Source organism: Medicago sativa, chromosome 1 (assembly GCF_051527215.1).
Source record: "Medicago sativa cultivar Bolivia chromosome 1, Bolivia_mono, whole genome shotgun sequence".
Lineage (NCBI taxonomy): Eukaryota > Viridiplantae > Streptophyta > Magnoliopsida > Fabales > Fabaceae > Medicago > Medicago sativa.
Window position 1 is genome coordinate 51,070,851 of NC_140749.1, and position 72,089 is coordinate 51,142,939.

Here is a 72,089-nt window from a genome sequence, read left to right on the forward strand (position 1 = left end):
AAGGGCCACAACTTGGAATGGAGTCACATACAGTATAGTAGCAGCAAGCAAACAGAAAATCACAAACAGTGCTGTTGCTCTTGGATCACGCCAGCTCAGCAAAGACTGCAGCCTTTCTCCTTGAGTAGCTAAGTCGCCAACCACAGTCTGTATCCTACCAGCTATGCTTCTAAGTCGATCATATCTCATCCGAACAATGTCAGAAGGCCGTGAAGTCGGGAATGTGTCGAACTCTTCATCAAGTTCGTCCGGATGAGCTGAATCAGCGTGAGAGAGCCGAGTGTCCATGTTAGGAGGGTGTCTTGGCCTCCATCTATAGTGCCAAATTCCAATCAGGAAGAGGTAAAGGAAAACTGTTGGTAAGATAAGTTCAGGATACATGACCAATATTATGAACAAGATATGAATCAGAACTGTTGTAATTGGATTTTTCCAGTTGCAAATTTGATCGAACCATTTTCCCGCAGCAATTAGTCCACTCAATACTCCCATGATTCTGAAGAAATTAGCCTTGCTTCTTCTCATACTCCACATGTGGGAACCAACATCAAGCATATACTCAACTACCTCCTTTCTCAGCGGTGGCTCAGCGCGACTCAGCCTCATTGAAACTATCTGAGTAGCTTGATGCCTCAAACTGTCGAGCTGGCTAACGGTCAACGGGTGTATATAGTGCATCTTTGGCAACAGAGGTAGTGAATACATGTGCATCATGTTGAGCAAAGAAGAACAAGTGAACCTCACAGCCAATTGAATTTCACCCATTTTCTTCACACCACTTGGGTGAAGAACTAGGAGTGGATAGGAATGTGTGTACACTCGATCAGTCTCGAGTGTCGAAAGTCGAATCCTTACCTTACCAATCCTTGAATCTTTTGCACCTCCAGCTTTGTCAGGACCATGCAAATGACAATTATCAAATACACCAATTGTAATCACAGTGCAAGGATCAAAAACCTCCCAAGTATATTGCTCATTCCACCTCGGCATAAAGCTATCAATGATTGTCCTTGTTCGAATCCACTTCTGCCCATATTTCGCTACACAATAAGCATCAGTTGTCCCCCTCCCATCTTTATTTTTCATTGGCATCAAACCCTGAGCACTCAATATCCCAACTTCAAGAACACCAATTCCAGATTTCCAGAGCTGTTTGGCCGTTGGGCGAAGATCACTGCTGTAGTGAGTTGATTCATCCAAAACATGATAACCACCTTCTAGACAAACCCTCATGTGAATCCTACTTGCAAATTTAATTTCTTTCTTCTTTTCCCCTTCTACAATGATATGTTTTTCAAGATTAAACCACCTAGTATTCACTGGTTTGTGGTCGAGTCTCCTATCCATAAACTGCAAAGGAATTGCACACCTCCCCAATACTTCTTCTTTGTTCGGAGCAACTCTGTCTTCCACACTCAAAATCAGCGGCTCCTCAAATGGTTCCGCAGCAACGAACATCAAATCCTCGTTCCACAATGGATTGATACTCCTGCTAAGAGAGATTCTAGTCCTCAATGCCTGATTCCCCAAAATAGCCTTCACAAAAACTTCCGGATATCTACCCTTATCAGTTGGCTGTAAGTCTTGTGCCTCAATCACATTAACCCTCAAATACCAAAGCTTAGGAGATAAATAAACTTTCGACCTAATATTTGCAAGAGCATCGGTTCCACTAACAGTCGCGGCATCCGAGTGCCAAGCTTCTGGAAATGCTTCATCAGCCTGTGTACCCATCCAAACAGCAAGCATTAACTCTCCCTTAACCTTATCACCCTTTCTATCCTCCAATCTATACCATTGCGGCGCCAAAGGACTATCTGGGGGAACCCGTTTCGGAACCTCATTCAAATCAAACCACACACGACCAATGAAGTCGTCCTTCACAACATCCTTATCTTTCACAGTAACCTCCAACACCGAGGCCTGAAGCCGATCCTTGGAGAAAGCAAAAACCTGATTCCATTCAGGATTGGTTTTCTTCTCAAAATGCCGAGTAGTTCCTTTATAGTTCCCGAGCTTAACTTCAGCGTACGGATCACAACTTCCGGTAACATCCTTTGAAGGCAAGTCCTTAGCCTTAACAACCCTCACGTAAAGGTATTGCATCTGCTCAACAAGGTCATATGTGCTGGTTAGTTTGTCACCAGAGATTTTTCCCCCTCCAAGATGGGGTTTGGTCTCTTTCAACAGAAAATCTTCAGGCGGTGGCCTCTGCATTTTCGCTGCTCAAACAATGACAGAACGAATTCCAGAAAAATTAAGATGTTGCTGTACAAATCACCAACTTCAGAAGCCTAAAAAAACAACAATATGACAGTCAAACAGCCATTACAAGTTGCCAAATCCAAACACCTAAAATTTTGTGAAAATTAACAAACTATTAAACACCCACCCAAACACCTGACAGATACATGTAGACACCGATAATAATTTAAAAAATATGTATAAATGATTAATGTAAGTATGTAACTACATGTCTCAGTTGCTAAAAAAAACTACATTCCCAGTATCATGTCGAAGTGTGACACCATACCGGGGACACACCTACGATCTGAAGTGTCCGTGTAACATAAATAAAAAAATGACCTAACAAATGAAAATTAAACTAAAAAAATATACAACAAGGAAAAACAGCTTAAACTCAAAAATTATTACTATTAATTAATAGTGATAAAAGCTTAAACACAATAAAAAGTACTAATGACAAACCTAGATCTCTGATTTCAGAGTTCCAAACCAAAAGCTTTCTTTCAAGGCACAAGATCTGATCGTTCAACCTGCAAGTAATAAACAAAAAATAAAGCAAAAATTAGAACTATAACTAAAATACATAAGAGCAGAATATAAAAGTAAAATGCAGCATAATAATAATAATAACAACAATAATAATAAAATGTAACATTTCAAAGGTTGAAACTTTCAGCATTCTGAGATTACGCAATGAGAAAACAAATATGAACACTTTGATTAGTGATCTTCCAATTTCATCAAGTTTTCCCAGAAATATTTGCTAAAAACAGAAAATAAAAAAATAAAAAAAAATGCATACTTTGCGTACCAAACACTATAACTTGTCACACCAAACACACACACAAGAAACTCTAAATCATTACGCAACTGTGCATGTAAAAATCTTTCAGTAAAAAAAACAAAAACAAGTAATAAAAGAAAGAGAGTAATGTTGAAGAAGTGAAAATGGTGAAGGTGTAAAGAAAAGTGAAGAGAGTATACATACCTTGTCAGAATGGAGCTGAGTTCTTTTGAGGCGTGAAAGATTTTAGTAAAGAAAAGCTGAAGCAATGGAGCTGAGTTTCTCTCTCAAGATGAGAGAGAGAGAGAGAGAGAGAGAGAGAGAGAGAGAGAGCAGAAAAAGTGAAATGAGATGAGAGAGAGAAGTGAAGAAAGAGTAGAGAGAGAAAGTTAAAGAACTTGTCTTGGCTCTTGCAACTGACAAGATGTTACTACAATATACCTTTAGTTAAAAAATATTTAAAATCAATTTTCTTCTTCCCTTTGTTTTTGACCGGTAGTTTTTATTTTAAGTGATAAACAACGGATAAATATGTTTATCAACACACAAGATTATCAACACACGTGGGTTGATATGATTGTGTGGTTTTAAGATTTTAGAATGTGTTTATTTCAATGTTTTATAATCAAATTTTCTTGATGTTAATTTATGTAGTTTACTCTATACAAATTTTGTTGTGGCTTTAATGAATCTCCTACCAATGAACGATAGACTCCCAAATTTAATCGATCTTTGAACCATGTACCAAGTTTTCAAAAACAAAAAATCAACATTGTCAATTTAATTAAGTCCTTATGAAAGGCCAATAATTATTTTCTTATAAAATAAATTATTTCATTGTGTTCATCTAAAAAAATAAATGAAAGTAATTTTTTTACGGATACAAAAATAAATTAAAATTTTGATTTAATTTAAAATAATTAAATATAAAAAATCACATCATATGAAAACATATGTTTTCAAGAAAAATTTGGAGTATTAAATGTTCATCTAAAAAATCATTAAAATATCAAATTTTATTTATCTACTAGTCAAACTCATAATTACCATAACATAATTCTTTGACAATTGGTGTGTTAGATAAAAAAATAATATAAGAATAAACAACTAATTTGTTTTTTCATAATTTTTTCTACAGTCACACAAAAAAATAGAAGAATTTTTTTACCTTTTGCATGAAAATATGATGGATTAATTGGATACAAAATTGGGGTTTTAATCTAAGAAAAACAATCACTAAATATAATTATTTTAATTTTTAAAAAAAAATATATTCATGGTTGGATAGGGTCTAGACTCTAGAATAGTCATGTGTGTTTTGGTTTGTCTGGTTGTGTGGGGTTAGGATCTCATGAATCTATGCAAAAAATATACAGAGAAGCTCCTTTTCCTTTGCTTTATTGAACAGTGTATATGCACACTATGCGTAGTGTTGTTGTACAAGCCAAGGTTGTTGTGTGTGTTTTGAGTTTTGACTTTGGTCCCACCGAAAAAGTACTTGTCAAAAGCTTACACGTCACACTCCCTTGTGCGTTTTCTTTCTTTTGCATTGGGAAAAAGGAAACACCAGCTGGAGTAAATATGACTCTGTTGCTTTCGGTTTTCTTTGAATTTAGGGAAAATAATAAATGGAAAACTTCAATTCAAAATAAAATTAAAAATTCCCTCAAAAAAAAATAAAATTAAAATTAAAGTTGACTAGTTTTTTTGTTAAATTAAGTAGTATCTAACAAAATGGTTATATTAATTTTTGGTCTATAAAAGTTTTGTAAATTTTGATTTTAGTGCCTAAAAAATAAAATGGGATATTTTTACCCTTCCAAAATTTTATGTTTTATTTTTTGTCTTTAATAGACAAAATTTGGACAAGTTCTCATTTTCGTTAGACAAAATGAAAACTAACGCAAAATTTTATTAAACAGTTTGGTTTTACCAAGACCCTCATAAAATAATTTTACTTTGATGCATTGTTTTTTTTTTTTGAACAAGCCAAAATGAAATATAACTCAACAAAAGTGGCTCATCCCGCACAAGGTGTGCTGAGAAGAACCACCCAAAAGATTACAACGTTATGAGTCTGTTGCCAATAAGTGCAACTAAAAACCAGAAAAGACTACTCCCTAACACCCATACATAATAAAGGGTTCCACCACCAGTCGTTATAACTGAAAGCTGAAGTGAGTAGCTTAGATTTTAACCATAAAAATGACAAAAACTTAACACACTCTAATAGGTTAACTAGATCCTGAATTGTGTTCTTAAAAATCCTGTTATTTCTCTCCCTCCAAAGGACCCAAACAGTAGCATGCCAAATAACCTTAAGGTAGACGTAAGTAAACTGAGGTAAACCAGCATAGTGACCAAAATGATGAAAATGATCAGTAACCAGCTCAGGAGGAATGAAAGAAATACCAACCCAATTATAAATGAGATACCACAAGCTACCAAAGATGTTGCATCGGAAAAGAACGCGAGTCGCCGATTCCGGGCAGCCGCAACCACCAACACAAGCGTTGTCAGCTGGCTGAAGAACGCTTCTGCGTATCAAATTGTCTTTTGTTGGCAATCTATTGCGAAGAAGTCTCCACATAAAAACCGACACCTTCAACGGGACTTGCTTCAGCCAAACCATATCAGACATACCCTGCTCCATAGGTGAATCAGATGATGTGAGATACTGATAGGTCCCTCGAATAGTGTAACCGTTGATGGGATCGAGAACCCATCGCCACTTGTCAATAACGTCTACCTGCAAAACAATGTCAGAAAGCAAAGTCGCACACTCTGTAACAGTCTCCTCTTCCCATGCCAGAAGGCGCCTCCTCCACACCCAAGTGCCGCCACCAACCTCCCACCCTCTCTCCACCATCTCCCTAACCGTTGCCCCCTTATCAGTAGCCAAGTCAAAGAGGCGTGGGAATTGCACACGAAGCGGTGCACCCCCCACCCAATTATCTGTCCAAAAGTAAGTCTCACTCCCTCCACCCACCCTCCTCCTAATATTGTCTTCAAACCAACCCTCCATCCCCACACCTACACCCCGACGAACTCCCGACAACATCTACCACCAAACAGAACTATCTCGCCCACCCTCTTTCAGCCTCCCACCTTCCTCTCCATACCTAGCCCTTAAAACTCTATACCACAAACACTCCTTATCAGTCAACATCCTCCAACACCATTTACCTAACAAAGCCACATTAAATTCCCGCAACCTCCTAACCCTCAACCCTCCCTCCTCCTTTGGTAAACAGACAGAATGCCAATCAACCCATGCAATTTTCCTAATTTCCTCACCCCCACCCCAAAAAAAATTAAAAATAGATTCAATGGAAGAAATGATACATATGGGAACCTTGAAAAAGGAAAGAAAATAAACCGGTAAAGATGACAGGACAGATTTGAGTAGAATCAGACGGCCGCCAAACGAGAGAAATTTGCTATTCCAGTTCGACAATCTAGACTGAATACTGTTCAATATCGGTTTCCAAAAAGCTTACTTTCGCGAATCTCCGCCTATAGGCAACCCCAAGTACACAAATGGAAAAGCCCCAACCCGACAGTTTAAAACCAACGCCGCCTCCGCCAACCAAGAATCAGACACATTCACTCCTGTGAGCATACTCTTATGAAAATTAACCTTTAAAACAGAAAGTTGCTCAAATATCATCAAAACAGCTCGCATCGAACGAACATTCAACCAACTCTTGTCTCCTATTATTAATGTATCATCAGCAAATTGAAGGTGGGACAAACACAATTCATTTCCACGCCCCACTTGGTAACCATGAAACAACCCCTCCTCCATTAAAGAAGTCATCAAAACGTTGAAACCTTCTGCAGCCAATAAAAACAGAAACCGTGAGAGCGGATCACCTTGACGCAGCCCACGTTCCATCGGAAATTCTTTCGTAGGACTACCATTAACCAACACTGAAGTTATTGCCATTCCGACACATTCTGACATCCATTTCCTCCATAAAGTCAGAAAGTTCATTTTTTGCATTACCGCTTCCAAGTAATTTAAATCCACCGAATCATAAGCCTTCTCAAAATCCACCTTAAAAAGTAACATTTCCTTCTTAAACCGTTGGGCCTCGTCCACCGCCTCATTAGCCACCAAAATTCCATCCAAAATCTGTTTTCCTTTGACAAATGCAGATTGTGCTTCAGAGACCACACTTCCAATAACATTTCACAACCGATTGGCAAGAACCTTAGATAGAACCTTGTACATACATCCCACCAACGATATAGGTCGGAAATCGTTCAGCCTTTGAGGACTTGACACCTTTGGAATTAACGCGATAAATGTTGCATTAATCCCCTTTGTCAATCGACCATTGCGATGAAATTCCATGATGAAGCGCATAAAATCCTCCTTCAAAATATGCCAAAATTGCCTAATAAAACCAAAGTTAATTCCATCTGGACCCGGACTCTTGAAGCTATCACAATCCCACACTGCCTGTTTCACCTCCTCTACCGTAAATGGCCGAATAAGATTACCAGCCTCAATCATGGACAATTGTCGGAACCTCATGTTTTCCACCCCTGGCCGCTCCACATGATGTTTACGGAAGTGAGATGAAAAATGATCATAAACGGCACTTTTAATATGTTGCACCCCTTCAACTTGTACACCTTCGACTTGTAGCACCTGAATAGCGTTGTGTCGTCGCCTTGAAGCCATGATGCCATGAAAAAAATTTGTATTAGCATCTCCCTCTTGCAACCATTTCATTCTCGCTTGCTGCCAACACACACTCGTCTGAATGCGCGACAAAGAATGAAGATTAACTGACAAGTCATGAATCTCAGCCACTTCTTCGTCAACAAGATCAGATGTCTCCCCTTTAATGTCAAGAGTCGACAACCGCTCCTTAATCTTACCGCATCTAGATTCCAAATTCTGAGTGTGATTTTGATGCCACTCTTTTAGACTACCTTTCAAAAGCTTCAGTTTCTCTTTCAACACATACGCTCCCCATCCGTCTATATTAAAGGAACCCCATTTTGCACGCACAAACTGTTCATAACCAGGTAAGTCAGCCCAGCATTTCAACATTCTGAGAGGTCGAGGACCCCAATTATCTTCATTCACATACAGAACCAAAGGGACATGATCAGAGAGACCCCTTTGATTTGCTACCTGAATACAATTTGGCCATGTTACACACCATGAAGGAGAGAGTAAAAACCTATCCATACGGCTCATAGAATACCCATCGCCACGGTACCAAGTAAACAGTCTACCACAAATCGGCAAGTCGACGAAGTTACCCTCTTCAATAAAATGATTGAAAATATCTGAATCATGCTGTCTAGAAACAGAACCACACCCCCTCCTTTCATCGGATGACCGAATGGAATTGAAGTCACCACATAAACAGAAACTCGTTTCTGTTATACCCTAATTTTGGACCTAAAAATACTAGCCCCATTCTTCTTTTCTTGCATTTCAAGTCATTTGAACTGTCTCTGATCAATTGCATCTTTCTCTGCATCTTATTTCATTGTTATTTGCAAAATCCATGGGAAAGGGTATTTTAGTCATTCCCTGCATTCAACTCATTTTAATTTTTCGAAAATTATTTGAGTCTCTTCAATTGGTGTGTATATGTCCTTGTTTCAATCTCATGTCAAAATTCATTTCAAAAATATCAGTTGAGCCATTTTTTTTAGTCAGTTTAGCCCCTAGGGGCACTTTGGTCATTTCCTATGTTAAAATTTCTTTCAATCTTTGAAAAAAATTGTTTGAGTCTTTCCAATTGGTTTAAATAAGTCTTCATTTCAATTCTATATCAAAATCCATCTTAAAAATTGCATGTGAAGTCATTTTGAGTCAATTTAGCCCCTAGGGGCATTTTAGTCTTTTCATATGTTAAAACTCTGTATAAATTCTAAAAATTGTCTCTGAGTCTTTCAATTTGTCTGAATAAACTCTTGCCTTAATTTCATGATAAAATCCATTTTAAAGATTGCGTCTGAGTCATTTTGAGTCGTTTTAGTCCCTAGGGGTATTTTGGTCTTTTCACACGAAATTTCGACAGAGAGAGGTTACTTTAAAGTACCTCATTTAAGTAATGGGTTAGTTTTAGTCCGTTTAGTTATTTTTAATCGTTTCACTTTACGTTTAGTTAAATTAACCAATTTTTAGTCCAATTTTATTTTAATTTTGTCAAAGTCCCCAAATTTATTATAATTGCATCAAAGTCCTTTTTTGTCTCGAATTTATTTTTAAGCCCTTTTCTTTTAAATAATTGCAGTCCAATTTTATTTTTTTAGTTTTTTATTATTTGCAAGCTGGTCCTTTTACATTTTTCAGAATTGCAGAATGGTCCTTTTGTCCAAGTCATTGTCCAAGTCATCAGTCCAGAACACGTGGCAGTCCCACATTGGTCCAGGGTATCACACCTGGCCTATAAATAGAGGCCACATCATTCAATGCAGAGGGATCAATGATTGAGAGCCACATCACCACAAACAAAAAAATCACATTCTCTCTCTTCTAACCGAATTGAAGCTCAGAAGCTTGAAGAAGTTCATCAAAGAACTTCAACAACCTTCATCTTCAACCTCTGAAACTACCACAAACCTCCAGAAAATTCACCAAAAATTCAAAGTCACGGAATCACCATAACACCAAAATTCCTTTCAATTCCACAAAAATCAACACAAATCATCCAAAAACGAAACAAGAATCATGCCAATTCGTTAGGTTTTCATAAAATTCGATTGGATTTGTAATGGTCTCAGAGATTTCCTTCGAAAATCATCATCATTGAACCTCTTTTCCTTGCAATTCAATCGTAAATTCGTCAACAATTGCGACAAACTCAACGAGATCACAAAGAGAACTCTAAGAGAAGTAAGAAGAAGGATTGAAGCAAAACAGAACCGGTGAAGAAGAAGAAAGAGATAACCGATTTATTTTCGGTGAAAGTTCTTACCAGAAGGTACGAAGAGGGTAACACGAAGGTTTTCGACGTATTCCTCTTCTCTCTTCTCCGATTGAACTTCAGGTAAACCCTAAAACCTTCGAATCTTGCTTCCAAATCGTTTGTTTGCCTTGCATCACATAGATCTAGGGTTACGAAGTAAAGAATGGTGGAAACACACCGGTAAACCTCCGTTTTAGCAAAAGATAGAGAATGAACGGACGGAATCCATCTTTCTCACCAGAGAAGACGAAGATTCTGTCCTTCGTTGAGGTTTACGGCGTGTTCATCGCCATTCCTTCAAGTCACCGGCGCCGTTAGGGTTTAGAAGAGAGGACGAGAGGAAGACGAGGAGAAGAAAGAGAATGAACATTTAAAAATGAAAGAAGAACCGGCTCACTGCTTTTATAAGGGAGTGAACCGGACCGGTTCACCTGAACCAGCCTGGTTCGCTCCCCAAACCGTCTCCTCTTTCTTCCTCACCGTCTGATCTGCTTTCCTATGATGTGTACGGTGTTGGAACAAAATGTGTTTAACAATGAACCTTAAAGAGTTTTGATGATAACAAGGTATTAAAAATTGTAAATTGGACTAGCTAATATTTGTTCAAAGTGTACAGGACCATAATTATAAAGTTACATCATCATTGGTTCTGAATGAGCAAATAAAAAGCAAAAGAAAATGAAGCTTAGATGATTTTGAAGGCAAAGCGCTCCTGAAGTCAAGCTGCTCCTGAAAGAAATGGCGCTCCTGAAGTAAAGCTGCTCCTGAAGAACAGTGCTTCTGAAGACAAGAGGTCCAGAAGCCACATCATCAGAAGCTGCACCATCAGAAGCCGCAGAAGTTGCTTCATCAGAAGCTGCATCATCAGAAGCTGCATCATCAGAAGCTGCATCATCAGAAGCTGCCTCATCAGAAGTCATTTCACCAGAAGCTGAATCTCATCTGGATTTGCAAAAGATTCAAGAATTGAAGAATTATCAATGCAAAAGCTGTCTATTGGATTCGAAAACACAAACAAAGGATTAGTGGAGTTTTGCAACGGTCATTTCAAAGGTGTTTGAAGGCTTGTGCTTGCAATTTGGACGAAAGCGTTGACATTGTACTTTGTACGAATTGTACAACCACGTTCTCCACTACTCTGTTTTGTGTCCACGCTTCAAGACAAGAAAACAGCTCCAGAATACGGTCTCGCCTGCATATATGTTCCTTTGGATAAGGAATGGATTTCAAATTGGTTCTTCATAGGACAACAACCAAATCAGGCAAAAGATCATTGGTGAAAGATCAAGCTTCAATAACGACTCTTTGGTGCGCTGGCAATTTCACAACGTCTCTTTCACACCTCTATATAAAGGAGTGAAGACCTAGAGATTTGGTAATGCAAGAACGCTGAACGAAAGACTCACAAGATTTTCACAAGTACCAAACCTCTGCTGAAATTGTTCTGCATTCACTTAGAATTTCTGTGTCTCAAAGTCATATCTTAGAAATTCTTAAGTCCATTGAGTCTGTATCTGATTTGTATTGTGAGCACCTCTGATTGTATATCAAGTGTTCAACCTTAAACAATTTTCTGTGTAATTTTGTTTAGTTAGGAAGTCTCTTGCAGTTGTGCTTGAGCAGGAAGTCTCTTGATTGTGTTCTTGAGCAAAGGAAGTCTCTTGCTTGTGTGCTTGAGCATTGGAAGTCTCTTGCTTGTGTGCTTGAGCATTTGTAATCAGATATTACTCATAGTGAAATCTCCTTGGAAGTGCAAGGGGGACTGGACTACTTCCGGATTGTGGAAGGAACCAGTATAATTGCTTTGTGTCGTTCTTCTTCTCTCTCTGTGTTTTATTCCGCTGCATTTAGATTCTGATTATCACTTCAGAAGCTGTCTCACCTAGCTTCTGATCAGTGTGTTCAGTTTTTAGGAGAAACGAAGAATTTTTCAAAACACAATTCAACCCCCCTTCTTGTGTTTTTCTCACCTTCAATTGGTATCTAGAGCCCTGGTCTGTTGTGTATCACTTAACCGTGCAACAGTCAAAGATCTGAGAAAAACATGTCTACTCCTCCTCCTACTGGTCCTAGTGATACTAGCTATAAACATGTCTCACATGATTATAGTGATAGTAAGAAATCCAGTGTTGGAAAAGTTCCAAAGTTCAATGGAGATGCTGAAGAGTTCTCTTGGTGGAAGACCAACTTTTACAGTTACATCATGAGCCTAGATGAAGAATTATGGGATATTCTGGAAGATGGTGTTGGTGATTTAGTCCTTGATGAAGAAGGAGCTGCTGTGGATAGAAAGAAACATACTCCAGAACTGAGGAAACTTTACAAGAAGCATCATATTATCAGAGGAGCTCTTGTCACTGCCATACCCAAAGCAGAATACATGAAGATGAGTGACAAATCCACTGCTAAAGCTATGTTTGCTTCTCTCTGTTCAAATTATGAAGGGAGCAAGAAGGTCAAAGAAGCAAAGGCTCTCCTGCTTGTACATCAGTATGAGTTATTCAAGATGAAGGATGATGAGACTATTGAGGAAATGTACTCAAGGTTTCAAACCTTAGTTTCTGGGCTACAGATTCTAAAGAAGAGCTATGTTGCTTCTGATCATGTAAGCAAGATACTCAGAAGCTTACCTGCCAGATGGAGACCAAAGGTGACTGCCATTGAGGAAGCTAAAGATTTAAACACTTTAAGTGTCGAAGATCTTGTTAGTTCTCTCAAAGTTCATGAGTTAAGTCTTAATGAACATGAGTCTACTAAGAAGAGTAAATCAATAGCTCTTCCATCCAAAGGCAAGTCATCAAAAGCTCTCAAAGTAGTTGAATCTGAAGAGGAAGAACAGTCAAGTTCAGATTCTGAACCAGATGCTGCTGAAATGGCCATGCTCTCAAACAGACTTCAATATCTGGCCAAGAAGAACAGAAAGTTTCTCTCCAGAAGGGGTAACTCCAGAAGCTCAAAGAAAGAAGATCAGAAGGGATGCTTCAACTGTAAGAAGCCTGGACACTTCATTGCTGAATGCCCTGATCTTCAAAGAGAAAAGTCAAAGGACAAGTCAAAGAGGTCTACATTTAAACCAAGCAAACTCAAGAAGCAGATTAAGCAGAGTTTAATGGCAACCTGGGATGATTTGGGTAGTGAATCTGGATCTAATAAAGAGGAAGCTGATGAAGATGCAAAGGTAGCTGTTGGGTTGGTAGCAACAGCAACTTCAGAAGCTGGATCAGATTCAGACTCAGAAGATGAAAACGAGGTATATTCCAAAATTCCCAGAGATGAACTTGTTGAGTCACTTAAAGAACTTCTTACACATTTTGAAGTAAGAACCAATGAGTTGAAGGATTTAAAAGAAAAATATGCTGATTTGGTACAACAGCAAAAATCAACTCTATTGGATCTGAAAGCTTTTGAACAAGGACTTAGGGGCTTTGACTTCATGTGTAAAACATATGAAGATCAGCTCAGGTTCTTATGTCAGAAGCTACAAGAAAAGTGTAATGAAAAACCTTTAAGTAACCATGAAATTGCTCTTGAAGATTTTATTATATCTGGCATTGACAGAAGCAGAGTAGCTTCTATGATTTATAGCATTTACAAGAACAATGGCAGAGAAATTGGTTTTCCAGAAGTGAAACTTGAGAAAACCAATCTAAAATCTTGTTGTGAATGCATCAAGGAAGGTCTGAAAACATTCTTTGTACCAGAAGGGGCTGAGTTGGAAACTGTTGTTCAATCAGAACCTGAAGCTTCTAGTCCTAAGGCTAAGATTACTTCAACGCCAAAGAACTCTAAGTCAAAGGCTATGATCAAATCTGATTCCAAGACTTCAAAGGTCAGGATCCTGAAAAGATCAGAACCTATTCCTCAGAGTCTGGTGAAACCAAAATCTGGGGTTCTGAAGTCTAAGTTTCAGAAGAAGATGGTTACTGCTTCTGAAGTACCAAAACCTAAGGTGATGGTTAATCAGAAGCAACCCAACTCACAACACAAGGTACAAGAAGTGAAGAGTAAAGCCTTAAGTCCTAACCTTCCAGGACCCATAGAACAATGGGTACCTAAATCTAAAAATGTCAATGATGCAGGTATGTCTAAGAGCAGTGCCAAAGCAAAGATCATGGTACCTAGACAGCGGTTGCTCAAGACACATGACAGGAGACAAGTCCATGTTCCTCAGCCTAACAATGAAAGAGGGAGGAAATGTGAAATTTGGAGGCAACCAGTCAGGCAAGATCATAGGTACAGGAACTATTGGTAATTCCTCTACCTCAATTAATAATGTATGGTTGGTAGATGGTCTTGAACATAACCTTTTGAGCATTAGTCAATTTTGTGATAATGGTTATGATGTGCTTTTTGAAAAACCCAACTGTACAGTAATCAACAAGGAAGACAAATCCATTGTGTTCAAGGGAAAGAGAGTTGACAATGTCTATAAAATCAATTTTTCTGAACTGGCTGATCAGAAGGTGGTTTGCCTACTATCAGTGAATGATAAGAAATGGATGTGGCACAGAAGGTTGGGACATGCTAACTGGAGGTTAATCTCTAAGCTTAGTAAGTTACAACTTATGAAAGGGCTACCAGACATTGACTATCATTCAGATGCACTCTATGGTGCATGTCAGAGAGGGAAAATTGTGAAATCATCTTTCAAAACCAAAGACATTGTTTCAACCTCAAGACCTTTAGAATTACTCCATATTGATTTATTTGGACCAGTGAGTACTGCATCCTTATATGGAAGTAGATATGGATTAGTCATTGTTGATGATTACAGCAGATGGACTTGGGTGAAATTCATAAAGAGTAAAGATGTTGCGTGTGATGTATTCAGTAGCTTCTGCACTCAAATTCAATCTGAAAAAGAATCAAAAATTTTGAAAATCAGAAGTGATCATGGTGGAGAATTTGAAAATGAGCCATTTGAAGCTTTTTGTGAAAAACATGGAATTTTCCATGAATTCTCTTCTCCTAGAACACCACAACAAAATGGGGTTGTAGAGAGAAAGAATAGAACTTTACAAGAAATGGCCAGAACCATGATTCATGAAAACAATTTACCAAAACATTTTTGGGCAGAAGCAGTGAATACAGCATGCTATGTTCAAAACAGGATCTATATTAGACCTATTTTGGAGAAAACAGCATATGAACTCTTTAAAGGAAGAAAACCCAATATCTCTTACTTTCATCAATTTGGATGTACATGTTACATTCTGAACAACAAGCTCTACCTAAAGAAATTTGATGCCAAGGCCCAAAGAGGAATCTTTTTAGGTTACTCTGAAAGGTCAAAGGCATACAGAGTGTATAATTCAGAAACACTCTGTGTTGAAGAATCTATGCACGTTAAATTTGATGACAAGGAGCTTGAAGATAAAACTTCAAAGCAAGGTGAAAGTTTTGCAGAGATACAGGTTCCTGAAGCTACTCCAGAACCTGATCAGATAGCTGAGTCTGAAGATAGTCCAGAAGCTGAACCCACATCAGAAGCACAAGATGAAGCTGCTTCTGATGAAGCACAAGATGGCTCACATCAAGCAGATCCTCCCAGAAACACATTCAAACACAAGTCTTCACATCCTGAGGAGCTAATCATTGGAAATAAAGATAGTCCAAGAAGAACAAGATCACATTTCAGACAAGAAGAGTCAATGATTGGACTAATCTCAATGATTGAACCTACAACAGTTGATGAAGCACTTTCAGATGATTGATGGATCCTAGCTATGCAAGAAGAGTTGAATCAATTTCAACGAAATGATGTGTGGGATCTGGTACCCAAACCTCAGCACAAGAACATTATTGGAACAAAATGGGTATTCAGAAACAAGCTGAATGAGCAAGGTGAAGTAACAAGAAACAAAGCCAGGCTTGTTGCACAAGGGTATAGTCAACAAGAAGGCATTGATTACACTGAAACGTTTGCTCCAGTTGCAAGATTGGAAGCAATCAGGTTACTTCTTTCCTATGCAGTTAATCATGGCATAATATTATATCAAATGGATGTCAAGAGTGCATTTCTAAATGGTGTCATAGAAGAAGAAGTGTATGTCAAGCAACCTCCTGGATTTGAGGATATTAAATATCCTGACCATGTTTTTAAACTGAAGAAATCACTATATGGCTTGAAACAAGCTCCCAGAGCTTGGTATGATAGACTAAGTAATTTCTTAATCAAAAATGATTTTAAAAGAGGACAGGTTGATACTACACTCTTCAGAAGGACCCTTGAGAAAGATATTCTTGTTGTGCAAATATATGTTGATGATATAATATTTGGTTCTATTAATGCATCTCTTTGCAAGGAATTTTCTGAGTTAATGCAGGATGAATTTGAAATGAGCATGATGGGAGAGCTGAAGTTCTTCCTGGGCATTCAAATCAATCAATGCAAAGATGGAGTCTATGTTCATCAATCAAAGTACACAAAGGAGCTTCTGAAGAAGTTCAAACTTGAAGATTGTAAAGTGATGAACACTCCAATGCACCCTACGTGCACCTTAAGCAAAGAAGATGAAGGAGCTAAAGTAGATCAGAAGCTGTATAGAGGTATGATTGGTTCTTTGTTATACCTCACTGCATCTAGGCCAGATATTTTATTCAGTGTATGCTTGTGTGCAAGATTCCAATCAGATCCTAGAGAATCTCATATGACTGCTGTCAAGAGAATCTTCAGGTATTTGAAAGGAACAACTAATCTTGGACTCCTTTATAGGAAATCCTTAGATTATAAGCTAATTGGATTCTGTGATGCTGATTATGCTGGTGATAGGATTGAAAGAAAGTCAACCAGTGGCAATTGTCAATTTCTGGGTGATAATCTTATATCCTGGGCTAGCAAAAGACAAACAACTATTGCTATGTCTACAGCAGAAGCAGAATACATTTCAGCTGCAAGTTGTTGTACACAACTACTCTGGATGAAACATCAGTTGGAAGATTATCAGATAACTGCTAACAGTATTCCCATTTATTGTGATAATACTGCTGCTATTTGTTTGTCTAAAAATCCAATTTTGCATTCAAGAGCGAAGCACATTGAAATCAAACACCATTTTATCAGAGATTATGTTCAAAAAGGAATTTTAGATATACAATTCATTGATACTGAAAATCAATGGGCTGATATATTTACTAAGCCTTTAACTATTGAAAGATTTGATTTTATAAAGAAAAATTTGAACATGCACTTTGTATCTGATTAAATGCTTGCTTGCTCCTGAATAGGATTTTAGGTTCTGAAGTTAGTTCAGAAGCGGTAGTCCATCAGAAGCTCTTTATTGAGGTTCTGAGGAAAACTCGCTTCTGATGATGACGTCAGCATCTGAAGTCCAAAAGCTGGATTTGTTGCTTCTGAATAGTTGAATTAGTGGAAACGTTGGAAGTTACCTTTTAAAAAGTAACTTCTGGCCCACTAACTTGGTAGTTACTCTGTGAACTTCTTACGTGGCCTGTATGTGTTGGTGTGTAACTAAAAAGGGCAATGATGATTTAATAGCTTTGAAAGTACTTTTCACGCGCCCCCAATTTTGTCATTAATGTTATGTTTGTTTGTCTCTTTTGAATTGCAATCGTTTTACTTTTAACACTTTGACAATTCACACACTACTCACTCACAACAAACACATTTGCTCTCAAACCTCTTGCGAAGTAAGCGCATTTTCTCAACCTTAGAACCCTAAAATCTTCATCTTCTTCAAATCTTCGTCAATCATCAAATGGCATCATCAAGCTCAAAAGTTTCAGAATCTACATCAAACAAGCAAAGCGTATCAGAATCTGGGTCCATCTACAAAGAGAAGACTATGGATATTCCATGGAAATCCTTAATCGTTCAAGTAGAATCACCAGTGGACTTCACTTCACTCAAGAAGTACGAAGTGGACATGGAAGGCTATGTAGAAACTCAGAAACTGTCTGGATACTTCAACATGCTAAATGGGCCAACATATGTGAACTTGGTCAAAGATTTCTGGTTAAGGGCTGAAATCGTCAATAGAAAGCCTGTGAAGGCAGCAGATAAACCAGCTGGGTCGAAGAAAGGAAAGAAGGAGATTGAGTTGAATCCCACTTCCTTTAGTAGTCTTGAGATAAGGTCTGAAGTGATGGGTATTCCCGTAATCATCACAGAGGAGATAATTGCTAAAGCTTGTAGAATGGATGCAGAAGGAAGATTTCAAGAAATAGTTAAAAAGGATGATGTCCTGCTGCAAAACTACTACAACACTCTTCTGGGTGGTAACAAAGATGCTAAGCCTTCTGAAATGGAGATTCACAACAGAATTTTGGTGAAATTCAGTAACGATTGCTTCTTTCAAAGAGCAGGTGGGTCTGATCAACCCAACAACCAACAGAAGCTAGCAATCTATTTCATGACCAATCTGGAAAAGATAAACTTCCCAAGATATGTATTGGATCATCTCTGCTGGGCTATTAATGAAGGCACAGTCAAAGGAAGGAAACAAGTGCCCTATGGAAGATTGCTCTCTGAGATCTTTTATCAAGGGAGAGTGCTGGATTTATTGAGAAGAACAAGGGATGCTTCTGATAAATGCTTCGAAGTTTCTACTGCAGAGAAGACTATCAGTAGCAAGACTTTGCATTCAATGCACTTTTTCAAGACAGCTCCTAAAGATGAGAAGTGGTTGGAGATGACCACAGAAGAATCTGAGATTATCAGGGACTTTCCTTCCTTAGTTAAGGAAAGTAATCCTGAACACTTAGCTAGATTAGTAGCTGAGTACGTCTTGGAGGATGATGCAAGTTCTCAGAAGGAAGCTGCTCTTGCTAAAGGGAAAGGCAAGAAGGCCAAGGCAGTTGCTGTGTCAGAAGCTGCTGTTTCTGATGCACCTAAAGGGAAGAGGGCCAGAACTAGTTCAGAATCTGTTGCTGCTCCTACTAAAGGAAAGAGGGCCAGAACTAGTACTGAGTCAGAAGCTGCTATTGCTAAATCTGAAAAGCAAAAAGTTGCTAAGTCTGAAGCTAAACCTGTTTCTATCAAGGATAAAGGAAAGATGCAGAAGGTTGGTGCTGCTTCTATTCCTCAGAAAAGAAGAAAAGGTAAGGCAGATTTAGTAATCACTGAAGAGCAGCTGCAGGAAGCTCTTCAAGAAATAGAGAAAGAAGAGGCTGATCCTAAGCTAAAGAAGAAGAAGGCTCCCCTTCAACTTGTGAGTCCTATGGTTGAGATGACTCCAATAAGGAAAAGGATGGCAGATGAACGTGCTTCTGATCTTATTTCAGACAAAAAGGATCTAAAAGCACAATACAATCTTCAAAGAGATGAAAAGCTCAAAGCTCTGGGTATGGAAGATTGTGATAGGTACTTCAAAGAGAAATTGGCTGAAGTAAGAGCCATTGCTGGTAAGTCTACTGAAGACAATGAGGATGAAGAAATGATGATTTTTATGGAAGATGCTCCAGAAGAGGGAACTTCAGAAGTAGTTCCTCAAGCTGCTGGTCCACAGAAGATCACTTCTGAAGCTGGCCCTGCAGCTGAGGTAATCCAGATTCTAGTCACCTCTATCCCCATTTCACCTTCTTCACCATCAGTACCTGAACCAATAGAAGACACTTCTGTCTTAGACAATCTTGCTCTCCACTACTCAGGTGAGTTACCTATAGACAAATTTACCTCAGAAAAGGCCTCTGAAACAACTCCAGAAGCAGCTGCTTCTGAAAATGTTGTTTCAGAAAACCCCCATCAACACACACCTGAACCACATAAACCCACATCACCCCCACAATCACCAATAGCTACCATTGACCCCCAACTCAACACTCAAACATCAACTTCACCACAACAACCACCAACTGAAATTGAACACTCCCAAGAACCAACTCCTATGGATGTTGACATCTCTCAAGTCAATGTTCAAGCCTCAACCTCTACCACACACATTGCTTCTGACCAGCCTTCATCTTCAAACACACAAACACACCTTACCATTCCAGTTCCTAACCCTGTTCAAGACCTGGAAATCAGTGATTCTGATCTTGAAACCCTTGAACAACCACCCACAAACATCCTGGAATCTGGATATATTAATTCTGAGCTTCTGACAATCCTTAGTCAATTGCATAATCTGGTGGATCAAAGAAGGACAATTGATCTCACAAGTGCATATGAAGACTCATGGGCATCTCTTCAGAACCGGGCAGCTGAGCTTATTGAAGATATCAAGGCTAAATGCATCAGAGTCAAGCAAGCTTCAGTCAGAAGGCTAATGGAGCATTTGAATCAGAGTCTTAGAGTAAGAAGTTCTACACTGCTCCTGGCAAACCAGCCTTTCTTCTTAGAAACGGATTACTTGACCAGAGAAGCAAGGTTGTGTAAGCTTCTAAAGAAACAGATGGCACAGCAGCAGCAAGAAGCTAGAGAAAGGGAACAAGCTCTTCTCCAGAGGCAACAACAGCTTGAAGAACTGTTGCAGAAGAAAATTGAAGAAATGGAGGAGATGAAGAAACAACAACAAACCAACCCTTAGTTGCACACCTTTGTGTTATTTTGTTTGTTGTTTGTTTTAAATTCTTAGTCTTTGCTTCTGAAACCATCTTGTTTTATTTTTATGCTTCTGAATGCTTACTGTTTCTGACTGCTTAGCTGCTTCTGATAATTGGATATTCATGCTCATATATTTTGATCTGTTTTATTTTATTTATTTCTTGTATACTCTCTCTTGTTTGAGTTTTTCTCAAATCTTTTTGTCTTTTATGCTTATTTGTTTATCTCATTTTTTTTGATAATGACAAAAGGGGGAGTATATATGTGACAAGTATTTAAAGGCTCTGAGCCCCATTAATGGCATTTGAAATTTTTGAAAAACTTCTATCATTTTGACCTTATTGGTATAAGCTATGAACGAACGAAGAAGTATCAAAATTCAAGTAAAATTAATTGAACCATTCTTCTTTTCTATAAGTTAATTCTTTCAATGATTCAATTTTTTTTTTAAAAAAAGCTCTGATATTTTTATTGTGCGAAAAATGAATTTAATTAACCTGGATAGAACTTAGGGGGAGCTTACAAACCTCACCTTAAAGACTATCAGACTCAGGGGGAGTTTGAGCTTACAAACCTCAGACTTTGAGCTTACAAACCTCAGAACCCCAAAGTCAACTTGTTAATTAGATTAACAACAATTGATCAATTTTAAATACTTTTGTTTGTCATCATCAAAAAGGGGGAGATTGTTGGAACAAAATGTGTTTAACAATGAACCTTAAAGAGTTTTGATGATAACAAGGTATTAAAAATTGTAAATTGGACTAGCTAATATTTGTTCAAAGTGTACAGGACCATAATTATAAAGTTACATCATCATTGGTTCTGAATGAGCAAATAAAGAGCAAAAGAAAATGAAGCTTAGATGATTCTGAAGGCAAAGCGCTCCTGAAGTCAAGCTGCTCCTGAAAGAAATGGCGCTCCTGAAGTAAAGCTGCTCCTAAAGAACAGTGCTTCTGAAGACAAGAGGTCCAGAAGCCACATCATCAGAAGCTGCACCATCAGAAGCTGCAGAAGTTGCTTCATCAGAAGCTGCATCATCAGAAGCTGCATCATCAGAAGCTGCCTCATCAGAAGTCATTTCACCAGAAGCTGAATCTCAACTGGATTTGCAAAAGATTCAAGAATTGAAGAATTATCAATGCAAAAGCTGTCTATTGGATTCGAAAACACAAACAAAGGATTAGTGGAGTTTTGCAACGGTCATTTCAAAGGTGTTTGAAGGCTTGTGCTTGCAATTTGGACGAAAGCGTTGACATTTTACTTTGTACGAATTGTACAACCACGTTCTCCACTACTCTGTTTTGTGTCCACGCTTCAAGATAAGAAAACAGCTCCAGAATACGGTCTCGCCTGCATATATGTTCCTTTGGATAAGGAATGGATTTCAAATTGGTTCTTCATAGGACAACAACCAAATCAGGCAAAAGATCATTGGTGAAAGATCAAGCTTCAATAACGACTCTTTGGTGCGCTGGCAATTTCACAACGTCTCTTTCACACCTCTATATAAAGGAGTGAAGACCTAGAGATTTGGTAATGCAAGAACGCTGAACGAAAGACTCACAAGATTTTCACAAGTACCAAACCTCTGCTGAAATTGTTCTGCATTCACTTAGAATTTCTGTGTCTCAAAGTCATATCTTAGAAATTCTTAAGTCCATTGAGTCTGTATCTGATTTGTATTGTGAGCACCTCTGATTGTATATCAAGTGTTCAACCTTAAACAATTTTCTGTGTAATTTTGTTTAGTTAGGAAGTCTCTTGCAGTTGTGCTTGAGCAGGAAGTCTCTTGATTGTGTTCTTGAGCAAAGGAAGTCTCTTGCTTGTGTGCTTGAGCATTGGAAGTCTCTTGCTTGTGTGCTTGAGCATTTGTAATCAGATATTACTCATAGTGAAATCTCCTTGGAAGTGCAAGGGGGACTGAACTACTTCCGGATTGTGGAAGGAACCAGTATAATTGCTTTGTGTCGTTCTTCTTCTCTCTCTCTCTGTTTTATTCCGCTGCATTTAGATTCTGATTATCACTTCAGAAGCTGTCTCACCTAGCTTCTGATCAGTGTGTTCAGTTTTTAGGAGAAACGAAGAATTTTTCAAAACACAATTCAACCCCCCTTCTTGTGTTTTTCTCACCTTCATACGGTGTAGATTCGTTCTTTTGGTGTGCCTAATTTGTCTTATGGTGTATGGCGTATCCTTAGCCCTCAGATCTAGGGTTTTGTGGGAGACGGATCAATCCAACGCCTCTGAGGCGTTTGGAGGATCCGAATCCACCAAAGACCTTGGGCTTGGGCCTCAGCTTGCTGCTTTTTTCGTTTTGCTTCCTGTTTTTGCTATTTCTACACTATTAATTGTTAGTTACATCCCTGCATGCTTATTTTTGCTTTATAAAAAGATCCTAAAATTTTTTTCTATGATTCTTGATCATTTTTTGGCATTTTTGTGATAATGTTGTGTGTTAAATCTTGGTAAAAAATATATGTGGTTTTTTTGTTAAGTGCTTATTATTTTGTTAAAAAAATTGTGAAGTTTCATATGCTCTTGAGTTTAAAAAAATTCTAAAAATTTCATATATGTTCTTGTTAACTTTGTGGTGTTTTGTGATGTTGTTTTGCACGTTAAAAATTGGTAAAAATAATGTGATAATTTTCTTGTTATTTTGTGATATTCTGTACTAAATTTTTTTGTGAAAATTGCTTGATTCTAGTTCCAATTTTTTTGATGAAAGTTTGTGACCTATACCACATGATTTTGTGAAGTTTTAGCTACTGTTTGTATGTGTTTTTTGCTGCATGTGTGTGAATTGGGTTTAATTGCTTGGATTGCAAGTTATGTTTGTGAATAAACGATGCCAATATGCCTAGATACATCATATTTCTTGACTTGAATGTGTCCTCATAATTCTCACTTTATTGATTACAATAAAGCCTTTGAAACCTTGTCATGATGTGAGGATTCTAGGTCATATACTTGTCTTGTTACCATGATAAATTTTAGGCATACTTTGCTAAGAGTTTAGTCATTTTTTTCCTTAGTTTTTTAGCTACTTTGCTTAATGTTCCTTTTGTTTATAATTTTCATGCTATTATGCCTCATCCTACTAACCATTCCCCTTCATATTTCATGCATCCCATAAGCCCCTCTCATCTCATATTCATCTTTATTTTTCTTGCAATTTAATTTGTACCAAGGCTTAGAATGTAAATACCTAGGGATTTTATAATATTTTTCTTATGCTTTTAATTCCTTGCAAGACCATAGCATGTAAACTAGGGCATGATGTAATAAGGACAATGGACTCTAATAATGTACACCGACACAAGCACCGACACATGCACACACATCACATAGATATTTTTAGATGTATGGCTAGGATATGAATGTTTAGATGAATGCTTAGGATTTACACTTAGAAAAATCATTTTCCGAAAAAATATGAACAACATCACTCAAACCATTTTCAAAATAAACCTTGGGATCAAAATCCCATTGTATTTTCTCTTTTATTTTCTTAAGTAAAATCCCAATGAATTTTAATCATACTCAGACCTTTTTGCAAAATTGACTAATTCAACCTCACATTTTTTTACAATCTCATGCCTTAAGGCCTCTCAATCTCCATTCTTCAAAATTCCAATTTTCAAACCTAAAATCAACCAACAAAAACAAAAACATTTTTGGAAGAGAACTACGGTGGATTTGATCCCTTAAACGGGTACGTAGGCAAGGACAAAATTCCTTCAATTCAAATAAAATAAAAATTCAAACACATTCTTCTCCCTCCAATTCTTCACTTAGTAAACCCTTAGGTGTAAATGTCATTTTTCAAATAGCATTTAAAAATAAAGCGCGCGCGTAGAAGGTAAAGACGGTTCCTATAGGATGCTATAGTCGTTATGGGTGTCTAACACCTTCCCGTAGCGAAAACAACTCCCGGACCTCGATTCTCAAGGGTTTTGCTTACTTTTTCCCTTCCCAAGAAAAAATGAGATATCACCGGTTAAAAAGGTTCAAACGTAATCAATGTTTGACACCCAAAAACCAAGATAAAACAGTTTCTCCAATAGAACCCACAAAATTCAAAAGTTGATCCCATAAAGCCTGCTTCAACGCCGTATCACATGGAGCATACACATTTGCAATCACAAAGTCTTGATTAGTTTGAATAACCGTGCCTCTAATTATCAAAACGTGAGGTAGCCTAGTCGTCGACCACACCTGAACAAAATTACAATCCCACATTGTTAATAAGCCCCCCGAAGCTCCATTTACAGATTGGAAAGAGTAACCCACCATAGTGTTTCCCCACATAGCCTTCACCAACACATCCTCCACTACACCCATTTTAGTCTCTTGTAAACAAAAAACAAACGGTTTTTTATCTAACACCATCCTCTTAACTTCACTTCGCTTCTCGACCCCTCCAAGACCCCTAATATTGTATGAAATTATCTTCATTGAGAACCAGACACCGCCCCACCACTCACACCCACAAACACCCCCTTATGGCAACCACTTACACTCCCTCCCGACACCCATGTTGACAAAATCCTCCCCACTTCCACTCAAAGACCACGCCTTCCCTCCTTAGACAAAACATTGAACCGGTTATTGCTATCCCCTTTATACTTAACACCAATCAATCCACCAATCCCTAAAGCATCTATCTCTGCCGTCTTAGGACCCCCTTGAACCGCTACCCAGTGTTCCCAGTCTTTATTAACAAATGAAATGGACGTACTTGGTGATATCTTTGAAGGTTGCTTCCCCTCCGTGCTTCTGTTTTTTGATGATCTAGCCAAGAGCCTAGCTTTACGTTCCTTTTCTTGCTTTGACAAAATTTTCAGAAGTTGCTTTCTATCCTTCGCGGGCATCCAAGCAATCCTTTTTAAATTCCGTGAAGAATGCCTAAAGACTCCTGCTAGTTTCTTTTTTCTTTTTTTTCTTTAGAGCTACCTTTGAAACATCCTTAAAAGAATCACTATTATTAAAAATAGTAGTAGTATCCTGCTGAAGCAAAGTGGCCCCCGTTTTAAATGAAGGAACCGAAACAATTGCAGTTTCAGCTATATAATTAGGCAATGGCGAGTCTTTACAGGCTGCTGCACTAAGTGCCATTTCCATAATATCTTTACCTCCCACTGAACCGTCATTGTTTTTTGCTTCAGACGCTAGCTTTTCCTCATGTTCCTTCCACTCCCTATGTATATCCTCAATCAAGTTATCAACGTCTCCGTCCAGCACATCTATATCACGTCCATTCACATTTTCATGCTCCTCATTGACATTGTCCTTTGGCGTAACAGAAACCTCCTCCGTTAAGAACGCATCCTCACCTAAATTACAACCCCACTCCTCCACTATTTTAATGAAGCATTTGCGTCCGTCCACGAATAATTCCACATTTTCATTCAAAACCTCCAAAGACTTTGTTGATAAGAGAATTCTAGCATAGTCTATTCTACCTTTGTCCAAAGTACAATCATCCGCTCTCACAAATCTGTCGCAACCTGATGTACACAGCTTGAAAAAATAAATGTTCCAAGCATGAAGCGGTGTACCATAAACGCGCACCCAGGCACCACGTTCATAGTTGCTGTCCTCGGACAACCATTGGTGGAAATCAGAAAATAATAAACGGAAGAAATCAATAGCATCATTGAAAATTTTCAACATATCACCATCGTCACGACATCAAAGAAACACTTTATCTCCTCCCATCGGAACCACTTCAACATTCTGAAAGCCCGCGTCGTTGACACGATGTTGTACAGACAAAATTGTTTCAGCTGCTCCCACCGTTGCAACGAAGCCATTACGAGCCCATTCTCTGTCCTCTTTATTTAAAGTATATTCCTTCACACCTCTTACCAATGATAGCCCTTGAGAAGTATGTGCATTTGTCTCCGGCTGATTACAATCTTTCTCTAACCCCGTTGATCTAGAGACTTTCCCACCGTCGTCTACATCCAAAACCACCACCTGCTGTCTCTTAATCACCTTCGGCCTCCCAACGCCTAGCTGCAACACCGGTGATTGCACTTTCTCCTCCCACACCCTCTGCGCCTTCCTCTCCCCACCCTCACCAACAACTAACACCTCCACGTTCCCCACCCTCACACTTTTTTCTCCCTCCCCTCTTCTTCCCACCTCCTTCGTCGACGCTCCCTCACCTTCTCTACTCCCTCCCCACCTAACCTAACCACCTCCTCCTTCCTTCCGTCACCTGCCACCGTAATCGTAGCTGACTTAGAAACTACCAGGGGTTTCCTATTGTTAGCTGCAAACCGATCAAACTTCGCTTCCCTAGCCCATACCCTTAAATGACCAAACCAGACATTATTCAGAGCTAAAGATAACTTATCTGAATTCTTGACGTTAGAAAAGCGTACAAAGCCATACACTTGTCCTCGAATGTTACATTGTCTAGCTATGAATATATCCGTCAACATACCACACACCTCGAACTGTTGTCTCAGAAGAAAAATAGGCAGGTATTCAGGGAAATTAGTGAAGTAATAAGAGACCTTATGTCCCATAATAGCGTTACCGGTGCAGCGTTGATCAGAAACATCGTGAATTGTTGCCAAACCATTCATGTTCGAACGTGCATTTTGAGAAGATTCACCCCTGCCTGAGTTGCCCAAAGATGAATTCGCTGCTGCCAAACCCTTTGCAGACCGATGAAGAACAGTAGAAGCCCTAGATTGTCGAACCTCCAGCCCATTACCTACACCATCGAGACCCTCTGAATCCCTCGAACTGTCCCGTCGTTCCTTGTCCGGTTGAGATGCTTTCCTCTTCCTTGACCTAACCACGGACCAGTCTCCCCCATCCCCCCCAATTTCTGCCACCCTGGCTGGACCCCTATCCCCCCCTCTCACCGCCGGTGAAATGCTCCGACGCGGTTGCCCTAGGGTTACCCTAGGTTGGCCGTCTCTCTCTAACGCTCCTAACTCTCTCATATTTTTTTAACGTTTCCCTTTGATGCATTGTTGAATCTATGCGCTCATGTATCTAGTTAGTATTTTTATAGGATGGTTGTGCGGATAAGTTATATTATTTGATCTCTCAAAAAAAAAAAGCTATATTATTTGAGACCGCTACGGTTTGTCTATTTTTGTTTTCCTTTTTGTATATTTAAGTTTTTCTATATCATATGCAAATTTGTACATGTTAAAATGTTCAAAATAGTATGTTCGTATTGAACTTGTACATTTTATATTAAATATAGGGAAATGTTAACGAGTGTCCTCGGGCACTCTTTAAGCACTTTAAATAGTAAGTTTTTGATGAAAAGTTGTGTAATGAATGCATTGGAAATTGTAATAATTGACTTTTTAAAAGAATAATTACTAAATTTAGAATGCTTAAAGAGTGCCCCAGGGGCACTTGTTAACAAGACCTTTAAATATATAACTTTTTAATAAATAATTGTTGTTTTTCAATTAAAAGTTATTACTTTTAATTCCATTAACACATGCAACATCGTACATATTAGACAAACCCTTGTATCTATATTACGATTGAGTGGCAGACAATGGGAGCTTTTTAAAAAATAAAAATGGGAGTTGCCTAGGGGCGCCGACTTAGTCGAAATTTCTACGTTCTTCTCGATGTTTTCCTCACTCCTACCTTAAAAAAAAAGACAAAAATGTAATGTTATATTTGATTTGAACCTTGAGAATGTAATGGCTTTTTATTTTATAATTAATTAAGTAAATGGTTGATATAAATATTCATAATTTTGTTTTTAGTCCTTACAAAAAAATTATAATTTTATATATTTATAATTTTATTGTCATTTAATCAATTAACCTTTTATTTTTAAATTTAATATTCTATGTAACAAATTATAAACAAAGAGATTAAGAAAATCAAATGTTTTTATCTAGATATAAGAGCAAATACATTTGACCTTTTGTAACCGAAAGAGTATTATTGAGTATTTTAATGTTTATTAACTTTATTGTTCGAAATAATTTTTTAACGTTAAAATTTTATATTTAACTCCAAGTCTAATCAAATATGACCAAATTTGTTTTTTTTATAGATGTTGGGAATAATATTTTAACGTTGAAATTTTATATTTAACTCCAAGTCTGATAAAATATGACCAAATTTGTTTTTTTTATAGACAAATTTAGTGGTTAAATTGTTAAGGCAAGATGAAAATATTAGCAGATTTTGAATTTTTGACTTCCATCTCAATCTCTTCAACATCCAAACTCGTACCATTTAACTATATATAACACATTTATAAACAAGTGTGACCGGACCTTTTTTTTACATAAATAAATTCAACTCATTTCATTAATAAGAGCAGTCGTAATACAAAATGACATATAATCATGAACTTGGGAGCTGACATAAGATAATGACAACTTGGTTTGCAAGTGGGCAACATTATTTCTTTGCCTCCTAATGAAACTTGTTTTAAAATTTTGCTGATTTAGAAGTGAAGCTTTGCAACCATTCAGGATAGCATAGAACGTGGAATTGGTGTTGAGATTTCTAGATATGTCGTCAACCAATTGCTTACAATCAAGTTCGATAGACACCAATGGAAACATCAAATTATCTAGCCAGTTTATCGCTTCTTTTAAACCTCTTGCTTCCGCCTCATTGGGTTGTGGGAGGACTTTAAACCATGTTGTATTCGCTCCCAATGTACTCCCTTGATCCCCTCTATGACACATCTTGACCCCATAGCATCATTGCTCCTTAAAAATTGTTATATCGACATTGCATTTTACTGCACCCTCAAGAGATTCTTTGTGATATAGGGGTTCTAATAACTAAAAGAATAGAGCTACAAGATCATCTGCAATTTTCAAATTCTCTTGTATAATATGCCATAGACCTGCTGCACTCCAAACTTGTTCAATTTTTGCACATCCAAAAAAGACATGTCAGTCGTTATCATATAAGCTCTCATAGTGCACACATCGATCACTACAATAGACACCGCAAGTTTGAAGCTTATGTTTCGTTGGTAGGCTTCCTTTAGTTGCCTTCTGATGTAAATGATTATGCAAGTGTACCAAGTAATAAAGTGATTAGTAGAGTATCATATCCACAGGGATTGTACAAACAGTTCGCGTTACTTATTTTTTGTTAACGATATAATAAAAGAGTAAAGGGTTATACATTTGCAATTTTTATCTGTTTTGGTTGCAGCAAAGTAAGTAACGGTTAGGATTCTTTGAATCTCCCTATTGATGACAGGTCATCTTACGTTATTTTGGCATGTTTTTCAGTTATTTTCAGTAGGATTTAGCAGCGAAAAGGAGGAGTATTAGAACGATTGCCTATGATTTTGGGACTTTTATAATGTTTTCAATATTTGAGTTTGTAATTCTAGTTTTCCCGAAACAGCAATTTCAGGGGTATTGAAGTAATTCACGAAGAAATCATGCAAATCGACAAATCAAGAACATCCGAAGAATTACGAAGATTCAAAGAAACAGAGAATGAAGATTCAAGAGGCCTCAGAAGACTTACAAATGGGAGGAATTATGTTCCCAAGTCCTGAGGCAAGTTATTTGAAGACGAAGACTTAAAACGACAGAAAATCAGAGAATTTGGGCCCAGGAAAGAGGTGTCATGCGCATAGGGCATTGTTCATGCGCCTAGGGCATTGCTTTTGCCATACACCCATGCGCTAGGCATGCTAACAATATGCCTCGAGCGCCTGAAAACTCGGGGCACAATTGTCTTTTCATGTTATTATTTTGGGTAAAGCCTGCACTTTTAGCCCAAACCCAGGTAGAAACTCTCACTATAAATATCAGTCTTCCTCATTCAGAATTTCTCATTCAGAACTGTGGCAAATCAAGAGGAATGCAACTTTGGAGCTTCAGGAGAGTTTCTATCTTCTCCTTGATTTTCTAGGGTATGTTTTTATCTTCAGTAATTTGTTTTTAGTTGCCATGTGTAACTAAACCTTTTTAGGTTAGAATTCTAAGATGAACATCTGTATATTTTTGTTGGATATTTATTTAAATTAATTTGTCATTTATTAGGAAGTAGTTTTATTTCTGTGAGAGGTGAAACCCTAGATTAGGTACTTAGGTTGTGACAGGACCTAATATTGCTATCACTAACTGGATGCTTATATCTTGATATTTATATCCCTTTACTGATAACTATCTGTCTAGGAAGTAAGTGATTATTAACTAGCCAAAGATACCATAGGAATTGTTGACCCTAGACGTAGGTACCCATTGGCTAGAACCCATTGGGTCGTGTGGTGCATTACCGAAGCAAGGAATTAACTAGTTAGTAATTATGGAAACAAATACCTAGCTGTCTGACTTAAAACTATAACCTAGTAAGACCATTCTCTTGAAACCCTTAGTGAGGTAGACATAGATTAGGGCTTCCCGTTTGTAGAGCTACTAAGTAAGCTTAGAGAGAGTGTGATATGAGTGTTCTATGGATACTACATAGACATAACTCAGGTTATGACTCAGTTTTGCATCCACAAAATTTTCTCTTTGAAAGTATCTAGCTTTGAACACTTTTGCAACTATAGTATCATGGTTAGATTTTAATCTCCAACCTTACTACCCTAGCATTACCAAATTGAAACAATATATATTTTGAAAATACATACCACCATATTCTTTCCTCATTGTGAATCTCTCCCACCTTAACTAATTGATACCTTTCCCAGTCAGTCAATTCAACCCCCCACCAAAAATGAATTCAACATTTTTTTAATCTCCTAACCTAAAGTTATCGAAAGTAGGAATGAACTCATAATCGAAATCGATTTAGCTACTGATTTAATAAGTACCTCTCCTCCAACTCTAGATAAGTGCTTTCCTAACTAATTTTGTATTTGATAGAAATTTGGCAAGTGAACCAAAACTATCGAAGTAATAAATAAATTCGTATCCACGAGGACTGTTGTTAATTCCTTCTTAGCAATTTCGTTATAAAAAAGGATGTATTAAATTCAATGGTTGCCCTAGGCAGTTGAATTGGTTTTTGTAAAATAAAAATGATTAAAACAATAAAACATAGGTTTTTAGAAAATTAGAGAGAAGTATGGTTAAGACCTTCGAATCCTCTGAAGCTCTCTTATGGTAATTTGCACTCCTAATTCAAGCAATGATTATCTAATTCAACGACAGATTAACACATTAATTCTACCCAATCTCTTGACCTAGAATTCTCCCCGCAAGTAACAACCCCTTAATCTCTTAAGCGAATTCGAAACCGTTGGAGGTTTTAACAGAACGTTAATCCCTATGTCATAACCTAATAATGATCTATCTCTAGCTTGATTACTTAGGTTAAACATATCACCTAGTTCAGAATTAAAAGCCAGGGCTAGTGGTCATTCAAGTTCTCAGATCAATTTGCAGATTTATCAAGCTAGAGCTAGTAGTCAATAATAAACATACAAAAAGCATTAAGCACAAGATGATATGAATTAAAACTAGACTTTCATTGATATTCAAAGGAGTTAAACAAATTAAAGTTCCCATAAGATTACATCAGATTCATCTAAGTCTCAACCACAAAGAGATTAGTTACTCATAGCTAAAGTACAAGATAACTAACATAAAAACAAGGATTCATACATGTATTGGATGATTGACTATGAGTTGTGATGGTCTCCCACCAGATCTCTGCAGCCTCCGCTCCAAATATGCCTTTTTCTCTCTAAATTCGTGAACCCCTAGGTCAAAAACGTGATTTTCTATAAATAGGCTTCTCAAAATCGGCCCCCGAGTCCAAAAAATCGGGGCCCAAACGCGCAAAAACACTCCCTGGAAAACTGGAAATCGGGGCCCGAACTCCTAAAATCGGGGCCCGATTTTTTACGTGTGCAAAATGGCTTCAGGAGGCAGAAATTCGGCGCCCGAATTAGCTTTTGCTGGCAACTTGAAAACTTCATTCTTTGTGTGCTTTTAGCTTCATAATCTTGATGAATCACCCTAAAACTTACATGAAAAATGTCTACAAAACTAGTCATGACAACATGTCATCACAACCCCAAACTTGCATCGTTACTTGTCCTCAAGGAACAAACTTAAAATGAAAAATAACAGTCAAATAACACTTACCCCGCCAAGATTTTGTCAAAAGTTCATCTCCCTTTTTAGCAAATGATGAGCTAACTTGCTTAATAACAGCCATTCCAAAACTTCTCGCAACAGTATTGAAATTTAGCATGGTTCACACAGTCGACATGCAAACTACTATATTACCAAGACTTGAAAAGTTTCTAAGCATCAATCAAAGTCAATACTCTGTACACACTTTTAAGGACTTTTTAGGTTATAACGGGGCTTAGGTTAGGGGTGGGATCATTTGGAAAGTAGGTTTAAGAAAAATAACGAAGTTAGACATCATCCTACGGATCTAAAATACACCACGCACCATAACATCATATAACAAAGAAACCTGGGGATTAGAGAAAACTTTTAATGAATGAAACAAATGATCACTGTTTGTCTTTAAGCATTTTTTTTAACTGAAAATTTGATGATTCAGCTTATATTTACCATGCTTATTTTTTTTTCTTTCTTTTTTTACACAAAGTGATTCTTTTTTCTTTCTCTAGTACCCCTACCCCAAACTTAGAGTGTTGCTAGTTCCAAGAGCAACCCCAAACTTGAACTTTTCAATCATAACAAATATAACCATGTCTAACTCCAACAAACTATTGGGTAAATTCCTAAGGTCTCTAGGCTTGTAATGTGGTTAGTCATCGAAACAATGGGTCTAAATTCTAGTGGCTCAACTTGGCTTAAACAAAGGATAATTCAATATAAACAAAGGTGGGCTACAAAGGCTCAAGGTACAAGCAATTTGCCTTAGTGTGTACAAAACATAACCAATCAATAGCAGAGAAAAATCGAAAGCCCTAGAAATAGTATCCACATGGAAACACTCATATATGTAAAAAATTGAAAAATAAAATTTTGGCCATAATCTTACAAGTTGAGGTTTCTGGAAGTTGTGGCTACCTAAGCATCATCTTGCCGTACACTTCCCGTTGAAAATTCTATGCAAGCAACCACCTCCTTTGAACTTTTGACAAAACATTGGTGAAACCTTTGTTACTGAACTGGTAAATTTCAAGAAAAGTCAATTCATTAATAACAAACAAGTTCAGATGCATTACAAAATAGGGGAATCATAAAATCATAAACCAGACACTTCTCAAGTTGACTCCATACAAAAGTTCATGCAAAAGGAAATAACATAAACAAATAACAAAGCGGGGAAAAGGATGGGTTGCCTCCCATTAAGCGCTTTCTTTTACGTCATTGAGCTTGACGCTTCAGCCACTGTTAGGGTGGCAAAAATGATAGAAGGAATATATCACCCTTCTTCTTCCTCTTGTTTGGTAGGAATTTCATGAACTTGGCACAAAGAAGAAGATGCTCCCATGCTCCCACCAATAGACTTCTTAAAATTGTGACCTCCCACCTTAGAAAAGAATGAGTCTCTTCTTGCAAATGAATGTTTTCTTGCATCTCCATTGATTGAGTCTCCATTGTAAGGTATAAATCGACACGCCTCACCCGTGGCTTTTCTTCTATGTTGGTACTTTTATTTTTCAAATGTTCAGCTTGCACCATGATGGTATGTCGCTTCATCTCAACCTCAACCAAATGTTTTTCACACTCATCTACTTTCTCAACAAGATCACCACACTGAACCTCAAACTTATCAAATGAAACTCGATTTAACATCAAGAATTCATCTAAAATAGTTTGAAGTTGAGAGTTATAATCTACGCTGATCACTTTCTGCTCTTCTTTAACTATGAATTGCTCCTCACAAAAGAGACCACCATGATAACGTCCACAAAATTCGCAAGTCATACTCAATCTTGTTTCCAAATCCTTTATATGCTCAGAGATCATCCATTTTTCATAACGAAGGATACCGATCTCTTCAGAATCAAGCAGTAGACTATCCCACATTGCTACAAAACTCAGATAAACCTTTCAGTAGCAATGCACAAAGAAATAGATATGACGAACATAAATCATAATTTTTTTATATATATAAACAAAAATATAAATGGCAGAAATCCTAAATAATAACGAAATTGCCTCGTTGAAATAATTCAACAGTCCCCGGCAACAGCGCCAAAAACTTGATAGAAATTTGGCAAGTGAACCAAAACTATCGAAGTAATAAATAAATTCGTATCCACGAGGACTGTTGTTAATTCCTTCTTAGCAATTTCGTTATAAAAAAGGATGTATTAAATTCAATGGTTGCCCTAGGCAGTTGAATTGGTTTTTGTAAAATAAAAATGATTAAAACAATAAAACATAGGTTTTTAGAAAATTAGAGAGAAGTATGGTTAAGACCTTCGAATCCTCTGAAGCTCTCTTATGGTAATTTGCACTCCTAATTCAAGCAATGATTATCTAATTCAACGACAGATTAACACATTAATTCTACCCAATCTCTTGACCTAGAATTCTCCCCGCAAGTAACAACCCCTTAATCTCTTAAGCGAATTCGAAACCGTTGGAGGTTTTAACAGAACGTTAATCCCTATGTCATAACCTAATAATGATCTATCTCTAGCTTGATTACTTAGGTTAAACATATCACCTAGTTCAGAATTAAAAGCCAGGGCTAGTGGTCATTCAAGTTCTCAGATCAATTTGCAGATTTATCAAGCTAGAGCTAGTAGTCAATAATAAACATACAAAAAGCATTAAGCACAAGATGATATGAATTAAAACTAGACTTTCATTGATATTCAAAGGAGTTAAACAAATTAAAGTTCCCATAAGATTACATCAGATTCATCTAAGTCTCAACCACAAAGAGATTAGTTACTCATAGCTAAAGTACAAGATAACTAACATAAAAACAAGGATTCATACATGTATTGGATGATTGACTATGAGTTGTGATGGTCTCCCACCAGATCTCCGCAGCCTCCGCTCCAAATATGCCTTTTTCTCTCTAAATTCGTGAACCCCTAGGTCAAAAACGTGATTTTCTATAAATAGGCTTCTCAAAATCGGCCCCCGAGTCCAAAAAATCGGGGCCCAAACGCGTAAAAACGCTCCCTGGAAAATTGGAAATCGGGGCCCGAACTCCTAAAATCGGGGCCCGATTTTTTACGTGTGCAAAATGGCTTCAGGAGGCAGAAATTCGGCGCCCGAATTAGCTTTTGCTGGCAACTTGAAAACTTCATTCTTTGTGTGCTTTTAGCTTCATAATCTTGATGAATCACCCTAAAACTTACATGAAAAATGTCTACAAAACTAGTCATGACAACATGTCATCAGTATTCTCTTGCAAATAAGTTCTTGGATATGATTAAACACAACCCTCTTCTTTCTTCCCACCATCAACAGTAAGCCCAATTATTTTCCAGAACATATACTCTCTGATACTTGTAAAATGCTCTTCGTAGTCACACTTCTCGCCTGATCAGTGTTCTTACTGAAAAATATTTCTGACTTTTGAAAATTTATTGCCTGCCTTGACGCCTCTTCATATTTCTTACGGGACTCCGATAAGGTTTCTGCTTCCTTTTCATTTGCCCTGCATAATAGAAAACAACCGTCAGCAAATAATAATTGAGTCAGGAGTGGAGCTCCCCCGACACAGAGACTGCGGATATCCCCACGGGCTTATAGTCTTTTTGAACGACTGATAGTCCTTCAACACAAATAATAAAGAGATACGGGGATATTGGATCCACCTATTGTAAGCCTCTACTGGGATCTTGTAAACCAATACCATCATCGTTTACAAGCACTTGATACTTCACATTAGTCATACACAATCCCATCCATTTCACCCATTTCTCGTCGAATCCCATCTTCCTCGTCAAACCTCGGACAATACTCTAACTTACTTTGTCATATGCTTTACTGATATCAATCTTAAGTGTGATTTCCCCTTTCCTACCTTTGGACTTACACTCCATGTGATTTATAAGTATAAGTATGTAGTAATTTTGATCCAAGAGATTTTCTTTATTTTTGTTGAATCACTGTTATCTTGCAACTAAATATTAGGACAATTAAATTTAAATCGTAACTAATGAAATATAAAAAATAAATTGCTTTCAAATGTTTGAACGTTTGGTATTATTTCAACCAATCTATTATTTAAAAAAAATGTAACTTTTCACTCATATTGAGTATCACTCTATGTTACTTCATAATTTTGATTTTGGTTTAAAAGTCCCAACATATACCATACCATATATTGACTAATAAGAAATTCAAAATTGCTCATATTACTTCTAAATTTCCTCTTTAACACCTTAATATCATTGCACAGAGTTTTTATTTTTGTTTTATATGTTAGATTTTTTGTTTAAATTGATAAAATGTCAGTGTTTAATGTTTATGTAAATGTTGATGTTTTTTGTAGCAAATGATCAAATGATTGCTTGTTTGCAATGTGAAAGTTGTTTAAACTAAGCTTAACTTCAATGCAGTGGTTTAAAAGTTGAACAACAGAATGATCAATGTTTTGTATTTTGAATTCCAAGTGTTTGATGTAATGCCTGAAAGAATTTTTCATTGTTTTTTGTTGTATAAATATGTCTGAAAACCCAACCCACAAAGGCGCCGACAAGGAGAGTGGTTGAGAACCTTGTTACTAAAAGGGGACGGGGTTGTAAGAGTGTCATGGAGGGACCTCACAACGGGTGTGTACCAGGTTTTGGACCCTCATTAGGACGAGTACTATGTTACTGAGAAGCATAACTAGAAAGCTATTGACGATCACAACCAGGATGAGGAGGTTAAACAACCTGAGCAAAATGGCTCACCGACAGCCCCATTGACACTTGATGCTTTTCCTATGGTCCCTTATGATTTGTCACTTCTACTGTCATTCGGTAACCATGTCACTTGCAATATTTGGAGCGACATTGAAGTAAGTATAATTATATTTATTTGTTGTTCAACTGTTTATTTTAATTAATATATTTTTTAACAATTTGTTTTTTGTTTTGTTTTTATATTTCAGACTCAAGAGTGTGTGCTAAAGGCAATCACACATGGGAGGAAGATTTTTACACTTACATTCCCACCAGACCATTTCGACTAGTTCTGGAATCCAGTCTAGGCATACGATCTTTACCCACTTCTTCATACTGTGTTCAAGACCATCATCAGTGCCATGTTTTCCGCATGGTCAGAGAGGTGGCATGAGGAGACCAACAACTTTCATCTTCATGTTGGGGGAGATGAATGTGCTTGCTCCTTTAGAGTCTTAGTTTAAGTTTTGATGATGTTTGTTAGGTTAATGTTTTGTCCTTAATTAATTGGTTAGTTACAATATTGTGAAGCACCCTAGTTTGTTTATATCTCAAACTCTATGATGATGTCTTACCTACCTTTGCATTAGTATCAAGTTAGGTGTACCTTGTATAGCCTTTTGATTCGATTTAAATGTCTGCTTTGCAAAATTTGAATTGATCCATTGTGACCTTCAGATGTTTATTTCTTGTTCATTATTTCAACCATATTTATAGTGGTTCCTCTAATTGTCTTTGCTATGGGGTACATCCAGGGCCGACCCTAGGGCATAGCGGGAGTGCAACGACCTAGGGCCCATGCGGATAGGGGCCCCAAATTTTTTTAAGGTGGGGGGGTGTATATAGAAATATTTGGTTTTCAGGGGTATATATAGCAAAACTCTTAAAAATGCCCCAAACATTATCATGATTAAGGGCTAGGCTGAAATCTGTTAATCTTTTTGTCCATTTTGGCTCGATTTGCTATATATACCCCATGTAGCACAAACATTTCTATATACACCCTCCTATAAAAAAATTTGGTTGTTCTTAATAATGTGCTAAAAAATTTAATATCGAAGAAATTGGTCATATTTTTTTGGGCCCTTTGATCCTAATAGTATGCCTCACTAATATTAAAAATATCAGTGATATTTATTATCCAAGAAATTGGGATAATTTTCATAACAAAGCAAATTCTATTTTAGTTGAAAATTGACCTACTAGAGAAATTAATCTTAATCTTGTCTTCTAAAGATTCCAAAAAATAAATTATATCAATATAGTAATGTCGACTTTGTTGAATTGATCGAAAGAATTGCAAAATTGAATTTGATAATGCAAGATCATGCGAAACACATTCATCATTATGAAACCAATGTGAGATCACTACAAAAAAAACGATGTGAGACGCATCAACTTTTTTGTTTTGTTGTTCTTTTTATCAATAGCTGCATTTGACATACGATGTTTTGGGGTGCTAAAATTTCAGTCTACTTTGCATGTGCTATTGTTCTCTACTTCTACGGTATTTTATTTTGTTTTTGTGTCTATAGAGTATTTTATTTATTTTGCAGATGTTGTCTAAAAAAATATTTACTTGGTAGTGGAAAGCGAAATAAAAAAACGAAATGAAGAGCTAATAAAAACACAACAATGAGCTAAAAAAAATTTATGATGTATTATGTAAGTGTTCTTTTCTCATATTATGCCTAAGGCCCGTAAAACTCTAGGAACGGCCCTAGGTATGTCCACTCTTCGTAGAAATATCTATGACTTTCCATTATGATTGAATATTTGCAGAATATGCTACAATGTTTGACTACAAGCAATTAATTAATGAATCTTTTCACTCTTTAACCCAAAAGATGACCGAGGCCCTAAACTACTTATAACAAGATCACCCGTTTTCCCTAGAATTCCACGGTGTCAAGGATCTACCTTTTTAGAGTAGGAGTCATGGGGTATCTTTTGTAGGGGTGTACGTGGGTCGGTTTGGGGGTTGGGTTTGGCCAAACCCAAGACCCGAACCATATAAGATACTTCGATTTGGGTGAGCTAAAGTAACCACCCGTTACGTTATTGGGTTGGGTTGGGTTGGGAAAACCTACTAATTTATGGTTTTGGTTGGGTAATAATGGGTTACCCATTTTTTTTCCTTCAGATTTTTTGTTAAATTAAATGACTAAATGATGACTCCTCATGTATTTTCATAAAAAATACTTAAATTTTTAATTTTTTTAAAAAAAATTGTGTAACCTATTTTCACTATATTTCAGCATCATAAAATAATAAATGATAATATCAAATAATAAATTTCATCATAAAATACTAGAAACAAACTAAAGTTGCATGACATAAAATTGCATCAGCATCAAAATAACCAAAAAATGCAACATCCTAATTTGTAACTCTAACATGTTTTAATTTTCAATATAGATGATACCTTGTATCAATTTTGAAAACTAGACTTGATTTATAACAAAAACTTTTGGTATTCTCCTTCGTTTCTATGAAAATAAAAATTAAAATATGGGTAGTATTGAGTAAGTGGGTTTTTTGGGTCAGGGTCTGGTTTTACCTGAAACCCATTATTTTTTATGGGTTTTTACATTTTTTAAAACCATACCCACCCAATGACCCAACCCAACCCACTTTTTTGGATCGGTTTAACCGGGTTTTCCGGGTTGACCCAACCCATGTACCCTAATCTTTTGCTTCTTTGTGGTTTTCTTTCATCATTGTTGAGTTTATACCTACCCAACCTCCCTCTTTGTACTAGATCTTTGAGTGCATCTTTTAGTTATACACATTCTTCTATTGTGGGACATTGACCTCAATGGAAATGGAAGAAGTGGTCCATGTTGCTCCAGGCTCTTCTACGAACCTTGCGCGGGTGCTTGCTACCTTTTTCTTTAAACTCTGCATCGATGCAATCCCTTAGCATGCAACCTCGGGTAACCATAAGAGGTGTATGATTGGAATATTTTTGTTTCACCTGAAGATTTAGGTTGGTATTAACGATTCCACAGGCTTTTCTCCTTGACCCATGTCTTCTGTCGGGGCTGAATTCCCTCTCGAGATCACTGAAGTGTGTCATGAAGCTTATATGGAAGTTCGTTCAAGAGTTGATTAACTAAAGTTGTAGAGCCTCGAACCAGGTCTCGACTTCTCCTTGCAACATTAGTACGAGTAGTTTACACTTCGCCGACTCATGTACCCCTCAAAAGAAATTGTGAGAAGACATAATATAAAATAAAAATAAATTTCATATCAGAATGCATAATATAAAATAAAAATTGTGGGTTTGACAAAATGAATAACTATATAAATTAAATTGAATTCACATTCAATATTCGGTGTACAGAAAGCACGAGTTCCTAGCGTTGATTGGGTATGAATAAGGACTAAGGAAGTAGTCGATTAGTTAAGAACTATAAGAAGACATTCTTCCATGGTTAAAAATAAGAAAAACGAGTGTGCGTGTTCCAGAGAGAAAGGCCCATGTGAGTTAATTTAGTAAACAATTTTAAGCTTTTGTTTTTAAAAAATAGATGGTTGAGATTTGGTGTTAAACTAAAGTTTGACACCTGATATCAACGGATTCTGACTATATATATATATATATATATATATATATATATATATATAAGATAAACCAAGAATGAGTTTAACAACATGAAGAGACTGAGAAATCCCAACTACGTTGGCATCAACAAGAAGCCTATACAAATCTGCAAAAAACAAAAAGAATGAATGTGCGATTTCACTCACAACATCCATGTAGTAACAAAAAATAGCAAAGTACATAAACCTTCATGTTCCAGACCGACATAAAGCCTAATGCAAAAAGCCCAACAAGACCAATGCATAAAGTACATAAACCTTCAAAGTTAAGGCCATTATCTCACACGGAGAAGCCCCATGAAGGTGCACGTCAATTCCTGTGCACGTCACTGCAAAACTCGGAGACAGTTAACATTTTCCACAACTATATAAGCGTGAATTAGCGTCATGCTGAGGTACACTTTCATTCTCACCCATTTTCGCACACTTTCCACCTCTTCCACATACTTTCTCCTCCGACGATGAAGTTTGGTTTCCTCATCTCCGGAACACTGTGATATCAACCGTCGATCCCGGAGCTTCACCATAACGATTATCTGATCTTCTTTGGACAAATCACTTAAAATATGAGTATATTTAAGTGTCCGGAATACCCATATGCATCATAATTCATAACGTTAATGACACCAACGTCATTGATCAGATCTGACAATCTAAACTGAACAAACATCATAACAAGATGGGAAAAACAATCAACTTTATACAAAGACGACAAACAAAACGTCACACTAAGACAACGAAATCACAAAAGAAAATAACTAAATATATGCAAAAATCACTTACTTGAATAAAACGAAAGGAACAATTTAAAGGTGTGATTTTGGATAAAAATTTACTCTAAATCACCTTTTTTTTGTTGAATAACGCATATTAAACTAGAATTGTATGTGACGACTTAGGAGAGAGACAAAAAAAAAATGTTTACATTTAAAATAAATTAAATGAAAAACTTAGTTTTGTATTAAAACTTTATCTAAACTTTTAAAATATACCAGTTCCAAAATCTAAAAGGAGAAGAGATTAGTACTACTATTTTCCATTTCCATTAAATAAAAGTAGTTTCATTAAGGCATCATTAATTAATGCATGTGAAAATTTGAAAAATGTGTTTATCATCACAAACAAATTAACAAAACATAGTTCCATCCAACCCAACCACTTCAAGCCATATCACCACCACAACCTTCCACGGCGTCTCACACCGCAAACCCACCCTCCCTCCCTCCTCCACTCTCATCACCATTCTCCAATCTCACTCTCTTTCTCTCTAACCATGACAGAACCAATAGAACCTTCCACATCACACGCTCCCACCATGATCCACCCACGCCGCGAACCATTCGAGCACGGCCTAATCCCCATCCCAAAACTCATCTTCTCCGACCCCACACAATCCCTCCTCACACTCAAACAAACCCTCCTCGCTTCCTCCTCCAACCACCTCATCTCCTCCGCCACAATCTCCGATTCGCTTCAGATCTCAACCGAACACGCTCAACTCCTCCTTGATACTCTCTCCTCCGTCATTCACCATGAAAACGACGTCGTCGTTGATGGTGCTGAATGTGATGTTTGTGATCTGATTTTGTTGCTTTATATTCAATCGTATAAAAAGTTGCTTCCGCGTTCGAATAAAGATCCTGCTTCTGTTGCTGATGTTTGGCCTTCTACTTCTGCGTTTGATGGTTACTTCTCTGCTCTCTCTCCTCTTCAGGTGCGTGCTTTTGCCAAATTCTCATTTCAATCTTTGCAATGCAAATGTAAATGTATGTGATGCCGACACTTTTGATGGAAGACGTGTCCAGTGTTATGCGGAAGACGTGTGTCCAGTGTTATGTGTCGGTGTCAGACACCGACATATGTGATTACATTGAAAATTGAAATTTGAATTGTATCATTTTCTTTAATTACTATCAAGGTCGTGGACGCTTCAGTTTCATAGGTAGTTAACTATAAGGAAAATGCTAAAGAGTAGCATCGGTTAAGGGAATAAAAATAGAAACATTGTGTTGAATAGTGGTGAAAGTGATGCAAAACAACTTCTTAGAAGTTACAAAAATTGTTGTTTCCAATGCAAAACTACTACTAATTGTTGTTTCCAATGCAAAACTACTACTTTTTGTTTCCGAACTTTAATTATCCAGGAGTGTAGTTTTTTGTGTCCTTTGGATCGTGATATATTTAAGTTTTGAATTAAACAATTGCGATTCAGTTTTTTGTTTTTGTTTCATCAGACTATTTGGATTGGCTTATTTGAGCTTACTAGTGACATGAATACAACTTATGACATATTCACAAGTTCTGTAAGATAGTTTATGAAAACAGCTTTTAGCTTATACATAAACAATTTAACTTTATTTTTTATTTGTTGTATAGAAATTATGATGATAAACACTTACTCCCTCCGGTCACATTTATAAGCAAAAAACAACTTTTTAGGTTCATTGAATGATTAACGTATCTAGTCTATATAAAGATCAAATACATCAAATATTCAATGAATCTAAAAAAGTGATTTTTGCTTATAAATGTGACCGGAGGGAGTATGCTATAAGCTGCAAATTAAATCGTTTATCCAAACAAGGCCTATTTATGTTTCCATATGAAGTTGCTAACAAGCTTGTGTTTAAATTTTTAAGATTTTTGTTTGCTGAAAAAATGATTTGTCATCTATATAATATATTTTACTTAGAAATTTTCTTCGATAGCTTTTGATTAACTTAAGAATTTGAGAAGTAAATGTGATAGGGATTTTTGAATGCTTGAATGAGTAGTACACTCAGAAAAACCATCTATTCATATACATTAGTTTACGAGAAGAGGAATTAAAATTACTATTTAAAACAATGAGTCTAAGAATAGAATGAAACCTATGATATAGTGACTTCTAGTCTAATTATACTTGGAAAGTGGAACATTAATTTTATTCTATTTGCAACAGTTTATAAGCTATTTTGAGCTTGCTAATTTTGAGGCGTTAATACTGTTGATGGTGAAATTTGTTAATATTGATGTGTCAAATTCAATGTTTTGCAGCTTATGCGCAGCAATAGTCGGCGTTTTATGCCATCGCAGGCTGATGAAGAGGCACATCAGTTGTCTTATCTGCAAAAGCACCTGGCTAACATTCTATCTCTTCTAGCCGAGCCAGGGGAGGAGGGGGAAGGCGAAGAATCAAAGGTTGGTTTGTTAATTTACTTTGTAATACTCATGTTTTTGTAATTTTACCATGGATAGATTATTTCCTATGTACCCTATAAAATGGAATATATATTTAGCCAAGCAGAACATTTATTTGGTTACAAATAATGAATATCTAGTGAACACAAGAAGTATTCACTAGATAGTGAAGTGGATGATGTGGGTGATACTTTCTTCACCCTTATTTTTGAGACTCATACCCAATTATCAGTGGCATGTTATTAAGAATGACGTTGTAACAAGCTTTGGTACAATTGAGTTTGAGATGTGTTGACCCACAGTGCTCTAATTGAAATCACGGTGATTTATATGCATGTCTGTGCTGGAGAGTAGAGGTTGCTGATATGAATAGCCGGGTTGGTAGTTGCCACTTTGTTTTGAAACGAGACAACTTTTATTTTAATTTGTTAAGGATAAGGATGTCGGACATCAACTTTGTTGCCATTGATACCTATTTCTCTTTGTTTGGAAATGAGACAGCTTTTATTTTAATATGATCAGGAATTAGGATAAGGATGTTTGGAAATAAAAAAACTAATAAATTCAAATTTAGTTTCACATGCATTTGACAATGCATATATTATTGGTAATTACAATTAAGGATATTTGGAGTTACAGTAAGACTTACGACTGTCCCAATAATGCATCTTTCATAGCATTAGCTAAACATTTTACACCTTTCATTTTGGCATGACATACTGTCTTAACAGTCAATTATTGACAAATTGTTTATCCTTTAGTCAATTGAAATGCATATGATAAGATATGTAGTGTTAAAATATGTTAAGTAAGGAATGTTAAGAAATTTTTAATTTTTGCTTTTTATTGTATGTTTTATTAATGTATTTTTCATCCTCTTGATTTTCTTATTTTAGATATAACCTTTTTTTAGTTCTTAGACCTACTAGTGTTATATTTTTAGACCTTTTAGTTTTACGCTTATCTGACGTCGTTATCTTAGGTTTTAACTATGGATAGATTTGAGCACCTTGGGTTCCTAGTTCAGTTTGGCGATAAGGCTGAAGGAAATCGTTTGAGTCAATCTTCTCCTTTCTTTGCAAATTCGGATCCTGAGATGCCCGCGGTTCCCGTCCCTGTTACTCAAGTTCATGACTGGCTTATGCAAAATATATCTTCTGCTTTGGAACATATTTCTGAAAGGACTTCTGCTAAGGAAAATGGGCCAGCCAGTGCCGCTGATCAAGATGTTGCTATGACTGATGCATGCTCTGTCTCGGTTAAGTTGTCATCAAGTACCAGGGATTCATGTTCCATTGAAGGGATCACTAAATCTTCTTATGTGAAGCATGCATCTGACATAAAAGGTTCCTCTGTTAAGGTTTGTTTCCAAATGTCTTCTTTTGTTATGTTGACATTTTATCTTTTCAGATTCCATGTTGCTGAATCGCTTGCAATTAGAGTTATGACCTTCAAATGTCTGAACTAAAGAACCTAAGTAGGCGGCAAGTTGAAAGGAAATTTAGAATGTTGTTATATCCGAATCATAATTATACAATTGGTTTTTATATTATATAGACTGAAGCTCATGATTAGTTTTCTAAGATTGAGCCAAACCACCGGTAGTAAATCTATCCTTATAAAGGAAATAAAGTTATGAATGTGTACTTTAGAGAATATAAATATGCAAGAAAAATTAAAGAAATTGAATCCATAACAGCTCTTCAGGCTATTTAACTCTTCATATAATTTTTTCTTGTATTGTTTCAGAAATTTATTCATCTTAGTTTTACACATGTATTCTCAATGAATTTCAGAACTAAATTGATTACATATATGTCTGTGAGTGTTTGCACATACACATGTATATTCACATACATGTCTGTATTAGTTTTGTTCAATTTATATCTTGTGTTGTACCAGATATCTTCTTTTTTTTTTTTTTTTTTTTTTTTTTTGAAAGGGTGTTGTACCAGATATCTTGTTCTCTACCAACACATGTTGGCTCAGTTGGTAAGGAACGGGCCACTTCCCCTCAAAAGGTTGTGTGTTCGATTCTCGCTGCCGATGTGAGGACGGTGTTGGTGGGTAATCTGTAAGTACCTTTGTAAGTGCCCTTTGGGCCCGGAGGCCTGCCCTGGTGGTGACCGGAGCCGAATCCACCTAAACTTTTTGTAACAAAAAAAAAAGATATCTTGTTCTCTACATATTTGCCTTTTTGTATGGCACAAATTACAAACAATTACACTGCCTATAATTGTTTGTTAAATTGACCCACCTAGACCTTTTACTGCCCTTTTGGCCACAGTCGTTTTATTCTCAATCTGCTGTCTGAAATTAAGAGCAACAATAGAAGCATCTTTACGTGTCTATTAATTGCTTAGATCTCAATTACACAGCCACAACGATTCTGGATTTGTTTATCCTGGAGAATTAACTATCAATTCAATTGAATTTGAAGGATTTTCATCTTTACGTGTCTATTAATTGCTTAGATCTCAATTACACAGCCACAACGATTCTGGATTTGTTTATCCTGGAGAATTAACTATCAATTCAATTGAATTTGAAGGATTTTCATCTTTCCAAAACCATAAAATTGGTAAAACATAAAATTGATTCATTATATATATATATAGGGGTTTGCTAACTTAGACCAACAAAAAACATGAAGGTCCAAGTTAGCAAAAGTGCACCTTTTCATTTGGACAAAAAAACCAATATCCACTAGTAGAATGGGGATACAAACAAGGATATTGTTGGGTGGGTGTGACGAAGAATGATGTTTTCAGATGAAAATAAAGAGATGGTTGAGATTTGGTGTAAACGGATCTTGACTCATGTGTGTGTATTATTTTTTTGAGAAATATAAGATTTTCCCACTCCTGCACATCATCTTAAGCATCTGTGATAGTTGAATCCTTAGGTAATGTAAGAGGTTCCTTTAAGTAACTCTGTAGTCAATGTTCTTTTGTGATCTTAATATGCAGCTTTATGTATCTTTCTTCACATGTTTTGGATGTTGAGATGTCTGTTGAGATTATTATGGAAAGTGGCGTGCTATTAAAGTTGTGTTTTGTCATTGCAGGTTCTAAACTGCCAAGAGTCTACCATCTATATCTTAGCACCTTTAAGATATGCCATTGTCTATGGATGCTCAGATGCTACAATAGTTCTTGGAGCAGTTGGCAAGGTAAATGCCATATGTTTTCTGCTTTTAATGAGTCTAATAATGTATTCGAACATCAATGGCATTTACCTTCTAACAGGAATGTGGGAAATGATATTTTATTATGTTGTTGTCATATTGTCATCCTGAGTGGTAATGTGAAATTTAAAGACCATGAATCTATATGATAATTGTCCAGTTAAAATGAACGAGATTTTTGCAGATTATTAAAATTCTAGTAGGAAAGAGGATGGGAATGTGATAGAAACTGATACCACAACACAAATCAATAGTAATTATGATGGATTCCCAAGAAATTTGAGAGTCTTTGGGTCTCTCCCAAGAATTAGAGAGCTTGGTCTCTCCTTACCAATCCTTTATCCAAATAACCGAATGACCTCCCTTAGCCACAACTTCCCTATCTATTACAATTCATAAAACACACATAATAAAAACTGCACACATAACTTTCAACACATTATAAAAAACTGCACACATAAGCATAACTGCCCCAAAACTGCCGGTCAGTTTTGGTCTTGTCTGAACCTTCTCCTACAATTCCTTAATTAGATGCCTAACGGAAAGGAACTGACCTTTTCGATTAAAAATTCTCTTACTGATGCAACCCGGACTATCATTAATGGCTCTAGTATTGTATAACCAATATCTTAACATGATTTTAGTCTCCATTGTATAGCTTGGATTCTTAAAGTGACTCATCCAACTATTGGGTAGTTTTTATCTCACACACATTAGAAGGAAGCTTAATAGCCATTCATTAGTTAGCTGCACTATCAGGTAGTTTTATCTGTCACACTGTTAATATAAAAAGAGCTGTTAGTAGCCTGTTACAATTTAACAATTGTATTTATGGGCCTTTTTGGCATGTCGTATTCTTTTGAGCTTGTCAGTCTACATTCTCTTCCATTCTATTTTTTAATTTAGTCTACATTCTCTTCCATCCTCATTTTCAAATTATTTTTTTAAATATATACATCTCTGCAGTATTTATATTACTGATGGTGATGATATCTGTTTATAACATTCAAATTAGGATATTGAGTTGGTAGGTTTTGGGATATGGTTAATCTGTCTCTGTTCTGAGTATTAGAGTAGCTGATGGTTCATTGTCTGTACTGAAGCTGATCTTCACATTTTTTTTTTGTTGACAGGCTGTGAGAGTAGAACACTGTGAAAGAGTTCATGTGATTGTGGCCTCAAAACGTATTTGTATTGCCAACTGCCGTGAATGTGTTTTCTTTTTAGGAGTGAACCAGCAACCTCTTATGGTTGGTGATAACCATAAATTGCAGGTGAGCATCCTCTGTATTCACTCTCTGTTTTTATTGTTTCTATTCTACATCTCTCTTTGGTACAAAGGAGGGGCTACACCTAGGCATGGCAATGGGGCGGGGTGGGGACGGGTTTTACCTTCCCCGTCCCCATACCCGATTGTCATATATTTACCCGTTACCCTACCCATACCCAACGGGGATGAGAAATTGAACCTCAACCCCGTCCCCAACGGGTTCGGGTATCCCCGCCCCATCCCCACATTGAATAATTTTTTTAATAAAAAATAGAAGCTTTTTTGCAACCTCTAGAGAAATGTTGTAATGCATTATCCAACAATATGCTCACTTTAACATTTGTTAGATCGATTGATTTAGTTGCCCCTTTAAATATCAATGGTAGTTTTTATAACACGACAATTATTAAACAAAATAACATGACATATCAACATAAAATAGTTTTCTGCATTCGGGACGGGTTTGGGTATGGGTTTGGGGTGGGTACCTATATACCCGTTATCCGTCCCACACCCGTGTTTTGGAATCGGGGAAAACCCAAACCCATACCCATACCCAGTCAAAATGGGGAAAACCCGTCAAATTGAGTTTGGTTCGGGTGGGTAACCACGGATATGGGTTTTGTTGCCATGCCTAGCTACACCCCAAACAAACTACCAGTTTCCACATTTCATCGCAGTAATTTTGTGACAACACATTTCATTGCAGTAATTTGGTGACAATACCTTGAAAACGAGTTAGTTAAAATCAGGATTGCTCATTTAGCAAAAGATTGCAAAATCATACAATCTTATTGTAGTTTTGGGAGTTAGCAACACTACTTACGAAAGGCCAACCCACCCAATGCCATACTCTACTACTTTGCCTACCTTCTTTCTCTCTCTATCTCTCTGCTTTGAATTATTTTGTCTAACAGAATCCACACCTCACACCTTCCTTGCTACTACGGTTCTACCCACCACCACGTGCGGGATGATTACAACTTAAATTCCCATCGTAAGTTATAATCTTTATTCACTTCTGACCCTACGAAGCATACGAGGCCTGACATGTAATCCCATGGTAAATATAAGAAAGGGAAATATAAAAGGGTTAACTGCACTATACAGCCTTGTAATGTTATTGTATTTCACACTGCAAGAATAAGCATTTCGGTCTATGTTAAACATACAGTAAATTGTTATTTTTTATCAATATTTTCAATAAAAAATTATGCAATTATGCTTATAATCCTATTAACTTGTGATAAGGGTATGTATATTTTCTCTAAAATCCTCACTCTCCTTTTTGAACTTATTATTTGAAATTATTTTCTCTTGTAACTTATTAGGTTGCACCGTATAACACATGTTACCCCCAATTGGAGGAGCACATGAGTGAAGTTGGAATTCTGCCCACAGTGAACAGATGGGATGAAGCTCTGGCTTTGAGCATGCTTGATCCTCATGATTCATTATCTCATCCAGCTGGTGTCTCTGATGTTCAAGCTGAGTCTGCTACACGCCTGGACCCTGATCAGTTCACAAATTTTGTGGTATGTCTGTTATCTGTTATACTTGTAGCTGACTTAACATGGACTGTTTTGATTTGTATTGTCTAAAAGTTAGTTGATTTTGGTGAGTTCGTTCATTTCTTTGTATCTTGTGACTGTGTTCTATAAAGATGTATGGATGAAGATGGGTTGTGATGTATCTTTCTTTGTTCTTTTTCAAGTATTTTTTTGAATATAATTATTTTACGCTGTATAGCTAATTTAAAAATCATGTTTTATTTCTATTTTTCGTAAAGCTCCTTTTCTATTATTTTTGACTGCAGATTCCAAACTGGCTCGCAGGAGAGTCCACGGGATCTACAAAAGACAACCCATTTGCATTACCAGATTCATATGCGGCGTCCCAACATAAAAATGTATGTTTACTAGGTTATTTGTCGAATATTTTAATTTTATGTATGATTCAACTGGTTCAATTGAATAGTATTGTGTATTCTTTTCAGCAAAATAATTTAGGAGAGATAAGGAAACTTATACACGAAGCTTCTTTAGAAGAGAGTCGTAAACAAGAATTATCGTCTGTGCTTCATGTGTACTTCAAGGACTGGCTATATGGTAACTTTCATTCCCTTGCTTTCATGTCTTATACTCTCCGTCTTTTGCACATACATAAAGATAAAATGGTAGTCTAATTAATGTATAACACTATTACTAAATTGCCCTCTGTGTATAAATGTATTCAATATTGACTTTTCATCTTACAAGACAATATTATAGCATATGCATAAATGCATCTAGTAATTTGAAATAGTGCTTATCTTCATGGAGATGGATAAATTTTTTAGGGTTTGAGGGAGGGAGTTTTCAAACTTACTTTACTCAAACATATATAAGGACTGCTATTTTTTCCTCTTTAATTTTTTATGAATACCCTTGAAATTTGGAATGTGTACTTCAAGGACTGACTGACTACATGGCTATTTTTAGTCCTTGTCACGTCTTTTGTTCAAACTTGTGTGACTGTCGCGTATACAAGCAATACTATTTTTTGCCATGTAAAGAATGTTTTGCGAATGTCCTCAGAATTTGGAGTGACCCACATGAAGCTGCTTGTATGCAAATGTTTTGAAGAGTATTCTATGTATATGTTCTTGTGTTACTTCCCGCATTATTGACCATTGTATTATCTGTTGAGTTTCATCTAACAGTCAATATTACTGTCAAATGGGTCTCGGCCTCACCGGTACCAATTATCACCGCGTGTTCTCCATTTTTATTGTTATGTAATCGATATTTTGTTTGTGTCTACTCTTTCAATGAGACTCGGTTTAAATTGTAGGCATAAATGCACTTTTGATTCCCCAATTTTAACTTAACTGAAATTTTAATCCCCCTATTTTTAAAACCACCATTTTGGTCCCCCTATTATACATTTTTTGGATTTAGTCCCCCATCAATTTTGATGATTTGTCATTCTTATTAATGACATGGAGCATATGTGAGTTGGAATTAATTAAAAAATAATAAAAAATCATTTAAAAAATAAATGTTATTATTTTATTAAAATATAAAAAATCAATCGAAAATTAATTAAAAATCATCATCGTCAACGTTCCTACAGTTGTATGACAGAAAACGGTAGGAAATTATTGTGAAGTATAGGGACCGAGCTGAAAATAACTACAAGGACCAACATTTTAGTTCTTTTGGTCTTTTATTTCAATTTGGGTCCAATGCTTAAGCTATGTTATAAGTTCCGATTGGCTGGAAGTTGAGATGGGAAGTTAGTTACAGAAAATGAAAGTGAGTGCAGTTACATAGGAAAAGAGTGACAGAGAAGAGGTTATTCAAGTTGTTGAAATAGAACAGTTTTAGGCTGGAGTTATTATCTGAGCTTGGGAGTTCTGCCTTTTGTATTCCATTTCCTCTTGAATACATAATACCTCTACAACACTGACACTTCAGATTGAAGGTGTGTTTAGTGTTTGTATCAGTGTTAGTGCTTCATAGCATAACACAGATATATATGCATACACACAGACACACCTCAATCGAGTTTCTCCATCTTTAATTTTGTAAAATAAAAAAAGATATTTGTATTCCATTTCCTCATCAATGCCTAATACAGACACACATAACTATATAATTTCTCTAAAAGTAGTTTTTAATATAAAAGAACGAAAAATTCAATAATTTAACTGATGTCAAAATAAAGAGTATTTTGTATGTAGATTAACAGCATCTAGTCAAAAAGGAATTTGATTAAGCAGCACATTGCTAACGGAGGAGCTTATAATGGTTGCTCTGATTAATGTTTGTCAAATCAAATAGATTATGCTAATATTTTGTTGATCATATAGATTATGCTAATATTAATGTTATTTCTATGATGCAGCTTCAGGGAATATTCGTCAACTTTACTGTCTGCAAGCGGATTAATCATCGGCAGAGGATATGCTATGACACACTTGATGACATTAAAGAGCGATAGTTTTTGGTTTTTCTTTTTGATATTTCAATTTCGCTTGCCAATTGCATCGGTCACACAGGTAGCTGAGATCAGATGACATGAATTAGAGCGCTCCACCTACTTATGCAATCCGATAGATCACTCTGCACAGGATGGAACTAAAATACAATCAGTTATCTGATTGTAATGATATTTTTGTGTAGTAAATGCTGTAATATTTTATTATTCTAAATTAATGGCCTTTTAAAAAAGAATATTGTCAAGAAAATATTGAAGTTTTTTTTTTTTTTTTTTTTTTTTTTTTTTTTTTTAAATTTTTAACATAACCCAATGTAAATAGAAGTGTAATTAACGCTGTCTTATTGCACTTTTTTTTAAAAAAAAAAATCTTCCTGTTGATGTCTGGAACCGCCCCAACATCCCAAACGTAGAATTTCATAAATATATAATATCTGAGGAAACAGATTTCTTGCTGTGATAACGTCACACAGTTTTCAATCTCTAACCTCCGACCCAAATCAATGGTAGACACCGTTTGAAATTGATATTATCATTGCATATTTGAATCTTTGGATCTGAGTGATTTTTTCATATGGTGTATTTTTTATCTAGAAGCTGTAATATAGGAGTTTCGACATTTTTAAATACTCTATTGTTACGTTCACTCCATATCAGCCAAATACCAAGAAGCCACAGTAATTGAAGAAAAGAACGGCGAGCCTTAGATGAACCTGTATAATGAGTAAATTGTAGAAAATGGTCAGTGATGTTAAGTGGGTCTACTCCCGCCACTCCAATCCAGGCCCTAATCTGCTGCCACAACGAACCGAACACGTCACAATGAATAAACAAGTGAACTGCTGTCTCCTCAAGCCCGCAACAATGGAGACCTTGAGGGGAACCTGCTTATGCCAAATGAGGTCCCTACATGCATCAACAGTTGAAGAAATCGGAGTTGTCAGAATCTGATAAGCACTCCTCACAGTATATCCGTCATGTATGTCTGGATCCCACTGCCACCTGTCAACAGTATTAGCCTGCACAAAAACACCATCAAGTAATTCCCTACACTCCTTTAACATAACTTCTTCCCACGTCCACAATCTTCTCCTCCAACACCACGCCTCTCCCCCATCCTCCCAGCCGTGATCACACATATCGGCCACAGTAACTAATTTATTTGTCGCTAAATCAAACAAACGACTAAACCTTCGACACAAAGGGACATCTCCTAACCAGTTATCTGACCAAAAGAACGTGTTCTTCCCATCACCTAACACCTTCGATACCCTTTCACCAAACCAACCACCATTTGCGCCCTCAACCCCATCCCTAATCTTCACTACCTCCCTCCACCAAGAAGAAACACTCTGGCCCCCAACCTCCAACCTTCCAGCCACCTCACCATATCTCGCCGCTAACACCCTATACCAAAACCCACCTCTATCCACCAACATCTGCCAACACCATTTACCTAACAAGGCTATATTAAACTCCCTCAACTTCTTCACCTCCAGCCCTCCATACTCCTTACCTAAACAAACAGAGCTCCAAGCAATCCAGAAAATTTTCCTGTTATCCTCACTCCCTCCCCAAATTTTTTTTTTTAAATAAAGTTTCAAAGGAAGAGATTATACCTGACGAAGCTTTGAAGAAGGAAAGAGCGTAGACAAGAAGCGAGGTCAGGACAGACTTGAGAAGAATCAAACGACCCCCAAAAGATAGAAAGCGACTCTGCCACCTCAACAGTCTAGATCTAATAGTAGACACCATAGGTTCCCAAAAAGCTAACCTTCGAGGATCACCACCAATTGAGAGACCAAGATACAGAAACATAATTTTACCCACCTTACAATTTAAAATAGATGCCACCTCCGTCAACCACGAGATCCCAATATTAATTCCTACCAGTAAACTCTTATGAAAATTTACTTTTAAACCTGACATATCTGCAAACAAATTCAACACCGCCCTTAATGCTCGAACATTGGCCCAACTCTTATTACCCAGAAGTAACGTATCATCGGCGAACTGCAGATGGGACACCACCACAGAGTTAGATGCACCAACCGCATAACCCGTAAACAAATTATTTTCCACAGCAGACTTCATCATAACGTTTAAACCTTCAGCTGCTAACAGAATAATAAAAGGAGAAAGAGGATCCTCTTGTCTTAGCCCCCTTTTCAACGGAAATTCATCAGTAGGGCTTCCATTAACCAGAATTGAAGCAGTTGCAGTTGACACACATTCTTTTATCCATTTTCTCCATAAGACCGGAAACGCCATTTTGTTCATAACCACATCCAAATACCCCCAATCTACCGAGTCATATGCTTTTTCAAAATCAACTTTAAAAAGCATCAACTCTTTTTTTGTCTTACGAGTCTCATCTACCACCTCATTAGCAATTAAAACACCATCCAAAATCTGTCGATCCTTCACAAAAGCTGACTGAGTCTCTGATATCAAACCTCCAATAACCAAACGCAACCGATTCGCTAACACTTTGGATAAAATTTTATACAGACATCCCACTAAAGAAATAGGTCTGAAATCATCTAATCTCTGCGGGCTTTCAATTTTAGGAATAAGAGCTATAAAAGTAGAGTTGATACCTCGCGCCAACTTACCATTTCGATGAAAATCTGATAGAAAACGCATCACATCACCTTTAATGTCTTCCCAAAAATACTTTATGAAACCGAAATTGACCCCATCCGGTCCGGGACTTTTATAGCTGTCACAGTCCCAAATTGCTGCTTTCACCTCTTGTTCCGAAAACGGCTTTATCAAACTACCTCCTTCGGCATAAGTTAAGCTCTTGAAGAGTAAATTTTCTGCCCCCGGTCTTATAAAATTTTGAGTTGCAAAATGATCTCTGAAATGATTGAAAACTGCATCCCGAATAGGCTGCACACCTTCCACCAAGTTACCATTCACCATAAGAGAAACAATTGCATTCCTTCGCTGCCGGCTTGAAATAGCTGAATGGAAATACTTTGAATTTGCATCACCATCCTTTAACCAATGAAGTCTTGACTGTTGCCAGCTTATGCTCGCATCAACACGTGACAATGAATGAATTTCATGCGTTATATCCCTCATCTCCTAAACTTCATCGGAAGACAAACCACCATCCTCCCCGTCTTCATCTAATTCTGACAACCGATTTTTTAAAGCAACAATCTTACCTGGAATATTCCTCACATGTAAAGAATGCCACTCCTTCAAACCTGACTTTATCAGTTTTAATTTTTCTCGGAGCACAAAACCGCCCCATCCTGTAATTTGGTAAGAGTGCCAATTTTCTAACACAAACTGCTTATACCCCGACAGCTCTTGCCAACATTTCAACATTCTTGTCGGCCGGGGACCCTAATTTTCCTCATCAACAGACAATTGAAGCGGACAATGATCGGAAAGACCCCGAAGAAGGGCCACCTGAAGACAATTAGGCCACTGCAGACACCAATCCTCAAAGAGCAGAAAACGGTCTATCCTACTAATAGAAGTACCATCCCCTTTATACCAAGTAAACTGACGACCACACAAAGGCAAATCTATCAACCCATTTTCGTCAATGAACTGATTGAAATGAGGAGTCTCTTGCACTACCATCACCCCCTAGAAGACCGCCTTTCATCCACAGTACGAATTGCATTAAAATCCCCGCACACACACACCTTCTCACCCCTCAACATCTGCAATTTTTCTGACAAGGATACCCATAACTGTTGTTTTGTCGAAGAGTCACACGGAGCATAAATATTAAATAAGTAGAACGTCTCATTTGTCTGTATAAATTTACCATGAATAATAAGCACATGATCCTGGCTAACTGTCGACCACACCTCCACTTCCATAGTGTCCCACATAATTAACAAGCCCCCCGAAGCCCCCCTTGACGACCTGTATGAATAAGCATGCTTCGGATCACCCCACATCGACAAACACAAATTATCATCACAAACAGCTAATTTTGTCTCTTGTAAGCATACAATTAAAGGCTTTTTTTCCCCCACCAAATGCCTCACCTCCCTCCTTTTCTCAGCACTCCCTAGACCCCGCACATTCCAAGAAACCATTTTCATCAGAAACACCGACCCCGCACACCCCCCACCACCACGGAACTTCCCCTACTCTCCCCCATCCACCTCGCCCCTCACTACCTCCACCGGAGTCAAAACTGGCCCTATCCCATCTCCCACAACTTTAGACCGAGACAAAATACTAAATTTATTATGATTATTACCACCAAAAGAAATTCCAATAGTTTTACCTATACCCTGAATGTCATCCGCCTTTGTCTCTTCATTACCTCGTAAAACCACCCAATTTTTCCAGTCATTATTAACTGAAGCCACCGAACCCGACTGAGAAGTTGAAGTATGAGTAGTCGTTTCTAAAGACCGAAGAATATTCTCCCTTTGACGCCTCCGATTGCTGATTTTTTGATTCATAACTTTCATTGTCTTTGAACCGCGTAACACCTTCATAACCTCTTCTCTATCTTTACTCGGTAATCTCGCCACCTTTTTCAAAGTAAGCACCGGGTGACGAAGCACACCGCTTGCCTTTTTCTTTGTAACTTTATTCTTTTGACTCTCACACCTTCGGCCTATAACCTTCCCTACCTTACTAAAGCGTTTGGTTTTAGATGAAATGAGGCCAACATCACCTTTTTGAATATTCCGTATCCAATCCACACTCCACGGACCTGAGTTTAAAGACCTTTGCTCCTTCGTGTAACTTCTTGGCAAATGATTACGTCCTTTAGGAGGTATCACATCACCATCCACCTTACTGTAGTCGGCCTCTGAATGTTGCATACCACCGTCGATTGTTTCCAAGTGTCCCTTACCTGACTTCAGCTTATCATTCAGCGTTGGCACAGCAGATCCGTCCAAGGACTCACGCTCCAACTGCTGTTCATAAAGTGCAGCCATTTTTTGAACCGATATAGGACTCTCCAGCCTTACGTTGGAAGCTGTAGTCTCCATATCTGCCATGTTCGGCCCATCCGCATTTTTACAAATAACATCATCAGCTTGAACTAGATCATTAACTATTTTATCCGTCAAGTTCGCAACATTATCAATATCAAACACTTCATCACCAACATCGTTCCTTTGAGATGAAGAATCTGATTTTTCATCCTCATCATACAGACAGACGTCATCACCAATATTAAAACCATATTCCTCAATATCTTTAATGTCCACCTCCGACCAGTCGACAATAATTTTTGCAGACATGTCTATAACATATAAAGATGATGTGGCTATCAGAACTCGTGCATAGTCAAACCGTTCTCTATTCAAAGAACAATTGTCTGTTTTCAAAAACCTTCTGCTCTCCATCACACATAATTTAAAGAAATTTTCATTCCACGCATGAAGTGGAATTCCATACAAGCGGACTCATTCTCCTCTCTGAAAGGGTAACACCTCCTTCGTCCATCCTACCAATGAAGAAAAAATCATGTTGAAAAATTGTTTCGCTGATTGCACAACTTTGGAAACATTAATGTCGTTCATCTAATGAACAAACACCTTATCAACGCCAAGTGGAATAATATCAATATCTTTAAAACCCGCGTCAACCACTCTTTTTTGAATTAAAGGTATTGGCGCCCCATCCATCACCGTTCCAATCAAACCACGTGTTGCCCAACTAAGGTCCTCATCAGAAGATGTATACTTTGGTACCAGCATTGTCTGATCATTTGACTTGTCCGTGCATACTTTTCTACCCACCTTACCAACAACCCGATCAGCCTCCTTCTCAACACCCTCACCATATCCTCCCTTCTTCCTCGGGCCTCCCACCCTCACCATCACCGACCCCACCCTCACCGACCTCCTCCTTCTTCTTCCCCTCTAACCCATCCTTACTTTTTTCACCCTCACCCTCCTTCTCCCTCACCTTAACCACCTCCCCTCCGCTCTCTCCACCACGCTTACCTCCTACACCCTCACCCTCCCTCATCTTTACACCCTTCCTCTCTCTCTTCCTATCAAACCTAGCAAGCACCGCACGGACACGGTATTGACCGAAGCGTACATTATTCAAGGCTTTCAACAACTTATCGACATCCTGCACATTAGCAAAACGAACAAAAACATAAACCTCGCCATTCTTATTTCTATTGTTAGCAACAAAGACATCTTCCAGAATTCCACATACTTCAAAACCCTTACGCAAGAAAAATAATGTAGCCTGTGGTGGAAATTGAGTTATATAGAATGTTACGAACCGTTTTAGATTTGATGATGAGTCAATTCTGTCAGTTTCGTTCCCCACAACACCTGTTTGCCGTTCGCTGTTTGTAATCACCGTTGCCGTTCCATGTTGTTGCCCTGGAAGCCGTCGTGATGGTGGCTGTGTACGTTGCTGCCATCGTGAATGATCAGAATCCACACCATAATCCTCGTCAAACTCACAATCTTCCCACCGCGAAATCCTTCTGTCCGAGTAAACCGTATCTGAATCAAAATCCCCATCATAGTAGTCCCCTCGAGATGAATACCTAAACCTATCCTGTCGAAGCTTGTAGTCGTTCCAATTCTGACGCCGTTGACTGTCCTGAAACCTGTCCTGACCCTGAAAATCATGTCGCAGCGCTTTCCTCCGTCGCGGTCTCACGTCAATCCCATCTCCCTCATTCCCACCCCTTTGTGGCACCCTGCCTGGAACCCTATCCCCCCCAAAGTTCCTCACCTACGGCGAAGCAAACCGGCGCAGTGGTCCGTGGCTGAGCCAATGACCATCGCGGCTCTCTCTCACTACCCCTCTCATCACTCTGAGCTCTTTTTCTAATATAATAGAGATATGATTGTATTGAAACTCTTATTATAAATTAAATGCTATAATCATCTTTCTCTCAAAAAAAATGTAAGATTCCTTGACGTTTGATTGAAATATTTAGTTGATTTATACGTTGTGAGAAGGTAATCGATGTGCATATTTATGGCTAAGCTTGGTTCTATTGGAAATGAAAGACTGCGTCTTTGGAGTGATCCACCTCCTGGTCTCTCCCATCTCTTGGAATCAGATGCCTCAATAACTGAGTTCTTAAGGGATTTAGTTATTTTTTTTATTCCTAGCTTTTTTCCATTGTAAAAAAATAATAAAATTGTTTAGATTTTTTTTTTGAAATAATAAAATTGTTTAGATTGTTGACTGTGTGTAGATGTATGCTTCTCTTACGGCAAGAAATAGAGATCCAATTTCTGAGGTTAGCCTTAGAGAAACTTCGTGTCATTCCTTGTGCAGTCCTCAACTTGTAGAACCCATTGCACCATTAAAGCAAAAGATTTACTTTTCCCACCCTATGCCTTTTCTTGCGCGACCTATTTTTTCCCAAAATACCCATAGTCCGGATTATATAATCCAAAATAATTCCGGAATATTAAATCCGGATTTATTCGTGTATTTTGGCACTTCATCCACCCTGATTGATGATGATGGCAGTTATGAAAATATTGTTCCGAATTATATAATCCGAAAGAGTTAGATTATTCCGGATTATATAATCTGAAACGTGTAAATCACCCCGTTGAAAGTCAACAAAAGGGGGTGGTGAACGATGGTTCCGGATTATATAATCTGGAATGTGCTAAAACTGTCCGGATTATATAGTCTGGATTGCATCAGTACAGAGGCAGAAGCCATCTGTTTTGGCCGAGCCTCTGTTTTGGCGCATTTTGCTTGCTTCCAAACAAACATATCATGCCGGTGACATGTTCTAACAGTAAATCGAACTTATAACATTAAAATCATCAACACAACATAATTTTCGAACAAAACAATAATTAAATAACATTAAAAATTATCCAAGATTACATAACATTAAAAATTATCCAAAATGTTCAAACGTAAACATAAAGTACAATACTATCAGCCCCTAATAACTACACCCGTACCACCGTCACCTCTGCCACCACCCCTGCCACACTCAGTAGCTCCCCGATGACGGTAAATTTTCCCATCATGCACCTCTCTCAACGCATCCTCCAAATGTTGCCATTCCTCAGTCCCTTTCGGCACCAGACCGCTTCTCATCACAACATAGATGTGGTCTTTGATGTGGGTTATCCTTCCGCTAAGCTGTAAGTACGCAAGGTCTCCATCATCTTGAGCAGCTTGCACATCAAGGAGCTCACGCTCTGGTGGCCTCGGCACCGGCATGTCTGGAAGAATCATGGGTGGATGAGACACCTGGAAAAACCACTCGATGTATCCATCTGCTACCTCCACACCATGAACTTCAGTCTCTCCCAACTCCTGAGGTGTCAGCGCATAATCAAGTGCACGCTGAAAGCGGTTTGTGATCTCCGCCAAGTTAACATCAACAGGTGCACTCTGAGCGGGATGTCTCGGTATGGTCTGAACCCACCCAAACTGGCAAAACACCCTCTCCGGCAGATATCTCACCATGCGCTCTCCGCATCTCAGCCATCTAGAGTAAAGGCTGACCCGCTCAAACTGACGTGTCTGACTGAAGATCGAAGCTGGAAGTCTCCTCGTGCCACCTCTCCACGAATGCACAAATCAGCCCATGGTCAATAACGCTGTAGCTTGTATCCTGGAGCCAACCAAGGCCTGTGACATGCAATCTGTTCTCCCACCACCGTGCAGCCATGATAAGTCTGGTGTCATCATCATGCATCGCTTCTATCTTCTTTCCGTTGTTGATGCGTTTTAATTTTCCTCGCCACTGCAAATAATTAAAATTAATAAAGTGAGTTTAAACTCATGGCTTCACAAACATATTTAACAATAAATAAACCAGTCAGATTTAACAGTACATAAACAAGCAGTTTCAGATATAAAGTGAATTTCAGATATAAAGTGAGTTTAACAGTACATACCACGCCATCAGCCGCCTTCCTGGCCACGTGCACATGGTACCTCCACAGCAGGTCTGTCTGGTGTGGGCCACCGGGATAGTCGTCTAATGGCTCAGGGTCCACCACCTTCTTCTTTCGCCTTCGCCGTGGCTCGACATCTTCCATTTCCTCGTCCATACCATTCAGCTCCTCCTCAAGCTCCTGCTCCTCCATATGTTGCAATTCCACATCAGCCTGCTCCTGCTCCTGCTCCATATACTGCTGCTCCTGACGCCTCAGAGGAACAACACCTTCAGCCTCTAGCTGTTGCCTACGCGCTCTCCTACGGGAAGCATGCCCTGCCTCCCTTACGCGCTGAGTATTAGATGTTGAACCTTCTGTAACATTCAAATTAAGGTAATCAAACATCACAATCAAACAACACAATCAAACAACACAAACCAGAAGCAAAACAACATTTTGGGTTTGTCCGGATTTCGAAATCCGGATGAGCAACAACCTACTCAAAAAAATAAAATCCGGATTGCATTCGAACAGAATTCAAAAAAAAAAATCAAACTTATTAAACTTGCATGTGTACAGAAATCGAACTTTCCTTCCATGATGTTTGACAAGGGATGAAATGCGGAGCTTTTGAGCAAGAAAACTCCAAATTTGGACAAGATTTGTGGTGTTCGGAATTTGGGATAATGTAGAGAGAGAGAGAGAATGGGGAAGTGAAACTGTAAAACTGTAAAAATGGGGGGTGAAGTTCCTTTTATACTTCGCAATTGTTCGGATTCTATATTCCGAAAAACATATAGATGTTCCAGATTATATAATTCGAAGGGCATGTTGGTAATTTGCATAGGACGCGCGAGAAGGCCATAGGGTGGGAAAAGTAAATATCTTTAAGCAAAACTGAGTACGGGTCCCGCTTAAGCAGCCTATGTAGGATATACCCATTGGAATTGCTCCCTACATGTTGACTATGTATATAAGCTTGCCTATTACTTTTTCCATACTCTAAGTTTTTCACGCACTATTTTTTCCTTCTAAAAATACCCTTTGTTTGGATTATATGATCCAAAATAGATTGTTAGGTTTTTAAAATATCTGAAACATGTTTTGCCTAAAATTTTAAAGACACTGGTTTATATTATTTCGATGGCATAAATATAAATGACAAAAACATAAAATAATTACAAATATAAACAAAATTAAAAGGACAAAATGATACAAATAAAATCTAATTTTATTAATATATCAATACATTTACATTAAAATAAAGCTTAAACTTAAAGCTTATTACAGAAAATATTCAAACCTAATGCTAATCTATTGAAAACCTAAACCTAAACCAGCGTATCACCATCCCCATTGACTGTTCATACAATCCCTAAATTTCCAAAGTAGCCTTTTTTTATGAAAGGTCAACGATAGAAATACATTGTTGTAGAAGGAAGAGGAGGAGAGAGTGTGAGATAATGGTGTGAGAAATAGTGAAGGTTTGAAGGGTATTTATAAGGGAAATTTGTGACGAATGGGTGCATATATTGTAACGACTCTTAATTATGAGTAAAAAAATGTGTTCAAAAGGTTTTACCAGCCATTAAAGTTGGTAAAACCCTTTGAAAAACGTGTTCCATGAGTTACTCTTGTTGTCCAAATCTCTGACTTTTTTCAGATTATATAATCTGAAAATTATCAAAGATTTTCATATTATATAATCCGAAATGCTTCAATAATGGGTGAAAATGAGTCAAACTTCGTACTTTGTAGGGTGATGGTCAGATTTAGTCAAGTGTACCAAATAATTTACCAAGTAATAAAGTAATAAGTAGAGTATTGCATCCATATGGATAGTCATTACAACCAAACAATCCATGTTACTTATTTGCGAACAATAAAAATAAAAGAGATAAAGGTTTTAGAGTTTTGCAATTTAATCTCTTTGCGGCAGAGCAAAGTTTACCTGTTTTGATTGCAGAATGTTAGTGGCGGTTAGGATTCCTCTTTATTATTTGTTGGAATTAAGTAATAGTCAAGTCTATTTCAGTATTTAACGAGGGACTATTCAAGTGATGAGTTCATTGGGCTTTACTACCTATCAGCTGTCAAGTTGCACCTCCTGATCACACGGAGTGGTACATGTGGGGTCTTACTCTCTCAGAGATATGAGTTCTTTCCCTCCAGGTGTCAGTTGTAACCATTACACCAGAGTGCTTGTGAGTTTCAGTGCTTAAGAGAGAGATACACTTATGCTCGTAGGTTTACGTGTAGGTTCTGACTTTCTCAGAGTTTTTTGAAACAATGACAGATAATAGGGTTCCTAAATTCAAAGTATCCTAAAGGTTACCTCGCCTATTGAATCTTAGAAGTACAAAACACACTCTTCCTCTCAGTAGTTCTACAAACGGGCAGGTATGCACCAAGGTGCAATGAGAATGAAGTTATTGGGTTGATTTATGTCATGAAGTCACATGTTTCCTTAATTACTAACTAGTTACTTCCTGATTCTTGCAGGTATGCATCAATATTAGGTATGTCACCTCCCAAAGTACCTTTCTCTCAAGGTTCTGCTCTCTTTTGGCTCGTTTCCCTAGTTACTAACTAATTACTTCATGATTAGACATGTATAAACAAATATTAGATATGTCACCTCCCTAAGTGCCTAGTTATCAGGGTTATGCTTTAGAGGAGACAAATCTTATGCACTACAGTAAAATTAAATAGCAATCGAGAAATAACTGAATAAAGACTTTAAATAAAATAAATATCCAACAAATAGAATAGAGGTTTATTTTAAACCTTAGCCTAAAAAGATTTAGTTAGTCATGGTAACTAAAGACAAATTACAAAAGAAATAAAACATACCCTAGAGACTTGGAGTGAGGAGAGATAAACTCCTCCCTGGAAGCTCCTAGTGCTTGCTTTCCTCTTGAACCGCTTCATTATGAATGAAAGGCTTGGTATTTATAGGGAGAGTTTCCACCTGAAATTGGATCCAAACCGGGCATTTTTGCCCTTAAAAGTAACAAAAAACAGTTATGGCTTGTTTTCAGCAATGCTCGGGGGGCATAGGCTCTCCTCGGGGCGAATGAGTGTGTAGAAAATGCATGCTCAAGGCGCATGGACCATGCTTGGGGCACCTGTGTTCTGGTGCATAAATCTCAGTTTCTTCGTCCCTTTGAGTGTTTTCTTCCATATAAGATGTCTTCGGACTTGAGAACAAAATTTATCCCTTTGTAATGTCTTTTGAGACCTCTTGAATCTTCATTCTTGATCTCCCAAGCCTTCAGATGTTTTTCTCTACCGATTTGCAAATGTCTCTGGTGCTCTGGGAGAAAAAATGTCAGAAGAAAAGCTGGTTAGAAAGATTTTCAGGTTTCTTCCAAAAAAATTCGATATGAAGGTGAATACCATTGAGGAAGCTCAAGATATTGCAAACATTAAAGTAGAAGAGCTGATCGGGTCACTTAAAACTTTTGAGATGGCTATCAATGATCAACCTGAAAAGAAGAACAAAGGCTGAAAGTGAACTAGAGACTGATGAAGAAATATCAGAGGTTGTGGTGCTTCTTGGTAGACAGTTTAACAACATCTTGAAAAAGTTGGAAAGAGGATGAAGACCGAATGTCAGAGGCATCCCGCATGACATATGGAAAAATAGTGAGAGTCTTAGGTAGAAATTGCACGGGTAGTGATTAAGTGAGAAGTTAGTAGGCTTGTGATAACTTTTATGTATGCTACGAATTGATACTACTATAGTGAATTTCATTCTTGGCTTGGTAGCCCCCATATGTAGGTGAAGTTGTGTCTTTTACTTCATGTCCTAGTTTCTTTAAACAACTTTTTGTTATTTTTGTTGAATAGATGTTCTGACATCTTATACGACATCTGATTTGTCATAACATTGTGTTCGACATCTTTTATACCTAAGTGCCAAAATTTCAGTGTTTAATCTTAAAGAATTTATGAACAATAAGTTTTTGAGACCTATAGAGAATAGATTCAAATGATTCAATATTTTGGGTGTTATGAGGAAGTGAGTATTTATAGAAAAGGGTGACAAGTGCAATATTTCGGCCAAAAATAACACAGTGAATCGATTCACTAAATGTGTGAATCGATTCAGACATAATAAATACAAGCCAGATGATATGAAGATTGATACGATTCAATACATATTTGAATCGATTCAAATAAGCCCAGGATGAAGATTGATACAATTCAGTCTTTTATGAATCAATTCAATGCAAGTCAGAGAAAAGCCATGATACGATTCAGGCAATCTTTAACCGATTCAGTTTTGATTCGATTCTAAAAACTTGTGAATCATATAAGTGGAAGTCAGAAACTTCTGATGATACGATTCAAGCAATAGTGAATCGATTCAATTGGTAAAAGGATGAGATATGGCTAAGTTTCAAATGTGTAGACAATGCACATGACACTAATGAATCCTAGGACAAAGAGTCATAGTTGCTAGGTGCTTTAACATAACTATATGCTATATAATAAGGGGCAAAACAATCATCATAGAAAAAGTAGCCCTCACTCTGATAACAGAAGCTCAAAGACTCAGACATTACTTCCTGGCTCACACGATCATAGTCCTAACATATCAACCCATATGACAAGTTTTGGGTCGCCCAGAAGTCACTGGAAGGATGATGAAATAGTCTCTTGAACTATTCGATTTCAACATCCAATACGAATCTAGAAAAGCACTGAAAGTGCAAGTGTTCGCCGACTTTGTGGCCGAAACACGGAAGGAATATAGATTGTATATGTCGACGGGTCGTTCACTTCAAAAGGTAGCGGAGACAGAGTCATAATCGAAAACGATGAAGGATTAGTAATCAAAGTGTCTTTGGGTCTATCCTTCGCGATGAAAAACAACACTACCAAATACGAAGCTTTCTTAACCGGACTAAGAATCGATAAAGACATGGGGGCCAGGATGATCAAAATCTGCACTGACTCCCAGCTTGTTGCCTCCCAAGTTACTGGCGGATACCAAGTCAGGGAGGAACACATACAAGAGTACGTCAAACTCGTATAAGCCAAATGAAAGAATTCGAATCCGTGGAAGTGGTACATGTTCCCCGCAAACATAATGCCCGAGCAGATATTTAATCTAAGCTAGTGTCGCTGTGATTTTCGGAGATCAAGCTATTGATTAGCGTTGACTCACAAATTTAGGATTCACCGGCGATATTTAATTTTTCCAAGGGAAGGGGAAAAGTTCGAATAAAACCCGTTGTTTAAAATAAGAGATTTAAGGTTCGGGGGTTAGTTATGTAAAGGGAAGGTATTAGCACCCTAAACGTCTATAGTACTCTATAGGAACTTCTTGCGTTTATTTATTTTTGGCTAAAATTAATTATTACTTGCTTGTAAAAAGATTAGTGTGATGATGAAAAAAAAAAGAACATATTATTATTATTTTTTGATTTGGAAATCCAAAGTCTTTTTCCCACGTATCCGTGAGGGATAAAAATCACGTTGTTTGGGGTAAAAAGCCGAGTGATTTGTTTAATGTTTTTTAATTATTTTTGAAAAATTTTAAAAAAAAAGTCAAATGGCAAAGAGAAAATTTGTTTAATGTTTTTAATTTTTTTTTTAAAAAGGTTTAAATATGATTAAATGGATTAAGGTTTTTCTTTTAAAAAGAAAATTAAAATGGGGAAATCTCTTGATAAGAATCAAGGTTTTTTAGAAAAAAAGATTTCTTTTTTGAAAGTTGCTTTTTTGGAATATTTGAATGTTTTTCTTGATTTTTCATTTTTAAGCCTAAAAATTAAAATAACGACGATTAAAATGCGCGAGAAATCTGTAGTGATACTAGGTTGAAACAAGTCCCTTTCCCTTGGATAATAACGAAAACTAAACCTAATATTTTCGCATTTTTAATATATAAAAGCATAAATAAATAAAGTAAAGACATGCATATTTTCTTTGATTTTTTTTACATTACAACTACCTAAAATACAATCTAAATCCAAATGATAAATGAACAAAAATAAAATGCTTAAAATAAATAACAATAAACATAAATAAAAATAAAAATAAAAAAAATTATGAAAGTAAAAAAAATAATAAAAAATACAGGGGGTGCAAACAGTTAAAAAGTGGGGGGTGCAAAAAGTAAGAAAAGAGAATCTGGTTTAAAGCAGGCCCAACTGCTTGGGCTACAGAGATTGAATCTGGGCCGTTGATTTGATCAACGACCATGATCTGATCACAGGGTGATGTGATGATGGCCGTTTGATTTAAGATCAGACAGACTAGATCCGAGGGTGCACAACTCGAGCATGGTCACGCACGCGCTGGATCAGGGTGGGGTATAAATACCCAAACCCTTCACAAAATCCCCACTTTTCATTTTCCTTCTCTCTCTATAAACTTCTTCTCTCTACTTCTCTCCCCTTCCCCCTTCTTCTTCGACCGGAGAGGAAACTCCGGCGGAGCTCCGGCACGGTGGCTGGCGAGCCACCGCGGCGGCGGCACCGTGCCGGAAAAAAAAGCTCTCCCTTTTTTTTCTTTCTTTCTAACCCTTTTCCCCCTTCTGGTTCCAATTCTTCCCTTAAAATTTCCAAAAACAGAGGAACCAAGTATAGATCTAGACAAATAAACTACCTTTATGTTTTCTTTTTGTGGATTAGGTTGTTAAGTGCTTCTTATGTTTGAATGTGATGGATTGTGGTTGATTCAGATTTTGATTTGTGTTGTTGGTTTGTGGTTTTTGGTAAGTGTTGTTGTGTGGTTCGATACTTGGTGGTTCTTGAAAGTGAGAAAAACACAAGAAGGGGGGTTGAATTGTGTTTTTGGAAAATTCTTCGTTTCTCCTAAAAACTGAACACACTGGTCAGAAGCTAAGTGAGACAGCTTCTGAAGTGGTAATCAGAATCTAAATGCAGCGGAATAAAACAGAGAAAGAGAGAAGAACGACACAAAGCAATTATACTGGTTCCTTCCACAATCCGGAAGTAGTCCAGTCCCCCTTGCACTTCCAAGGAGATTTCACTAAGAGTAATATCTGATTACAATTGCTCAAGCACACCTGCAAGAGACTTCCTTTGATCAAGCACACTTTGCAAGAGTCTTCCTTTGCTCAAGAACACAATCAAGAGACTTCCCTGCTCAAGCACAACTGCAAGAGACTTCTAACTAAACAAAATTACACAGAAAATTGTTTAAGTTTGAACACTTGATATACAATCAGAGGTGCTCACAATACAAATCAGATACAGACTCTAAGACTTAAGAATTTCTAAGATATGACTTTGAGACACATAAATTCTAAGTGAATGCAGAACAATTTCAGCAGAGGTTTGGCACTTGTAAAAATGTTGTGAGTCTTTTGTTCAGCATTACCAAATCTCTAAGTCTTCACTCCTTTATATAGAGGTGTGAAAGAGACGTTGTGAGATTGCCAGCACATCAAAGAGTCGTTGTTGAGGCTTGATCTTTCACCAATAATCTTTTGCCTGATTTGGTTGTTGTCCTATGAAGAACCAATTTGAAATCCATTCCTTATCCAAAGGAACATCTATCAGGCGAAGCCGTATTCTGGAGCTGTTTTCTTGTCTTGTAGCGTGGACACAAAACAGAGTAGTGGAGAAGGTGGTTGTACAGTTCGTACAAAGTACAATGTCAACGCTTTCGTCCAAATTGCAAGCACATGCCTTCAAAACACCTTTGAAATGACCGTTGCAAAGTTCCACTAATCTTTTGTTGTCCTTTGAAGAATTTTGATCCATGAAACAGCTCTTGAATCCTTGAATTTCTCAAATTCAATTGATCTCCCGCTTCTGGTGAAATGGCTTATGATGAGGTAGCTTCTGATGATGCAGCTTCTGATAACGCAGCTTCTGATAATGCAGCTTCTGATGATGCAGCTTCTGGACCTCTTGTCTTCAGGAGCACTATTCTTCAGAAGCACTTTACTAACTTCAGGAGCGGCTTTACTTCAGGAGCGAGTTGCCTTCAGGAGCACTAAGCTTCAATTTTGTTGATTCCTTTACTCTTTATTTGCTCATTCAGAACCAATAAATGATGTAACTTTTTAATTATGGTCCTGTACACTTGAACAAATATTAGCTAGTCCAATTTACAATTTTTAATGCCTTGTTATCATCAAAACTCTTTAAGGTTCATTGTTAAACACATTTTGTTCCAACAATCTCCCCCTTTTTGATGATGACAAACAATAGTATTTAAAATTGATCAATTGTTGTTAATCTAATTAACAAGTTGACTTTGGGGTTCTGAGGTTTGTAAGCTCAGAATCTGAGGTTTGTAAGCTCAAACTCCCCCTGAGTCTGATGGTCTTTAAGGTGAGGTTTGTAAGCTCCCCCTAAGTTCCATCCAGGCTAATTAAATTCATTTTACGCACAAAAAAAATATCAGAGCTTTAAAATCTTGAAAGAATTAACTTATAGAAAAAAGAATGGTTCAATTAATTTTATTTGAAATTTGATACTCCTTCTTTCGTTCATAGCTTATGCCTTTAAGGTAAAAATGATAGAAGTTTTTCAAAATAATTTTCAAATATCATTAATGAGGCTCAGAGCCTTTAAATACTATCACATATACTCCCCCTTTTGTCATTATCAAAAATAACAAATAAACATAAAGGACAAAAAGATTTGAGAAAAACTCAAACAAGAAGAGAGTATAATATATTAAGTAAACTCAGAGCCTATAGTCTTATCAAAAATATAATCAAAGCAAAAATAAATTAGTAAGTCAGAGCAATGAATGAAAAAAAAAATCAGGCATTGTTAGTCAGAACCATTAAGTATTCAGAAGCAGTAAGGAACGTAAAGACAGGAAGTATTCAGAAGCAGGAAATAGAAAAGGATTAAAACAAACAACAAACAAAAATAAACACTAAGGTGTGCAACTAAGGTTTGGTTTGCAGTTGTTTCCTCATCTTCTCCATTTCTTCAGCTTGCTTCTTCAACTGATCTTCAAGAAGTTGTTGCTTCTGGAGAAGAGCCAATTCCCTTGCCTTAGCTTCTTACTATTGTTTTGTCATCTTCTGCCTCAGAAGCATGAACGTTCTAGCTTCTCTTGTCATATAATCCACTTCTGAGAAGAATGGCTTGTTTGTCAGAAGCAATCTGGGATTTTCAACTCTAAATCTTTGCTTCAGATTCTCCATTAATCTTCTGACAGAAGCTCCCTTGATTCTGATGCATTTGGCCTTTACACCTTCTATTAACTCAACAGCTATGTTCTGAAGTGATGCCCATGCTTCTTCATATGCATTGGTGAGATCAATTGTCCTTCTTTGATCCACCATATCATGCATTTCAGAGAGGATCTTGAGTAGCTCAACGTCAAGATAGTCATATTCCAGAAGGTCTGGGGGTGGTTGTTCAAGGATTTCTAGGTTTGAGGTATGGTCAGAAGCACCAGGTGAAAGGTTTTGAACAAGGTTGGGTTCTGGAATGGTGAGTTGTTCAGTTTGGGTTGAGGATGATGGTTGGTCAAGAACAACGTGTAAAGTTGTGGTTGAGGCTTGGAGATTGTTTTGGGTAGTATCAATATCCATGGGAGTGTGTTGAGGCAAAATATGCTCTGGTTGTGGTTCAGGTTGGGGTTCAGACTCAATGTTAGCTGGTGGGTGTTGTGGTAATGTGGGTTGTGGTGAAGATGTGGGTTTGTGTGGTTCAGGTGTTTGGTGATGGGGGCTTTCTGAAACAATCTTCTCAGAAGCAACTGCTTCAGAAGCTGTTTCAGAGGCTTTCTCTGAGTTAGACTCAACATTTTCTGGTGATTGTTGATGGGGGGTTTCTGAAACAACCTTATCAGAAGCAGCTGCTTCTGGATTTGTTTCAGAGGCTTTCTCTGAAGTAGGCTTAACTTTGGGTAAGTCACCTTCAGGTGTTGGTGGTTGTGATGAAGAGGGTGAGATGGGGGTAGAGGTGACTGGAATCTGACATACCTTAACTGAGGTGTCAGCTTTAGAAGTTGTAGCATCTGGTGCATGTAGACTAGCTTCTGATGTTCCAACTTTCTTCAAAGCTTGAACAACCACTTCCTTGACTTCTACAAATTTCTCTTTGTAGAATCCATCGCAGTTTTCAAGCCCTGATGCTTTAAGCCTTTCATCCCTATCCCTTCTCTTCTTAGCTTCCCTTTCCTTCTGTTCAGCTAACATCTGGGCAGCTTCTTCATCAGCCTTCTTTTTCATGTCTGAAGTCACTTCCATCATTGGAGTGAAGATAAGTTCAGATGCCTTCTTCTTGGGCTTGTGCTCTTTTGCTTGTATCTCATCAAGAGCTTTATTCATATGCTCTTTGGTGATGATAGGTTCTGTTCTGCCTTTACTTCTTTTTATGGGAATAGAAGCAGCACCAACTTTCTGCCTCTTCCCTTTATCCTTTGCAGCATCAGATTCTGAACAAGTTCTGGCTCTCTTCCCTTTAGGTGCATCAGAAACAGCTTCTGACACAACAACTGCCTTGGCCTTCTTGCCTTTCCCTTTAGCAAGAGCAGCTTCCTCCTGAGAACTCGCATCTTCCTCCAAGACATACTCGGCTACTAATTTTGCTAAGTGTTCAGGATTACTTTCCTTAAAGATGGAAGGAAAGTCCCTGATAATCTCAGTTTCTTCTTTGGTCATCTCCAACCACTTTTCATCTTTAGGGGCTGTCTTGAAAACATGCATAGAATGCAATGTCTTGATACTGATAGTCTTCTCAGCAGTAGAAACTTCGAAGCATTTATCAGAAGCATCCCTTGTCTTTTTCAAGAAATCCAGCACTCTTCCT

The 72,089-nt window shown here is 37.4% G+C and overlaps 3 protein-coding genes across 5 annotated transcripts in view; 1 reads left to right on the plus strand and 2 right to left on the minus strand.

Moving 5' to 3' along the window:
* Positions 1-3,446, minus strand: part of LOC146955167 (FT-interacting protein 3) — a 3,824-nt gene extending 378 nt beyond the window's left edge. The window contains exons 1-3 of one of the 3 annotated variants that reach the window (XM_085720431.1): positions 3,236-3,446; positions 2,710-2,777; positions 1-2,294 (exon numbers count right to left, since the gene is read on the minus strand). The exon at positions 1-2,294 is cut by the window's left edge and continues 378 nt beyond it. In XM_085720431.1, the coding sequence (XP_085576557.1) occupies positions 1-2,217 (2,217 nt within the window). In that variant the 5' untranslated portion in view covers positions 2,218-2,294; positions 2,710-2,777; positions 3,236-3,446. Of the gene's footprint in view, positions 2,295-2,709; positions 2,778-3,049 lie in introns of all 3 variants that reach the window. The other 2 variants (XM_085720436.1, XM_085720440.1) reach the window with 2 other exon arrangements.
* Positions 3,447-25,044: 21,598 nt separating this feature from the next.
* Positions 25,045-26,155, minus strand: LOC146955168 (uncharacterized). The gene is made up of 2 exons (XM_085747915.1): positions 25,436-26,155; positions 25,045-25,341 (listed from the first exon to the last, which is right to left on the minus strand). Exons 1-2 carry the CDS (start codon positions 26,153-26,155, stop codon positions 25,045-25,047), a joined length of 1,017 nt encoding a protein of 338 aa, XP_085604041.1.
* A 15,857-nt stretch (positions 26,156-42,012) lies between these two features.
* LOC146955169 (uncharacterized) lies at positions 42,013-52,938 on the plus strand. The gene is made up of 9 exons (XM_085720447.1): positions 42,013-42,579; positions 43,902-44,045; positions 45,028-45,405; positions 47,113-47,217; positions 48,366-48,506; positions 49,834-50,037; positions 50,319-50,411; positions 50,499-50,610; positions 52,391-52,938. The coding sequence occupies exons 1-9, from the start codon at positions 42,139-42,141 to the stop codon at positions 52,432-52,434; spliced, it is 1,662 nt and encodes a 553-aa protein (XP_085576573.1). The 5' UTR covers positions 42,013-42,138; the 3' UTR covers positions 52,435-52,938.
* Positions 52,939-72,089: the final 19,151 nt, after the last annotated feature.

Coding starts and splice junctions, on each gene's coding strand:
- LOC146955168 (XM_085747915.1), bottom strand. CDS start 26,155: ATGTTGAAAATTTTCAATGATGCTATTGATTTCTTCCGTTTATTATTT. Junction 25,342..25,435: donor CTTTTAAGGATGTTTCAAAG/GTAGCTCTAAAG, acceptor ATGCCCGCGAAG/GATAGAAAGCAACTTCTGAA.
- LOC146955169 (XM_085720447.1), top strand. CDS start 42,139: ATGACAGAACCAATAGAACCTTCCACATCACACGCTCCCACCATGATC. Junction 45,406..47,112: donor TAAAAGGTTCCTCTGTTAAG/GTTTGTTTCCAA, acceptor TTGTCATTGCAG/GTTCTAAACTGCCAAGAGTC. Junction 50,038..50,318: donor ATCAGTTCACAAATTTTGTG/GTATGTCTGTTA, acceptor TTTTGACTGCAG/ATTCCAAACTGGCTCGCAGG.